This window comes from Pezoporus occidentalis, unplaced genomic scaffold (assembly GCF_034315485.1).
Source record: "Pezoporus occidentalis ecotype Australia unplaced genomic scaffold, CSIRO_AGI_Poc_V1 ctg453, whole genome shotgun sequence".
In the NCBI taxonomy this organism is placed as follows: Eukaryota; Metazoa; Chordata; class Aves; order Psittaciformes; family Psittacidae; genus Pezoporus; species Pezoporus occidentalis.
In genome coordinates, this window is record NW_026915784.1 from 4,051 (window position 1) to 75,067 (window position 71,017).

A 71,017-nucleotide genomic window follows, 5' to 3' on the forward strand; every position below is an offset into this window, starting at 1 on the left:
TAGCTAAACAGAAGTAAAGATCAAAACATCCAGCTTTGGAAGAATGCTACTAAAGGAAGGACTGGGGGCTTTTAAAGCTTAAGGCAGTTGTCATTGACACAGCCTGAAGCATTTGCTGTTATCCACTAGGAGAAGAAGCTAGATCACATTCATCAGTACTCTTGTTTCTCTACGATATGTACACGATGTGTATATCATCAGACAAGGTCCTAAATGAGAGCTTTTACCCATAGTTAAAAACAGCAATTGTGCAAGGTACCATTTCAACTGGTTTGCTTTGAAGTTAGGCATGTACTAATCCACAAGGCTCTGACCTCTTAAACCCTCAGAGGACTTGGGGATCATGGCTCAATATCCAAGTGGAGATAAGTGATGAGTGGTGCTCCTCAGGGACTGGTATTGGGACCGGTGCTGTTCAACACCTTTGAGCAACCTGGTCTACTGGAAGGTGTCCCTGCCTGTGGCAGGAGGGCTGGAACCAGACAATTACTAAGGTCCTTTCCAAGTGAAATCATTCTATGATTCTATGATCAGGTTTGGCTCTGTTCTAGGTGTTAGGCCTTCACACGCTACATCATCTGCCTCTGAAAATGCCTCATTTTCTTTAGCTTTAAGACAAGGTGGAATATTTTCCAAATTGCAAGTAGATTTAAAGATTTATTAGTTGAGATACTTGTGGAAGCTTTATGTAAGTAAACAGCAAACTTCATTATTGCACTCTGGACAGTTTATTCCTTTGGGACAGTTAAACGGTGGCCATCAATAATGCTAGTGATTGCAACGAATTAACAGCTTCTCTTAAAGATAAAAGTCAGGATTAAGCCATACTGAGTTGGGATCAGCTTCACCAACTTTCTGTGTCTCCCAGCTTGTAAAGAACTAGTGAAACATCATGCGCTGAGCTGCACTTCTTGTGATGGTTTAGGACTTTTTACATAAAGTGTCCCAATAGTACTGTCAAAGTTATGTTCACTAGAAAGGAGACAGAGCAATTTGCTCCTTGTATAAATATATTCTGCAGTAGGTCAAATACTGACACTTTTCATTATGGCTAGTGGTTACACACTGCATTAACACTGAAGGATTCAGTGAGACTCTCAAGTAAGAAGCAGCTTATAAACTGTCCTGAAAAAAAAGAAGGTTTGCTTGTCCTTGAGAGCTTGAAGACGCTTTTCCAGCATAATTTCAGCCTTATCTGTCTTAATTTATGGATACATCACTCACACTTACCATACCTGGAGAAAGGTTAAGTTAGATGCAGTGAAAGAAAAATGAAGCTGAGACTTGTGACAAGCCATTGGTATATTCATCTTTCACTGCTTGCTTCACACAGAGGTTTCATAGGAAAAGAAACAGGACTGTGTGGTACCTTACAAGGGACAAGTGAGCAGGGCTTCAGAATGGCTTGCTTTGTCTTCTGGGGGAGAAATTAACACTCATGAAGGATGTCAGTCTTTCCCTTCTGTTCCCACCTATGTCAGCACTTAGCCTTGTCTTTCTCAAAGGTGAATGGCTTTAGAGATTTGATGTCCACTTAAACAACAGAAGTACCTTGTCAAGTTCAGGTGTGTGAAATGACTGCATACAGCCCTCCTTTCAGAGTTCTCTCCCCCTGAAGCACTGAGGTTCAGGAGGTGCATATTCCTTTCACTAGCCTGCCAGATGACACATAGTTTGATTCTTTTGTGCTTTGCTTTGCTCACCTGGGCAGTGCTTACCTCCTTTGCAAATGGTATTGAGCTCCAATGGAAATAAGTCAGTTTGAGAGATGTCACCGTTTTAATTTCTTCTGTAAGATTCCTCCTTAACTATATGTCATGGTTATTATTCCAATACTCAATTTCCTTATCATATCTTCTCTCTCTCCAACATATAATATTTGATCCTTCAACTTTTTTGTCAAGTTTTTCTTCCTTTTCACGCTGTCTTGATGCTAACATGGAAGGCACTGAAAATACAGAAGTCTCTCCATCTTCTCAGTTCTGGTGCCCATTGCACAGAAGGGGGTCACTTCACTGCAAGTCCAGCTCAGCCCCTGGAACCTGGGACTGATGCTGTCAGTCATGAGAGGGTCTGAAACAAGCATGCTGACAAATTCTTACATGTGCTCTTGCATTAAAGGCAAAACATTAGAGGCAAATTACAGCAAATGTATTTTTTTTTTGATTTTCAAGTCCCTGTCCAGGGCTTTGTCACAGGATGTTCTCCTTCAATAGTTAATAGTAACAAATAAAAAGCTATAGTCAACACAGGAACACAGGCAGTAAGAGTAGATTTTTGTCCACCACCTTCCCAGCATAACATAAATAACTTTTTCTGAATTTTGCCCTAGCCTAAAGCAGGCACCTGCCATCAACACTTTTAGCTCCAGTTGCCTAACATCTGACAAAGCTGTAAACAGCTAAAATCAAAGTCATGTTATGAAAAATCCGTTACGAGAAATGTCTGCTTAGCAGTCAAGTGCCCTGAGTGATTGTACGTCTCTTAATCTCCACATACAACCATTGCACTGTAACACCTCTCCATCTAAACATTGAAGACAGTGCTTGAATCACCTTGTCAAATCTGAAATATACACTTAATTTCAAACTGGAAGCCAAGACAAAGTTTAAGTGATTGCTGGATTGGTCCCTCTAAATGTTTACAGTGAGAATTGAAAAGTCAAACATGGTCAAGAGTTTTGATACCTGCTCAGCAAATAACTGCACCTGTGCAGGTGTCCTGATTTCAGCAGCAGCTATGTGCACAGGTTTAAGTGTGTGCTAATGTTGTCAGACTAATGCTTACTTCTGAATTTCAAACAACTGACTTTAAATCCTTCCCTTCCATCCATTTGTATCAAGAGTACTCTTTGTGTACCAGATTCTGATGAGTACTTTTTGAAATGCCAGATATGTTGCGCCCTTTTTATGTAATATGACTTCTCTACAGTGAGTTTAATGCCACTTTTCATTAACTTTGACTGTCTTCTTACTTAAAACCACAGGTTAGTTTTGGCAAGCATTAATAGCTCTTAAGTGATTTGTAATCTGTTTTTAATATGCTTCTAGTTCCAGTTCAAAATGAATAAGCATAGGGCGTAAATGAAACCTGATGTCTTTCTGCTTTATGTGAGGAAGTGCTACAAACCACAGGGTAAGAGTCAATGTATTTGCTCAGCAACAGGTACTAAAATGGAAAAAGAATGGGTACTGGCTGTTTTGTCTTAATTATTCTTCTTTGATGAGAATGTTCTCTCTTTATGCTTGAAATTCAGTGTCATGTAACTGTTACACAGACGATGCTTGCAGGATCTAACCAGTCAAAGATTACTGGATAAACTGAGGGAAGTGGTTTCTGGTGTATCACATGGAAATGTTTGGCTGGGACCCATAGCATAAGCAGTACTACATGGGATTAGGAAAAACCCAGAGACAGGGCAGCGACGGGGGGTAACATGTAGGTTGTTTTATCAGTAGACAGATTTTCAGCCACATGATGGAAGTCAGTCCACAACCAAAGCTGCATGTAGCTAACAACTCTATTCTGTGTATTCCCAGGCTTGGTGATTTTTCTGAAGTTTCTTTTCCTCAAGTCATCTGATGCCATTAAATATGCTTTTCCTCTCCATTCATTATATATTCTTATGTCTTGGGGAAACACTGGATTGTATGAATATGTTGGTAGGAAGCTACTAGTCACCAGAAAAGTAAACAGAAATATCTTGAAAAAAAAAAATTTTAATTCTCTATAAAATGAATTGAAATTGAAATTTTTGGAGTTTAACGCATGCTTCTTTAGCAGTCCATAGGGGTATTGCTGTTTCAACCTGCCTTTTCTAGAGTGGGTCTGAAAGCCAAGGAGCCTGGTTACAGCTGGCCAAATCTGCAGCTTGTTTGCATATGTGGGCCCTGAGGTTTTAAATGTCTACTAGATACAAAAATCTCTTTGTCTCCTAACATACAGTTTGTTTTGAAGTAACACATACAGTCCATATTCAGATGAAAAAAAAATGGTTTTATGGTAATAATGGAGATACAATGGGGCTGTGGATGAAATTTTCTACAACATAAATAAACAGGAAAAGCAGAGGTCTTCTTTGCAGTCCAAGTCTGTAGCCTGTATTTCTACCACAGTGGAGAATCACAGGTTAAAGCCCAGGCTAGATGCTGGGTTTAATGCTAGTAGATCTAGCCTTGAGACCCAGGCCTGCATTTTAGGAGAACATTGACTGCACAGAACTTGTTTAGTGAGCACTGGTCTAACTGGTTTATTCAGCACCCATCTAGGGTTTTTTGGTTTAGTTTTCATTTGTGCTTCATTCTCCTAATGTGAGAATTAAGCACAAATTAATTGTGTTGCTGTTGTGAGCACTACCATATAAAAATTGGGAAGAATAAACAAGCCAAGCAAGTGAGCAATGCAGACTGGGCATGTTCGCTCGAAATGTTGACTCATAAATGTACTTCTTACCTCCTTACAATCCTTTATCTCCTCTCAACCCATGCCAAGCTATTCATAACCACTTGCAATATTGTAAATGGGGCCTGAGCAATGCCAAGCACAGAAGACAAATTACCTCACTTGCTTAACATGATACTTGACTACAGCCCACTGAACTGTAGCATTTGCCAGTCTTGCAGGAGCACAGTGCTGCTGATTCATGCACGGTGTTGTACATTGCAACACTCCATGCTCCTCCGGGATAGTTTTCTCTGCCAAGGAGTCCACAGGCTGCTTGCACCAAAACAAACCAGGAGAGATGTGTCTGTACATGCGATTACTTCGGAAACTATTTCTGCTTTAATCAAAGTTCATGTCTGAGAATGCATGAGACAAGGGGAGGGGAAAAACAGATGTTTGTCCTCGGATCTGAGAAGGGCAAAAGGAAAAGGTGAGAACCCTTTCTCTGAAGTCCAAATCTTTTTCTAGGACATTTCTTGCAGGTTTCTTGTAGGTTCCATGTTTCTCTGAAGAGAAACAGGAATCAGGACAAGAAATAGTTTATTGCATTAGGAAACCTGTCACAGAGAGGAAATGAAGGTAGAAATATCACAGAGCAGAGCCTGAGTGTCCTGGTTTCAGCTGGGATAGGGTTAGTTTTCTTCCTAGAGTCCTGGTTTCAGTCTGAGAACAATGCTGATAACACACTGATGCTTTAGTTGTTGCTCAGTAGCACTTACCCGATCAGACTTTTCAGCCTCATGCTCTGCCGTGAGGAGGGGCAGAAGGAGCTGGGAGGAAGCAGAGACAGGACACCTGACCCAAACTAGCCAAAGGGGTGTTCCATATAGCAGCATGTCATGCCCAGTGTATAAACTGGGGGAAGTTGACCATGAGGGGCCAATCACTGCCGTGGTGATCAATCGTATTGTACATCACTGTTGTTTGTAGGGTATTTTACTTTCCCCTTTTTGTTTTCTCTCTCTCTCCTTGTTAATTCCCTTTTTATTGTTAGTATTACGTTGTACTCTATTTTAGTCATTAAATTGTTCTTATCTCGACCCACCAGCTTTCCTTTTTTCCCCATTTCTGTCCCCATCGCACTGGGGCAGAGGGGGGTGGTGAGTGAGCAGCTGCGTGATACTTAGTTGCCAGCTGAGGTTAAACCACGACGCGGAGGAAGACACCTAACACCATCCTCTGATACCCTCACCAAAGTGGGAAAAGGACCAGGATACGTGTGTAAGTGCTGTGACTTCTGACTTGGCATCGTGTCATCTTCCTTCAGAAGTAACACTGCAATATCATTTTAGTATACTTCACATGATACGTGACAGTGTGCAAAGGGACAGAGTAGGCTTTTCTGTGAACCCAGAACTCAGACTTGCAAGTAATTTGTAGAATCCACAGTAAGATCACATGCAGCTGAAAGTCCCAGTTCCAGAATGGGAATTATGTGGGCAAAGGCATTCAACTACTGGGGACAGTTTTTCTTCAATTAGTGAAAGATCTGATGCATGTCACTAGCTTCACATGTGAAGCATGAGCTCTGACCTGGCTGCTGCCTCACAGTCAAAAGGTCTTCACTGGGTGTTCGGGGGGGGCGGCACTGCAGGATGGAAAGTTGGTGTACTGCTGCCTAAATCTCAGGTTCAGCTGCACCTTAAATGTGTGCATGCAGCTCTGTTTCTCTCGTCTCAGAGGGATTAGAAGCACTGCAAAAATCTTGGTGAATGATAACAAGGATCATCAAGAGATTTAGATGTTTATGGAATGACTGGGTAGACCTGGACTTTCCAGTCTGGAAAAGTGGTGACTGAGAACGCTATGCAAGATATGGAGAAAACTCAGTGCTCTTAGAGAGAGTGAGTAGGAGCAAAGTGTTTGTCACTCCATGCAAGAGCAAGGGCATATCAGATGGAAGCTAGTAAGCCGAGTTATACGATTACACATAATCACACAGTGGTTTGTGCTGGAAGGGACCTTAAAGATTATCTATCACCCCGGCCTGCACAAGTCCTTTTTGAAGCCTGTTGTGGATGGGCTGCAGCCGGCGCTGGATGAGCACTGGAAGGACAGATCCCCAGCGCGCCGCGGAACAGACAAACAGCGCTGGGCTCAGGAAATCCCCTGCGCTGAAAATAGAAGCTGAGAGGCCGAGTGGAGGCAGTACCGTCCGCGTATGTGTGCCCGGCGGGGCGGAGCGGGGCGGGACGGGACGGAACGGAGGAGCAGCCCTCCCGTCTCCCGGCGCTCCGCCTTCCGCCCGCGGAGTCCAGGAGAGAAAAGCGGCGGCTAAGGCAGCCGTGGTGAGCTGAGCCAAGCTGAGCCAAGCCCTGCCGTGCCGTGCTGTGCCGTGCCGTGCCCTGCCGACCCGAACCAAGCCAAGCTGTGGACGATGTGCTCCTGCAGGCAGTAGAGCAGCGGCTGGGACTGGGAGATCCTGCGGCCACTTCAGGTACTGTACGGGGTGTCTGCAGCGTTCGAGTGTGCGTCTGTCCATCCATCCATCCATCCATCCATCCATCCATCCATCCATCCATCCATCCATCCATCCATTTCTCCGTCTTCTTGCTAGTCCCAGCAGGATGGTCGTTTTCCTTACCAGCTACCCGGTTCTGTACAGCCAGAGATGCTTGTTTCTGGGAGATCAGGATAGTCGGGAGAGAGACCAACCAGCAGGAAAAAAAAAAAAAAAACCAACAAAACAGCAGAAAAAGCACTTAGCGGTGCAGTGGTTGTGTCCTTCTCCCTGCCCCCTTCCCTGTATTAAGATGGAACGGGGTCCTAAAACTGCACGATGCGATCTTTCTGTGGCTATAGTCCTGGGAGAAGCTTTCCCCGTTTGTTCTTTCTTACACCCATCAGTTCAACTGATGGCTGCTTTTTTGGATGGGAGGGATGAAAATGCAGTAATGTGCCAGATTGTGGTTGTAGGGCTGTGTAAAATGGGTGTGTGGCAGGACAGGTAGGGGGGTGTGTGGTGTCACCCAAGTGTGTTTATGAGCTTCTCTTTTGCTGGGCATCTGCTGTGTGTGAATGTGGTAAAACTTTAAGTCCCCGCCCGTGGTGCATGAGGTGGGAACAGATCAGGGGCAGATGGAGAGTGGCTGTTAAATGACCCAAGGCCAATGTGTTGCTTGTCAGTGACATTTACTGCGCCTAGGCCAGTCTGTAAACTAAGGCAGTCCTAACAACAAGCAGTGCCTCCCTGTCTGCCTGTGTGTAAAGCTAAATATAGCATTGAGGAATAAGGAAAACAGTTTCAGAGGAGCTGAATGCAGCAAAGGAGAGCTGACTTCTCTCAAAGGAAAAGAATGGCCTGAAAAGTCAAAATAACTATGAACAAAGAGGTACTCTGTGCCTCAGGTGGACAGCTCTCTGTCTAAGTGGGAAGTGTGGAGGGGCTGCTTTCAGTGAGACTGCAGGTGCGGTGGACTAACACAACATGCTGTCTGTGAGTAACGGAAACTTGGGCAAGCAGGACCAGGTATCTATTCTGTCTGTTTTGAAAGCTGAGAACAGCATTTGAGGGATGGGTCCTTCAGACTTATCTTACAGCTTCCAAATAAGATGTCTTGGAGAGAAGCTGGTAATCAGCTGAAAATCAATGCTGAGTATACTCTAGACAAGTGTCTAACTGGTGGGCTGTGCTGGAGAGACTTAATAGGTAAAACCCAGCTCTGATTTTGGAGTAGTGATGGAGATATTACTCCCTTAAACATGCAGGACTAAAACAAGCCACTATAGGTTCTCTTAACTCTCTGTAAAAGAGGAAAGAAATTACTGTTTTATTGGGGGTTAAAGCTCATAGCAGTGCCACACACTGGGTAAAATGCTTTTTAGTATGGTACAATGAATCCCCACTGACACATGCTCTTCATGGTTTCTTTCTGTGGAGGTTTCTGGGGGCAGCACAGTGTGGTGTTATGCGTGCTCCGGTTGTATGAGTTATCTAAACAGTCCTTGGGGAATGCAGTGAATCATTGTACCTGTTCATGGTCTGTAGGGTGAGCTGCTGTCACACCCGTGTCAGAAATGACAGGCACAGTTCAACAATACCCCATCAGCAAAGGAATGTGAGCTGACAAAAGAAATGACAACATGGGTAGGATCCTTCTTTAGCTACCTTTGACCACATGGCTACCTGGGCATTGGTGTTACCCTTGGGAAAGTGCTACAGTGCTAAATGGTTAAAACTTGTTAGAACTGGTACTCTCAAGCACCTCTGAAGTGATCATCTATGGAAGAGTTAAGTGATGTGTGGGGTCAAAGATGCTGAACGCTCCTGATAGCAGAGACACATCGTGGCTGTAAGCTTTTCTGAGTATCAAGCTCTAGGCACCTAGTGCAAAGAGAGGAGGTGTAAGAAATATTGGATGGTTCGCACCCTGGAGATTTCCTATGTAAATCAGAGGGTTTAGAAACTTTTTCTGTGCAGGCTGCAGTCAGTCAGCTAGTACGGATTCTAACTGGAATGCCATTAGGCTTTGAAAACGTGGGGGCAGCTGAGTGAAATGACTTGGGTAAGAGCAAGCTTGTGGTGTTCATCTCTCGTGCACACCCCTGATGCGGGTGTGTCCTTCTTTGCAACTGTGTCCCTGCTTAGTTTGTGGGGCTGACAACTTCCATTAACTGTGATCATTCTCACCCATTTGGAGAGATTAGCGTCAAAGCTCCAGCATTGTGCAGAGTAGCTGTCATAAGTGGTTTAATTTGAAGTATGGTCTTCATTTAAAGCATGGTCAGCATGGCAGAAGTCAGCTCTCGTTTTTTTAGATGATCCAAACCATTTATTTCTATCTTTATGCAGTGCTTCTGAATAAAAAGCTAATTTTGCCTTTGTCTCAACACATCTTCCTTTTCTCCAGTCATTTGAGCACTTTCTGCTGTTCAGTAGATAGTTGGGCAGTACAGGAAGAAGCTGTTGGTTTGCATAGGTTGCCTATGTTTCAGTGAAGGAGGCAGAATTTGTCCTTGCTAATACTTAAGCATCTTTTCCCGAATGTTAGTAAATATACAGGTGTACTCTGCAAGCACTGACAAGTGTCCTTTACTTGGCGTGGGTTTGTGGGACTGAGCCACATCATCTAATAAACACTTGGCTAGAAAATGAGCTTGCAAACAAAAGTTCCAGTCATTTAGCAGCCACAGCAAGGACAATGCCTAATATACAAACAGGAGGCAAAGACTACCTCTTGCTGAAAGCTATTGCTAATTTCTCCTCTATTATAGCTGCTGTGAGAAGTAGGATTAAAAAAACCTGAAATCACTACAGTGAGGAACATGAACGGACAATATTCAGAATGGCAATGTTCTTAATTAGAAGATTAACAGGATCATGGAAACAATGCAGCTCACTCTTAACTAAGCAGCTCTAGAATTGCATTCCATGATTCAGATCCACGTGTTTTGACTGTTTTGATTCATTAAAATGCATCTTCTCCCAAGAGTAAAATGTTCCCCAGGTCACCTGCCCCTCCCACAGGGCCAAGTGCTCTGCTTGTGTCTTGTCGCATCTGGAAATAGGGCCAGGAATACCAGGTTACTTGCCAGGTGAGAGGTGAGCCTGGGAAGCTGTGAGTCTGCATCAGCCAGCACAATGAGACACTTAGATTCATAAGTAGTAAGACAGAGGATAAATATGCTTGAGTCAGAGTGGGGAGTGGGATATTTTCTGAGATAATTGGTCTCATTGATACAAGGCCAGGTGCTTTCCTCATGAAAGCAGCACGCTGACCTGACAGAACCTGCCCATCAGGGCTGCAGGTTGGTCCTCCCTCAAACATGCTGCAGGAATTCAGACACCATTAGGCTGCGTTTACAATGATCTCTTCACAACCCGAGCTGCTATATGTTTGTTCAATACCATACCTACTGTGTGTTGACTTAATAGGTGTAATTGTTTCAAGGCAAGGATACTTTGACCCATTAATTGCAAAGCCCAAGGGTCCACCTCCAGTCGAGCATGAGAATTGCTGCTGGGTCTCAAAGGCTGACACAAATCAGCGCTTGCAGTGTGTGAGTGGAGGAGAGTCCTACTATGGCCCTGCCTATACTAGGGAAAAAACCCTCTTCAGTCAGTTTGGCTGGACTTGATTCTTCTTGTTTGGCTGGAGTTCTTGATTTCCCAAGGAGTCAGTCAAGCTGACTGTAGCTAGCTGTTTTACAAGTACCTATACCTCAGACCCAGCTCTGGTCTAGAAACCACTGGCTGACATTCAGCCCAGGTATAAGTGGGTGTGAGGCAAGTGTTGCTGATCTGTATACAAATCTGTATTTGCTTTCTTAGCCACTTTGCCAAGGTGGAACCATCTCTTTTATCTTCAACCTAGGTGTTAGAAGGTGTATTTGTTTTTTTGTTGCTTTGTTTTTTTTAACTGAAGTATTTCTACTACAGAAACTACACAGGTTTCAACCTATGTCTGTGTCAGTAAAAATTCTGTTTATGGAAACATAAGGTCTTAGTAAATGGAAAAACAGAGATTATGTGAACTGTTCACCTTAAACCAGCATTTTTACTGCATCATCTAAATGAAAAAGAGACGTATGGTGATGAGGTTTTAGGTAGAGCCAGTTAAATTACATTAAGTGCTGTTATTTAACACTATTACAGCCTGCTGTTGTAAATTATAACTTGGCTTTCTATTATGATTATAAAAGGGAATGGTGCTTTCTTCTGAAGCATGCTGTAGGTTTCCCAAAAGGTCAAGCATGGATGTCTGCAAAGAGCAACATCTTTTGGATTCAGAAGGTGTCTGTCTTTGATGAGGTTGAAGAAGGAACCGTGTCAAGACAGCTTCATGCTTAAGGCTAGTACTGTGCTTTTGGCATTAATACAGTGTGATACACCTTCAGTACCCCTTTAGAAAAAAGATCTTGGAACATAATGAAAGGAAATAACCCCACACTAATCCCTCTTTGTACTGCCAAGCACAGGAATGCAGTAATGAGAAACTGAGTGACTTGACTCAGGCCACGCGTGGAGCTTGTAGCAGAGTCAGAAGGAGATCCAAGGTCCCAGCTGCCATGTTTATGCACCGAAAAGATTCTTTCTCTATTGAGTGTGCAGGGATCTGTGAAGAGTTCCTGATGAAGCTAGTTATCACCGTGAACTGGTTCAGACCCACGCTTAGCTACTGCCCGTGCAGATAAAGAAGGTAAATCTGTTGCCCTAGGTCATTTGAGATAAGTTAGGATTACAGAGGTTCACATCCTTGTCGCATAAAAGGGAACATGTTCCCCAAGGTTAGTGGGCATGTATTACCATGTTGAAATCAGTGATACTTTTCTAATGACAGCGTAGGGAAATCTGCTTCCGTCTCTATTGACAACATAAATTTTCTATTTTTTCAGCATGAAGTATGCGTGAGGCACAACGTGTGCTACAGAAATTATGAGTGTCAGGGCTCTGATTCACTGGTGGAGATGGCATAGCACGGGTGACATCGCAGATCCCAGCCACCCACCCCACCCCATGCCCCATTCCTGGACAGCTGAGGGACTGTGAATCAGCTGCTGAATCATTCAGTTCACAGCGTGATGTTCTGAAGTAAATTATCACTGCTGTTTGCTTGCCTTAAAACTCCTGACAGCAAACTGCAGCCATTCATCATCTGATTGATGAGCAGCAGTGCGGGAGGCTGGGGAGGTAACCTCCTCCGGTCCATAGAGCTCTGCACCTTGCTGGTGGATGGGAGCCCTGATGGAGCCAGACTGCCGCTGGCTGAATAGACAGGTGGGATTTTAGGCTTTTATGACTGTCATACGTAAGAACAAATAGCAAAACTTTTCTGTACTTCACATGGTGCTATTAGGGGAATGCTGTGTGCTTCTACAAACCCACCTTGCTTCAGCGAGTTAGAAAAGCATAAGGCTTTTGTAGCGTGCATGTGCTTTCTTTGCATTTAATATACTCGTACTCTTATTTCAAAGCTCTCACTTTTGCCCTGCAGCCTATTTTTTGTGCTGCTCAGCCACCAGGCTGGCTGCCTTTCCTGATGGATTTGGAACAAAACGTAACACACAGGACTGCAGAGATCATACTCAACTCGTGCGCTCATTTGGGTTTAGACAAAGTGCTTGGAGGACAGGCCATTTATGAATTTTACTAAAGGAAATAGTTGGCGGGGGAAGCTGTTTTTTAACATAGTCCCAGTATCAGTTGTCTAGCAAAACTTCTTTGCTTTCAGTCCAGCTGTCTGCTCATAAATTTAGGTGTAAAAGAGTAGCTACATGCATTGTCTGTTGTTTAAGATGGGCAGTATTTCATTGCATGCTTTGGCTGGTCAGAGGCCTTTGTGCATCCTTTTCCATTTTATTCACTCTGTAAATCACTTGAACTTCACAGGAGTTGCTATGGAACATGCAATGGACTAAACTTTTCTTGACTCTCTGGTGGCTTGTGACATATAATTACTGCTGTTCTAATCCATCATGTCACTTCTAACAGGTACTTATCCTTTATGGTTCATGTTTTTAAACTTCTCCTCTGAAACCAGTATATAAAAAAATAATTGTAGGATTTTCAGAGATTTACAAGGTTAAACACACCCCTCCCCCACCACCACCACCCCACCCCCCCATTTATAGGAGAACAGCCTTATTTTGTCCTTTTCAACAATTGTGGCCTCCTCAGTTTTAACCTACAGATGGAAATCTCAGCTGTGTTGTGATGATGGCAAGATACGAGTGTTGAGAAAGCTAACACACGTATGTTCTTCTTTTCATGTTCTGTGTTTTAACTCTGCTGCTGTTGTGTGTCCAGCAATACAGGCAAATTGTTTCATATGCTTTAGTTGGGAGGAACATATGTCCTGCCCTCTCCCTTGGCCTGGGTAATTTTCCTGTGATTAGGATTTTTTCCATGGTATAGTTTGCCTGCGTGTGCTTGTCTGGTACTGCAGCAGTGCTGTGGCATGGCCACCCTCAGCATCATTAGACTTGCATCGCTCTTCCTCACCCACAAAAGAAGAATATGGGGAAAGGGTAGAAGGGGTGTTGATTCTTGAGAGGGGGGGAAATGTCCATGTCCCTCAAGCAAGGGACATGGATTTATAGCACATCGGCATTAAAAGGATCTTGTTTTCTTCCCTTTTCCACCCTTTTTCCACAGATTTTGAGAAATTTGGGGCATTCTTAACCCCCCCAGCATTTTTCCTAATGCTCCTAAACATACACACAAAAGCATCCGTATCCATTCATATCCATTTTGCAGTTCATTATCCAAGGACTTCAGTCTTGAGTGATTCAGGATCTGCTTAATTACTGTGCCAAAGTTCTCATACGCAAGTTATCTGTCAGCAGTGCTGCATCTGACCTTGCCACATAATCAGCTGGATCTATTTATAGATCCAAGAAAGAGTTCCTGTTCACATTCAGGAGGAGAATGCCTTTCATTGAAATTCAGTTCCTGGTCTGCTCTTTGCTCATTGGGGTTTTTCTTTTCCTTTCCTTTTCAGGCTATTGCTGCCTGGATAATTTTTTGAGAACTTTACAGAATTGTTCATCCTCTGCTGTTCTAGTGAAAATGAAGAAGTATCTCAGGGCTCAATCAGGTTTGTTATGCCTGCCTCAGGTCTTTGTTTGCCCTGCAATTCACTGGTCTCCAGTATGTGCAAGATGTACTTCTACAGTTATGTCACTGTTCAGTAGTTGTCACCTATGAATAGTTTTAGTCCTTTTGGTCCTCTCTGGTGGATTCCTTTTGAGTCGCTCTTGATCTTGCTCTCCGTTTTAGGAAAAAAGCCCATGTCACTCCTCTTTCCATCTCCTACATTATTATGAAGTACCATTCTATACTCTGAGCCTTAAAAGGTAATAGGAAGTATTTCGAGGAAGGACAACATATAGGGGGGAGCTGTAAGTCAAAGTTGGTGCTGAATTCACACTACCTGATTTGTATGGCAAATTCTTCATGGAAGAATGGAAGCAAGAAGGCTTGAGCTGGGATAGTTCTGTGAATTTAGTTTCTGCAAGTAAGGCATATGGAATACCGATAGGGGAGGTTTTCAGTTTTCTTCTCAATAGCTTCAGCTGTAGAATTTCACTTTATGTTTCAGTGCAAAACAAAAACACCCAACAATGCATTGTAAGCAAATCAAACACACCCAGCTGTATGAAATGCAGCCAATGCTCTCTGTGTCTGGTATGCTTTTGCTTTGTGTAGCCTGTGTTACCGTCTGAAGTACTCCACTCTTTTCAGAAACACTTAAGAGAAAGCTGGATGTTGCTGGCAAGCACCTAGTCTTTGCTTCCTTTCTGTATTTTAAAGCTGAGGTTCATTATGACTTCTCAGACTTTCCCAGGTTGGTGCAAGCTGTTAAGATTCATAGTCCTTTCTCCAGCAGTCTTTTTGTTTTGCCATACCTCAATATTGTAATAGCATCCTTAAGAATAATGTGAGATGGTAATCACCTGCTAAATGTGGTTTGGGGTTTCTGACTGTATGGTAAAGCAGCTCTGAGGGGTTGTAATAGCGCACCTGAGGTTTGCATCTTCTATGAGGAAGGAGACATGTCTTGGGACTCTCATCAAATTCACTCACCATTCCTCTGGTTGAGGGTTGTAGTATGGGAAATACCTGTATATAACAGAGGAGCTGAAAATGGCACCTTTTGTGGGTGTTACTGAACCCTCCAGTGGGTGCTTCAATAAAGGACGCAAGCTCTCCATATTGTTGGTTTTGTTTTGTACACCTGGCATACGGATTGAGCTCTTTAATGTAAATGAAAACAAACTAATGTAACCTTCCACTGTTGCTGGTAGAAATCAGATTTTTTTTATGTTGCTGAACATAGAGGTTTGGACAAGCACTTGGCAGCCTGGAGGCTATGTCTCTAATTCCCTTAGTATTGCCAAACTGCAACTCGGCTCCTGCAGGAAATGGTGGGGGTTTGAGCACATTATCTTGGGCTCTGGCTTTCTATCTACATTACTGTTACTGGAAAGGTTGAGACCTCTTTCTTGTCAGAAGCTACTCAGAGTCAGAATTTGGACCTTAATGCCCAAGATCTCATGTTCTCCATAATGATACTAAATGCAGAAAAAGTTTTATTCCTCTTTCCACAATGCAGAGTTATCAATGTCTCTCTGTCACAGGAGAACATCACTGGTAGAGCCAGGAAATTATTTCATTGCTCTTTCCTTCAAGTCAGATCTTTAATAAAAAAACAACAACCCACCACTCTTTTACTTCTTAAAAACACAGCCAAGAAAAGAAAAGAGAGGAGCAATAAATGTTTTCCATATTAGTGATAGACAAATATTTCCAAAGCCCAGTTAAAAAGTTCCAGTTTTAACTCTCAGGATATTTTCATGAGAATCATATTTCCAATACTTTTTTTTTTTTCTCATTCCTGCTTGTCAGACGTTGCTGTGGTTTATCAATATTTTTAGGTGCCTAGATCACTCTAATCTATATGCCAAGGCTTTGTGGACCAGATTCTGCTCTGTGACTAAATTTCAATTCCACTCGAGGCATTCTGAAGGCAGGGTTTGGTGTTTTTAGCTCCTGAGCTAATTAGAACTAAGCATGCTGCTTTGTGTCTCCACCTCCATATAAAATGCAGCACAAGAGTCAAGGTCATGGAATAAAGGAGTCCTGCTGGAAAAGTGCATGTGCTGTATGAATCATCCTGTTGGCTATGCTATGTTTATCTCTGTCACACTTTGATATCAGCCCTTTTCATCACATGGAGAACATGTCCTGAGTCTTGTTCACTTACAAGTGAAATCCTCTTGTGTCTGAATGCAGACCATACAGAATGTCTCTTAGGTAGTACAGTTTGATATGTCCCTGAAGTAGAACTAAGCTATCTCTATAAAGCAGCTTCCTTGTGGCAGGTACACCCGCCCCAACAAAAGCCCTGGCAAGGACTTGACCAAAGCCCATGGAAGTTTCCCTGCATAGACAAGATCCTGGGATTGCTCGCTGCGTGCGCAGCTCTTGTCCCACCCATATGGTGTTGGTCAGTGGGTACAGGGGCAGGAAGCTGGACCCTGAACCCGTGGGGCTACATGCCCATATCTGACCACAGCTCAGACTCGACCAGGTTATAAAAGGAGCCCCACTGGAGAGACATTTGGAATGACATTCCTGAAATAGATAGCAAGCAAATGAGCCAATATGTACCTTTTGGGGCCAGATTTGAGCATTTTATTGTTATGAATCAGTATTTTTATTAATGACCTCATGACTTCTGTCTTTTGATGAGGCACTAGGAGGTTCTGTGGGTCTCAAATCAGGTTTTGTCTAAAGAAAGATCCACGGGGTCTTGGGAGTAATTGTTGTGTTGAGAGCTAGGGGACTGCAAGCTGCAAAAAAGTCTCAGTCCCTTTGGGACTTGCTAGAATTGGAGCACTGCCTGCTGACCTTTTAAAAAGCCTTGTATTTTAGTGGGTAGTAATATATAGTGTGCATGTGTAAGATGAGGTGAAATGATGAGGTGGCTGATCTCTTCTCCCCAGTAACAAGTGATAGGACAAGAGGAAAAGGCCTCAAGCTGCACCAGGGGAAGTTTAGATTGGATGTTAGGAAAAACTGCTTCACCAAAAGGGTGGTCAGGCAATGGAATAGGCTGCCCAGGGAAGTGGTGGAATCACTGTCCCTGGAAGTGTTCACAAACTGGGGAGATGGAGCACTTAGTGACAGAACATTCTGGATTTGTCCAAGTCTGTGGTTTGCACTTTGCAGTCACACCCATGGTGAGCTTTACACAGCATGAAAACCTAGGAAATGCTGCAGAAGGGAATGCTGTCAGCTCCCTAGTAATATTTTGATTCTTAAACTTTGCTAGCCTTGCAAAGAGCCTGAAAGACCAAGAGTCTTTATGCGTCAGAATCATAGAATAGTTAGGGTTGGAAAGGACCTTAAGATCATCAAGTTCCACCCCCCTGCCATGGGAAGGGACACCTGACACTAAACCATGTCACCCAAGGCTCTGTCCAACCTGGCCTTGAGCACTGCCAGGGATGGAGCATGTTCTATCATTACAGAGCGTGGCTGTGGCAGGTGGGTTGCACTTCACCTGCCCAGTGATTTGAACTCTCTTGTATGAGAACCTTGTTTTGTTCAATCATGCACCTCGTTCCCTTGTGCTGTGGTACATGTATTTACTTTATTCTTCTCCCAATTCTTTGGGCTGGATGGCACTGATCGGTGGTTGAGCAGCTGCGCAGAGTGACTAATGTCACTTTTCAGTCATGGATACTCCTCACTCTTTGTCATTTTAATGCAGATATCTTTTGACATCTCACAAGGTGTGTTTAGCACAGGTCATGTAGGCCAGAAGGCTCTTTTCACCATCCACCTCTGTCTTTGCAACCGTTCTTGGCTTTCTCTTACAGTTTACTTAGTGAATCCCTCAGTCCTGTGCTGGTTTGAATGCCTGCATTGTCTGGACGTGCTGCCAGCAGCAAGTCTGTGGCTCTCTGTGTGGTGCTTCAGGTCCCCAGGAATCTAGCTAATAACTTAATAGCTTCTCATCTCCACTGAAAAGTGCTTTGTTCGGAGTTGTGGAGCACGCAGATGGCAGTATGCTATTTATCTCCAGGCTGTCACATCACTAGTTGTTCTCAAAATGGGGTGCCTTTGCAGACTTGTGTTTGCTGAGGTCTGTGGCTCTAAAGAGCCTTTTCCCAAATAGGATTTGATACAATGGAGAGAAAAGCAACAGCATCTGCACTTACAATGGTGGCTCAGAGGCATTAATGCTTTTCTCAGGCACATGCACATGCTTGGTCAACACATGAGCACAACGGCCTGTGGATATTATCTTCTCTCAGTTTGGTTTCCCTTGCCTCACAGTTGTGGGGAGGATGGGAAGCAGTGTGCAATACCTTTATGCATTTGATCTGTCCTCCCTGTGAATGCAGATAGGCTAGGAGCACTCGTAAGCCAGTAACTGCTCTAGTGGAGTTAAAACCAAAACTTATTTGTGGTTAGAATTAGGCACAAGCATAGCTTGCAGTCAAGGTTATAAACCCCAGGTTCCCTAAACTGGCAAGCACTGCTACTCCCAGAAGGCAGAGGAGGGTGGAGGAGAGGGAAGTAAAGTATAACTCAACTTTTAAGTAAGCAGGGAGATTTATCTTTTGGCTTTGCACATCCTCACCAGAAGAGCTCTTGGGTGGTCATAGTCCCCTTGCCATCCACCCACTACTCTGGATGACTCAACAGCCTGCAGCACAGGGTTATCTTTTCCTTGGTAAGACATTTTTATTCCACAGGCACAGAGATGCAAACTGATGAGTAACTGCTTTATTTTTCCTCAAGTATTAAGAAAATCTGAAGCTGGAAAACACAGGGCTGTATTTTTCGTATTGATGCAGAATTTGAAGAAAGGATTTAACAGATCTGTGACTCTGCTCGCATCTGTGGTATCATTGGTGAACTCGGACAGCCTTGGTAAACAACTCGGCAAGTAGGTGGAGACAGATGCACTGAAGCATCAGGCTTTAGCCTGGGTCACAACCTGCCACAGTGTAATTGGAAAAGCCCAGCACTGATTTACCAGGGTGGAGTTAGGAACTTGGAGCCTTTGACTGCAGTTACATGGCTGTCATGTCACATAAGGAGACAATCCTCGCACATAACCTCTCGGGACTTCAGTCTCTCTCCTCTCCCTCTGCACTGGCTGGGCCTGTGTCAACCCCTGAGAGCCTGAGCATGCTTCCTCATCAGAGTGCTGCTCTTAGGTAGCTACTGTCAGGATTTGTCCAAAGTTACCAATGAACACTATGCCACAACCTCAAAAGCTTTACAAAAATTTTGAGTTCCCAAAACGTGTCAGGATTCTTGTATGCTCTTTCTGACTCTTAACCTTGACCTCTTATCTGGGATTTACTGAAGAAACAGCAAGATATAAAATTGCCTGGCAATTGCAATAGACAGGCAGTGATGAGAGCCTGCATTGGTCCTTTCCTGAGAAATGTACAGGGGCTGAAGACAGTACAATCTTTACTGCTGTGTGCAAGCAACCCACGGTGTGATGCTGGGTTTTGTTCTTAGTGTAGTATTATCTCTGGAGTTTAGAAAGCCTCTTAAGTTTCACCTTCTGATAATTATCCCATATCTCTTTTGTGTGTCTCCTCAGGAAAGGATGCCGCAAACACCTCCATTTGCAGCTATGTTTGACAGCAGCGGCTACAACAGGAACCTGTATCAGTCAAAAGAGGGCAACTGTGGCGGCCTCTATTACCATGACAACAACCTCCTGTCAGGGTCTCTGGAAGCTCTGATCCAGCACTTGGTACCTAATGTAGATTACTATCCTGACGTAAGTCTATACACCCATATGGCTAAGGCCTGATGCATGTTGTAAAGGCGAACTTTCATGTGTGCAGCAAAAGCAGAATGCGCCACATCAAATTGCTAAGGAGGGGGATCAAATGACTGATCAACAATGATAAAATAAACATGTGTTTCATGTGAGTGCAGCAAGCAGTACCTCACCTAACCTAGGAAGTCTAATTCTTTATTACCCTTTTTTGGGGTGCACAACCCTGGTGACTCACTTATAAAGTATCTAGTGTGGCTTACTGTTTGATGGGTTGGATGTATCATTGACCCTTAAAAATCTGACAACAAGCTGAAGAGAAAGGCATAGCCACCAGCATGACAGGATGAATGTATTTAATTTTCAAACAAGCGTTATTTCCCACTGCTCCTGTATGGTCCATGTGTATCTTGCAATTAGCAACACAAGTGTTGAACTAGTACCACACTTCAGAATCAGCAGAGGCTGAACATGAGAACATGATGTTTTTTGTCTGAGAATTTTTGGCCTGTCTAGATGCATGTATGCACTGAAGCATTTCATATAATTCTTGGAAAAGGAGGATGGTATCAAAAGGTCAGCAGGAAGTTAGGGATGACTGAGGGGTTATGAAACTGCATCTCTGCTTGTTGTAAGGAGACATAACTGCTGGAGACAAAATTCTGCTTGTGTTCAGCTTCTGTTATCATCATAGAACTATCCATGTTTATCAAGACAGGATCTTTTTTAACTTGGGTCAGAGTTAACAGCAGCACAGAGCTGCTTAAGCTAGTGCTTATCCATTAATGCTTAATGTAAAATTTATATAGAAATTTAGACAGCAGGTGGTCAAATATGATGATTTATTTCAAATCCCTAGAACCGGGACATTGTAGATTTTTTCTTGCGGATGCCATAGGTACTTAACTACTGGCAATGTGGGGAGCAGAGTGGATATTTTGAGTAGCCATCTCACAATAAGTCCAAATCATGATACATGGAAAACTAAAACAAAATAAGCCTCTTCTTGTAACCTCAGAATGAGTTACTATTTTTTATTCTGTAAGATTAAGCTATATAGTTCCTTCTGCTTTCCCCCAGGGGACAATACTATGAGAAATGAATAGTATTTGGTGATTCTTAAAGGAAGTACTAGGTCTTAGTGTGCAGTTCACTGAGGTAAGGCAGACAAGCACAGCATAGTAAAGATGGTATATGTGGTAAAATTGAGTCAGCTCAACAATCTGGTCAAGTGGCATCTTTTTTTGTTCTTTTTCTGAAGACCGTTTACTTTCACTAGTAATATGGAAGCAGAGAAGATTTCTCTGTTGGTATTCTAAGTAGACTTGCAGCATGAATTTTAGTCCACTGTCAGGCTAGAAAGAGTTATGTAATTTGGCAATGGCTCTTGCAAAGCTTTACTGTAGAGCAAGAGAAGATGAGTTGAAATTTTATTCTGAGTAATTGCAGGTACTAAGCTTGTAATAAGGCTGTATACAATAGAGAGCTGAACCAGCCCTGCCCTGCCTTCTTTTGGTAAAATCTTGCATAACTTTGCTTAAGCATGAATTTATAATGCAGATGCTGGAGGAGTGACAAGTGTTAAATTAGATGCTTGGTGCTATACTAATAGTTCTTGGCACAGTCACATGCAGAATTTTCTTCTGCAGATAGTAAAGTATTAAGTACCAGTTTGTCAGGAACACGTTTTGAGAAAGCGTAAAACTGGTGGTAATTTATCCCTTTCTCTTGCTTCCTCTTCTTTTCAGAGGACATACATCTTCACCTTCCTTCTTAGTTCACGCCTGTTCATGCATCCGTATGAACTCATGGACAAAGTCTGCCATCTGTGCATTGAGCAGCAGAGACTAAGTGAGCCTGGGCTGGACAAGGTAAGAACCCCCGCTCTCAGGGACTCCTATTAGTTCCAGTCAAATGTCTCTACTCTACCTACAGCAAAATGTTCCTACTCAAGAGAGTCCTCAGTAGGGTTAAACATGATAGAGCAACTAGAATTTGACCTTTTATTCACTGATGCTACACTCTTACCGCGGTCTTTTGTAGAGTGGCTTAGATTGATGGCCCCTTTGCTAGGGAATGCATGGGGGTTTTTGTGTGTCGTGTCTAGAACTGATAGGGGACAGGATGTGGATGTTTGCATAGAACCTCCCCCCCCAGTAGAAAATATCATGAATTAAAAAAAGATACTTGAATAATTCCCCTGCTTTCTCACTATAAGGTGTAGTGTGTGCACAGTCTTGGAACTGGAGCTTATCACTCTCATTGTTGATGGTTAGCCGTAAGTTATGGAAACACTAATAAACATCTTGTACTGAGACATTCCTGATAATGAGGGGAATCCTTCTAAAAATTCCACCTACCTGGGGCCTGATTTCCTGGTCAGTTAAGCCAATGAGTATCTCTTCACTGGCTTCAATAGATAATTTGCTCTGGCCTGTAATACAGTGCTGAATTAAACTTAAAAATTTAACTGACCTTCATACCTATATGCTCCACATTATCCTACATAAGGGAATTTTATTTCTTTTGGGTTAGATACATGCTGTATTTTATTGCTATTACATGTAACATTTCTCCTTACTCTTTCCAAATAGAACCAGATACAAAAAATTGCACCCAAAATCCTACAGTTGTTGACTGAATGGACAGAGACGTTTCCTTATGATTTCCGAGATGAAAGAATGATGAGGAACTTAAGAGAGTTGGCACAAAGAATAGCCAGTGGTGATGAGGTAAGTTGTCTGTGCACAAAGCTATTGTATAAAAAGACATTCCTTTAATGCTTTAATATTGCAGGTTTGTTGTTAATAACATGATATGGACCTGGGTGGTTAAGCTAACTTATTATGAAGGTGCTGGTAGGCAAAAGTTCTGTCCAGTACCTAAGCCTAGGAAGAAACTGCATAGAATCGGCAGAGCCTTTTCAAAGCACAGGCAAGGTTTGCTCCATCCCTAAACCCATATTATAATTGCATATTGTTCAGACAGTTGCAAATTGGTGGGCATTTGTATTTTTCATTTTAGTGATTCTGCTTGGAAGAAGCTAGGTAAAACACTGGGAAGCCTTGCATATCTGAGAAGCCCCTACCCGTGTTGATAGTTTCTTCAGTTTGTGTGAGTAAGGTGTGTTGGAATAAGGCCTTTGACATGTAGGTCAGTGGAAGAGTTATTGCAGGTTTGGCAAAAAAGTTTCTGTAAGAAAACTTTACCAGGAAGAATTGTCTTGAGCTTAAAGCGTCAGATATGGTCTCACAGGAGCCTGTCATATTTCTTCCTCTGGACAGAGCACACGAGGAAATTGCTTGACCTTTTTCTAGGTCCCAGTTCTCAGATGGAAGTAAAGTTTCACAGAGGTATTACGAAATATTTTGATGCTTAACTGATGCTTGTCTTCTAAGTACTGAAACAGACAGTCCAAAGTCAAGGCTTACATTCACTTAGTGGAAAGGCAATTAACAGGGTTTCAATAAACAGATCATGTGTAGCTGGCATAATACTAAGATTACAAAAGACACTGGAATGGTATTTGGAAGAACTATAAGTACAAAGAGCAATTACTAGATGGCATCGTGTTTCTAGGGTTCCTTGGAGGCTGGTGTGCCTTGTGTAAGCTTTTGAGTAACTGTATGGCTGAGGCAGCAAACGTCATCTTAGCAAGCATGTAGGTAAGCTTTACTGTGAGGAGCTGTAAGTGCTGCCAAAGGCCTGGAACGATCTTGAGAGACTGTAAACAAGGATTGAAGAGAACCAACCTAAACTGAATTTGGAAGCTGAAATATATTTTGATGTTGTGAAAGTGGGGAGGGACAAGAGAAGGTGGGATAAGACAGTGAGATGCAGTATGAAATACAAATTAAGAAAACAGATACCAAATTTGATTGGCAAGCTTAGAGTTGCTGCAAGATAGCCACAGGGGGCTTTGGACTGTAGAGAAGCAATAGGTTTGCCTTCACTGGGGAGGTGACAGGAGGCATCTTTCCCTCTGCGGTGCTCCTGCACTGTTGCTTTATTTCTGTGTACTCTTAATAGGAAGGTAAGAAACTGAAGTTCTGTTCAAGGAAAAGTAGTAAGATGGAGGACTTGCACCCACTTGAAAAATACCCACTAGCACAAAAAGAGAGCGGGCTGTACAGCCTGGGGCAAGTTGAGCTGATGAATGCAAGACTGAAATAGCAACAGGAAAGGGTTTTCTACAGTGAAGCTTCTGGCAATACAGACAGTTTAAAACCGTGAAATCATCTATTAAGGGCAGATGTACAAACTGCTAAAAAATGAGTGCTAGGGAGCAATCTTACTCTGTCAGTGAGCTAAAGATCTTTTCTAGCTCTAGCTTTGAGGGTTTTCTAACTTTGAGATTTCCTTCAGAAAGACAAAGGGAAAGCAAGCACAGCAGTAAATTGACTTGCGTTATTGTCAAGTGCTTGGAACAGTAAATGGCAACTTCCTTGACCTTACATTTCTACAGATTGCTTGAATTTGTGTGAGTCATTACCTTGAAGGATATGAAAGAAGCAGTGTTTCCTGTTCACTACAGCTTTTCTACTTGTAGCGTCTTATTCTCCTTCCTGAACTATTGTGCTCCAACACTGTTAAGAGCTATTAGTAAGAGTCAGACTAAAACCATTCACCATGCTAACATATTGCCCCATCAAAAAAAAAAAAAAAAAAAGGCTTGGAAAAACCTTGGTGGGTTTATTTCCCCCCCCTCTTCTTCCTCAATTTAATTCCATTCCTCCAACATTTTCCCTCTCTGTGTCCTGAGAGGTCATCATGCTCATAGGATATCTCTAGATTGTTCTGGTCCTTTTTACCACTTACCTGACCTTTGTTTCAAGGTATATCTTTTGAAGCCTTTCCCATCAGCCATTGCCTCCCATTAAACATTTAGCAGTGGCTTTTTCAGTGAAACACTTGATGAGTGTATACAATCAGACCAAATCCATGTCCTGTATCTGATGGTTTTTTTATATGCAGCCCAACAATACACTGAACCCCCTTGGTTTTGTTTTTTTTTTTGATCCCACCGTATCATATAGTGAGATTGACTGTGGAAAATCATTTAACATATGATATTCCCTTATCTAGCAGGTAGCAGTGGTACTTGCAGTCACTATCACAGGCCAGAAACAAAGCGTCCCATCACTTTGTCCTGTGTTGTCCACTCTTTAGTGGTTTTTAAATTTAAATAAATATCAGCATTGCCAGTGTGAATGTAGAATCAAAAATGAGACTGTGGCACAGTAAATGGAAATGGTAAATCTAATTTAGAGGAAGACCATATACTTAGGCTGACTGGTAGCCATACTACAATCAAATTAATATCTAATTGATAAAAGACATGTTCTGTAACTATGTATTGTTACATATATATATATATATATATGATACTAAAAAAATGCATGAGATTAATGGTCCATCAGCAAATACCTGTTATGGGTGCAAAGTATTGTACATACTCATTCTCTCAGAGAATGCCTCGAGGTCACTGCCTCTTTGCTCTGGAGGAGACTGATCCTCAAAAGAGAAGAGGTATATTGGTTTTGTGGGCTCAGTTACATCTAGAGGTGTGAGAGGGAAGTGGCATTTCCTTCTGCCTTTGTGCCAAGAGGGTTTTACTTCATCACTGGACAGAGGAATGTTTGTTACGTTCAACTGCTGTTAGATCAGATGCAGGCTAATTACCTTGATTTCTTGCTCTGGGCTGGAGGGTATCTGTGCCAGTTTGCCTGTTATCTGGGGTTTTCCAGCTAGAGAAGCAGATTGACCAGAATTAGGTGGTTCAGCTTTATATCTTCACCCTTTTTCTCCCTGATTTTGTTGTCAGTTCTAGATTTGCATGAACCACAAATTTAGGAAAGGTTTATTTTTTTGTGTTGATCACAGATTAAGTTGATAAATACAGGTATCAGCATCAGTCTGTTGTGTTGATTAATAATGTGATAATTTAATACTGCCTTCTCACATTTTGAAAATGTATCCCAATTTTTTCACGTCGTGGCAGATGTATCGGAAGAACGTACAGCAGCTCCTCCAGAACCTGATTCGGAAGCTTGCCACTGTTAGCCAGTATGAGGAAGTACTTGCAAAAATTAATTCTGCATCCACAGATCGTCTCATGGTTATAAAGACCAAGCCCCAGTCCATTGAGAGGGACATAATCACAGTCTGCAATGATCCCTATGTGTTAGCTCAGCAGCTGACACACATAGAGCTTGTGAGTTGTTATACTTCAAGTATGATTTCATCCTTCCCCTCTTTTTGAAATGCACCTTCACATAGGATATGACTCGGCTGCTCGTGTGCTTTATTTAGGAGAGACTCAATTATATTGGGCCAGAAGAATTTGTCCAGGCGTTTGTGCAAAAGGATCCTTTGGATAATGACAAGGTAAGTGAAGCATGTCTGAAGCAGCTCTGAAATGTGGCATTTAACATCCTTGAGCTCAGGTGTCTCATGAGCTGGAAGTAAGGTCTAGCAATAAAGAAGGACCAGCGGAAACAAGCTTTATAGTGAAAATGCTTTAGTATTCCTCTTAAAAATTTTGAGCTTCAGAACTCAGCCAAAAATTTGATTTAAATTAACATATTTTCTGGTTTGTTTCCAATTTAAGCTAAGGGAGAGCTTAATCCTGTGAAGGCATAGGTCACCTATGTGGCCTACAGCTGGAAAAAGCTGACTTTAGCTTTGGCTTTTGCATTATGCATTTTCAACAAGCGTTTTTCCTTTTACTAAATTGAACTCTTTGCAGCAAGCTGGCAAGTGGGGCAATTTGCAGGTGGAGCACACATTACAAAAAGGGAGCAGTGAGCCAGTCAAAATGGTAGAGCTAGTCTCTCGAAGTTAGGATGCACTAAATTAATTTAGTATCAACAACTGAACATTAATGGGCCAGTGGAGTGGGCTGGCCTGTTTTCCTTCTGCACTTGCAGAGGGTATAATGTTATCTCTATAACAGACTGAGGATTGAAACAGTGCTCATAATCAAGGAAGCTTTGTGCAGATACTTAGCGTTGTTTGCATAAGTCTATCCTAAATCCTTAAAGCATCCTAGTAGGTGATGGAGTCGCATGTCTGATAATGCCTTAATGAGCCGACAGCTCAGGAAGAAGTTCTGCTGTCACTGCTAATTTCTCTTATAAGCTTTTTTGTTACTTTGGGTAATTGAGTTATTCCTGGTTACTTGACAGTGTTTGGGGATGGCATGGCAGAAAGCCGAAAGGTCTCTCTCAGGGAAAAGATAAAGATTACATTAAAAGTTGCTATTTTTCTTCTGTCTGCAGAGCTGCTATGGAGATCAAAAGAAGACCCGGAATCTGGAAGCCTATGTGGAATGGTTTAACAGGCTCAGTTACTTGGTTGCAACAGAAATCTGTATGGTGAGCAAAGACTTTTTTCTGCTAAAAGGTTTTGTTTAGTCTACTTGTCTAAAACAGTGAAGCCTTTTCCGATTTAGGGTCCCTTCAGTGTGCCTTTGACTTCATTCTCTCAGCTCTGTACTTTTCCATGTGTAGATGGAAGTAAATTCCATGTTTTCAACATCATGCTAGTGCCTCAGCCTTGTTCAGCTGACAGTTATGCTGGATTAGCCCTTCTTAGCACAGGAATCCATCTGGCCTGCCCCTCTCTCCTATGAATGCCTCGTGTGAATAGAAGCATCTTTTCTCTCCATCTTTTCTCTCCTCTGTGCTGACCCCCTTCTCTGCTCTAGTGTTTTTCCTATCCTTCTTGGCAGAACCTCTTTACCTCTTGTCCTTGCTCTCTACCCGCCCAGCGTCTGGGTTGTCCTTGCTGTCCTGAGGGCTTTTGAACACAATAGCGTGGCTTCCTCTACATGTAAAGCATAGTATGAAGTTGTGGTACATGTGGAAAAGACTTCTACACAGGGTTGTTTTTCTTTTGGGGAACACTTGTAACACTTCAATGGCATGTCTTGCAGCCTGTGAAGAAGAAGCACAGAGCAAGAGTGATAGAATATTTCATTGATGTGGCACGGGAATGCTTTAACATTGGCAACTTTAACTCCTTAATGGCTATTATTTGTAAGTATGTGTTCTGAGACATTCTGTCCCTGTTTGAATCCAGATAAAGGAAGTGCAGTGCTTCATACAAGTCTGCAGCGTAGCACACTCAACAGCGTGAAGTTAAGAGGGGAAGTGGTGAGGAGCTGCTCAATGTTACTGTAGTGTTACATGCTTAAGAAATAATTTACTGCTGTAGTGTAAATTACAGAAAAGCAAAGTTTTCATTGCAGTTGTTTTAGAGATCTAAATCCCCACTTTTTGAAACTAACTTTAGTGCTTAATTGAAATAGAAATTCTTCCTTTAATATGAAGGCTTGATGTCTCCTATTGTTTCTGTTACACCATAAATTTCCTAGTGGTTTAAAGATTTCACACCTTTTCTATATCTGATAGAAAATATTTGGAATATTTTTTAATTAGAAATGTGAAAACTTCATAGATATGTGTAGTTTTCCATTAAATATGTAAGAGACAATGTTGAGAGAACTCACGTGCACTGTTCTACCGTATATTCATGTTTTAGGAAAACCACATTAAATAATGCCATAGCAGTTTTTTTAGAGCTTTCATTCTGTAAAAGATGTTGAATTTGCTTCCTCAGTTGCTTTTAACATTGGAATTTCGTGAAAACAATAAGTGTGATTTTTGGGTATATTTTCTTTTGAAAATATTTGTTATTGTTAACAGATCCTTTACTTTAGAAATACTTACTAGCATTACCTACTGAAAGATTTCTTTTTCTAAGTACTCCAACAAGTTCTCTTTCTTGTATCAAGCTGGCATGAACATGAGTCCTGTGTCTCGGTTAAAGAAAACTTGGGCAAAAGTGAAGACAGCTAAATTTGATATTCTTGAGGTATGTTTGGCCACTATTTGGACACGAGGCTATTAATAGCATTTCACTTCTAACTGCTCTAAAATGCAAGTTTAGCTTCATTATAACATGCTTAACTTAGTATATTTGTGCTTTTAATGGAAATTCTAGAAGATAAGAAATGTTCAGTTGACTTAATTGGGAAGAAGGAAATTGAAGCAATTTGTTTTTAACTCCCAAACTCGCCTCATAAGAGTTATTTAGGGAAAAAAAAAAAACAACAAAGGTAGGTAACTTCCTGAAAAGGAGAGGGATGGTGTAGATTGACCTAATGCAGTCCTACCTCTGGAAATCAAGTTGAGCTGTAAGGTGGCTGCCTTGCTCTTTCAGAGAAATTTGCCTTGAAGTAATTGATTGCGGATTACCTTCACGTATCAGAGACCTTTGTCAAAGATCATGTAGGTGCAGCAATGTATGAGTTTGTGAGTTGCCCAACAGATTATTTGCCTATTAGTTAATTATCCTGCTGTAAATGGCAATCAGTTAATTCAGGTTATTTATTAGGAAGTTAAAGAAAATGTAGCATTTTGTACTTGAAATGTTTATTAATATCATCAGAAGATTTGACTTGTGTTGTGAGAAGAGATTAAAATAGGATGGCCATAGCCACCTCATGCTTCCTTCCTCCACCCCTGGGTGGGAAATAGCCTTCCTTGTATCAAGGGTGTCTGCACAGCTCAGGAAGTTGCTCTTAAGATTACAGCCCTATTTCGTTTGACCTTATTATGCAGGCTGGTTTTTGCTGGTTAAGGACATGCTTTGTGAGCCATGCAATCATCCTAGTCATTGAGGTACAGCAGTCAGTCTTGGAAAAATGAAGTGGGGGCACTGACATCTTCGTGTGTCTGATCTTATTTTGCCGTTGCAACTGAATCAGCTCTGAGAACCCTGCATCGTAGGAAGAGCTGAATATTAGTGCCAAGACCCATTGTTGTCTTAGTTTAATGATTCTGACTTTTGAATTAAAGCTCCGTTACCTCCTTCATGGGGAGAGAAAGAAGGTCCATGAAGCCTGCCTTTGCTTTCCTGCCCCTGACTTCTATTGTCTCCCTCACTGTGCTGAGTGAACATTTTTGAAAGCAATGTTTTCTTCTGATTGAGTGAACAGTTAAAATGATGCTGCAGCCCTCTAGAAAGCTGTATTAGTGCTGCTGTTCACCAGACTTCTTGCTTTTTTAAAACAGTTGCTCAAGTGAAAAAGAACTGTGTGTGGTGATGACACTGGCTCATTATTTACATTTTTTCATGGCTTGTAGCATCAGATGGACCCTTCTAGCAATTTTTACAATTACCGAACCGCTCTGCGTGGAGCCACTCAAAGGTCCTTGACAGCTCACAGCAGCAGAGAGAAGGTATGCTTGCAAATGGCTTGGCAATGGGTGAAGATGAAATGTGCTTGTTAAGTTTCATGGTAAGCTTTTGTCTTGGAATTCTGGTTCTCAGTAACTCTACCCCTGGTAGGCTTTTAAAAAGAATAAAAAGCCTAAAAACTACCCCTTTATGGGGAGTGTCTAAATATTACCTCTAAGCTACCAAGAAAGTAAATGGAATATTTGAGGAAACTGGTGGCTCAATGAAAATGACCATCTTAGGGCTGCCAGTTTGATTTGGTGCTGACTGAAAGCAGCAAACATTAAGTGATCATTTTGATTATTTAAATATAACAAGTACATTGCCTCAGGTTGTCTTTTTTGACAGAGAACTCTATCTCACAAACCTGTAATAGAGATGGAAAGGCCAAGGATTGAAATGAGGTTCCTAGTAATTTGTTCTTATTGCTGTTACTTGTGCTCAGTCTATGGTTTTGGGTGGGAAAGCTTTAAAATTTACTCAGAGAAGGTATTCTAAAATTCAAATCTAGTCTGAGTTTCTGTCTAGATTCTGTGGAGTCCCCTTCCTGTGTACAGATTTTAGATGCGTGGAGACCTCCTAGCAGCCTTCCAGTATCTGAAGAGGGCCTATAGGGATGCTGGAGAGGGACTCTTCATTAGAGACTGTAGCAATAGGACAAGGGGTAACAGGTTAAAACTTAAACAGGGGAAGTTTAGATTGGATATAAGAAGGAAATTCTTTCCTGTTAGGGTGGTGAGGCACTGGAATGGGTTGCCCAGGGAGGTTGTGAATGCTCCATCCCTGGCAGTGTTCAAGACCAGGTTGGACGAGGCCTTGGGTGATATGATTCAGTGTAAGGTGTCCCTGCCCACGGCAGGAGGGTTGGAACTAGATGATCTTGAGTTCCTTTCCAACCCTAACTATTCTATGATTCTATGAGCTTTAAATATACTCTGGAGTTTTTTAGTGGAAATAGATTAATCAGGTGTTTGGAATACAGTGTGTTGAATTCCACCTTCCAGACTCAAGAGTGGCAGTGAATTATGCATTAATAGAGGTTGCATCTTTCTTTACTCTTTAAAATAAATTAGCTTTTGAGAAATAAACTGGATTTGGTCACACATTAATGCAGAATCTCAGTTATAGTTCTTGTTATCTTGAAAAAGGAGCCAAATAGCTTCCTAGATGCTCCCCACTTATAAGCAGTTGCTCATCAATTGCTTATAATATTAGAACTTCATTCTGTGTTTAATAAACCTGATCTTGATGCTCATAAAATAAACTACCAGGCAGGATGAAGCAAATCCATGTGTAGTCTGATGGTCTATATTGTTGTTATACTTGTGTATATCAATACACATAAATAGATAAATTTATGTATATATAAATACACATAAATAAAAACAGGGTGGGCTTTTTTCTGATTCCCAGGGATCTGTTCATATATCATTCAAACTACCAGAAGTTTAAATGTAAGGTGTTTACTTCTATTCAGATAAAAGTGAGTTTTATACTTCAAAGAAAGAACTTACAGATACTGAAATGGTGCAGGAAAGTCTCTCATGGAAACAGTGATATTTGTTTTATCCCCAGTTGCAACAAGAACACGTGGCTGTGAAAATTCTTGGAGGATGCAAATGGAAATACAGTCATTTTAAAAATGTAAGAATGTTCCAGCATTCTCCAAAGAAAAATACTTCTGATTTGTTCAGCTGGCAGGAAATGTTGCTTTGTTTTAAGCCAGTCACTGCCAAGGTTCAATCTCTTGCATGAGCTCAGGGAACTGAAGCTCTAAAGCCATTTGTGCTTCTAGCCCCAAATTTTCCATGCTGTGCTTTAATGTGCAACTCCCCTCATTTACCAAGCAAGTTCCTGTCAAGAAGGAGAACTTCATTAAGATACACCGTGCAGGAATTACATGCAAGAAGTGTGCACATCTGAGCTATTATATTTTGGAATCTGCAAGGAGAATGAGAAAGTGAAAACAAGAGGGACACAACATAGAAATGAAATGTTAAGCATATAGTTGTTCTGAACAAGCCTCATAGCTACATTTGACAAGCAGTGGACTGCCAACAGGTACTTTAATTGTGACCCTGAGAGATCTACATGCCAGGAAGACTTCAAGGAAGCAGTTTGGCACAAAGCTGATAATAAAACTATAGGGATTAGCTTGCCATCCAAGGGAGGACTTCCTTTCTAGAGAAATATCACGTATTTTAAACTGTGTTGAATGCAAAATTTCCCTGTAGTGAAAGAGAGAGATATCACGGAGATCTTAGTCCTCTGTTATTTTGCTTACCTTTTGTACCACCTGTCTTCCTTTTATTTTATTCTGTAGAGCATTATGTTTGGTTCAAGACTGAGAATAATATTGTTCTTTCCTTAGATTGTAATACCTTTCTTCAGCCTCTTGATCAAAGATATTTACTTCCTCAATGAGGGCTGTGCCAATCGTCTTCCAAATGGTCATATCAATTTTGAAGTAAGTAGAGCACTAAGTGGGGTATTGATACAGGGTTATCCCCTTTAACAGAAAACTGAAGCAGATCATGATTTAGCTTCCTCTGGATTCTGGGAAAGCAAAGTTAGACTGGAATTTGAGTATATCTGTTACTTCACACAGGAGCTGGGAAGCAGTCAGGAAAAAACAGTCTTACTGAGGATGGAATGTTTATAGAAACCCTTTCGATATTCACATTTTTTAGTGTGGAAATAGGTCAGTGTTTTCCCAGTGCTCAAATTCATCTAAACATTTAAACCCACGAGTGTATTATACTTAATGACAAAGTCATTCAAATCAGTGTTTTAGAACTTCTTTTTTAATTCCAAGTATAAAAGGTGGGTTCATTGTTTGTTGAGATACATATTGTAGTATTTTTACATGTGAGTCACAGATTGTCTCTGAAGAAACATGATTAGAGCAGTAGTGAAGAAGTTTTGAGTCCCTTGTATTGCAGCAATTCTTCTGCCTCTGGTTTCATGCTTGTTATTTGACTCTGTGCATTACCCAGTGATTTATTTTCTGATGCTTTCAGATTTCAAGAAGCCTGGGCCACTCGAACAAAATTACAGTACATTTCACTTGTAGTCATTGACCGAATTAGCCTGGTTCTAAAGTTAGACTATGTGATGATCTGGAATGTCCTTTTATTCAAGGAATCCGTGTGCGCTTGAGGCATGTTAAGCTTTAATTGAAAGAGTTTATCAATCAGTGACATCAACACCCTACATGGGGTATGTTTATTTTTGGCATAAATTTCCAGCAAGAAAATCAAGCATTTCAGATTAACTAATGAAAATGGAACATCTGCATTTCAAAATATCAGTATTAAACATCTCAAAAATTACTAGAAATTTCACTGCGAAACAGACAAGCATGACCATAGTCAAAGTGAAAAGTTAGGCATAAGGAGCATTAGCAGCTCCTTGAAAACAAAATGAATGCAGCTCATGGTCTACTGTTTACATTCACAAATAACAACAGTTTTACTGGGGTGGAGGAGTGGGAAGTCATCTCAATTCGAAACAGAAATGCAGAAGATAGATAGACACTGAGTTGTCAAGAAAGATCACGTTCAAAAGCTGGGCAGAATCCAAGCCTTGGACTTGAAAGCAGGATCTGTCTGTCTTTCAAAAAAAAAAAATGTTCAGGGTGAACAGTACTGTTCAGTATATAGCACCTCTTCTGTTTTCTATTCTGATAGAAATTTTGGGAACTGGCAAAACAAGTCAGTGAATTCATGACGTGGAAGCAAGTGGAGTGTCCCTTTGAGAGGGATCGGAAGATTCTGCAGTACTTGCTCACTGTCCCAGTCTTCAGTGATGATGGTAAGTAGCTCCAGGCTTCCTGCATGTCTGGTGTCACTGGCTACTGCTTAGTTTCTCTTCATGTTAAGTTGTTGCTTCCTCACAGTAAAGAAAGACGCTGTCCTGAGACATCTCTGGTAAGCAAAAAATGCTCCTTGCAAATGAGAGAGAAAACAAGAATTTTCTTTCTACGTGCATGTTGTCTGTGAGAATTTACATTATCCTTTTCCCTGAAATGGAATGAAAAAAAAGCATTTGTGATCCCTCTAAACATCATCTGAAATGTATTTATATGGACTTTCAGGATTCTTTACTAAAACGTGCTGCTTGAGAAAGAAAATGGGACTTCACTGGTTGCTTACAAAAAAGCACCATGTCCCTAGGCTCAGTTTTTTTCTTTTGACTGTTTTCTTCCACTCCTGTGCTTTTGAGTTTTTGATAGTTGGTTTTTACCCCTCAGGGTAGTCTTTGTTCTCATGCACTGTTTGGTAGTATTGTCTGGATGTAATTATAAGCAATGCTATACTTCCTAATGGATTCTGGAACCCTAATCTGAGGGATGGATAATATAAGCCTGCTTCATTTAATTTCAGCCACTTTCCACGGAAAGCATATTTTAAAATGTTAGTAGGCCTAACATACTGTATTTGCTTCCGATTGCAGCACTTTACTTGGCTTCCTATGAGAGCGAAAGTCCTGAGAATCACATTGAGAAGGACAGATGGAAGACACTAAGGTTTGTGTCAGAGGTTACCCACATAAATAAATAAAGAGAATGGGATACAGAGCAAGCATCAAACAGTTAAAATCAAATGCCATGCGACATGTTTCAACAGATGGGACACAGCATTGGTGTAAATCCCCCCTCCACTGTGGGACTTCTGGAAAAAAGAGAACAATCAGTCTTTATTTTAAACCCTCTCAAGCGTTCTCTCCCTTAGGGGATGGGAATGAGAATAAGTAATTATCTTAATTTCTTATATTATTCAGTGCAGGAGAAAATACTTTCTAAACTTCAAAGAAATGTCTGTTTCCTCACAAGAGCACTTTGGTTTCCAAGCAGACATTTCTGCACCTATTGCATCCCTTTGTGAACCCAGCCTTTCAGACAGGGATGAAATTTATGTAAAGATTATTCTGGGGAAAATTCATTCATAAAACCAGGTAACAGTTTGAAGTCCAGGCTGGGAAAAACAAATTTAAGCAAAATCCTGTTCTTGGTTTCTCTTCTACTGCTGATTGAACATAGACTCATCAACTCTTTCATTTTACTACCTGTAGAAAAATGCATGAACCATTAGGGCAATATTTTAGCTCATTGCTTCAATCAAGTTTTTTTTCACGCCAGCAGCGAACACTTACCAGATGCATAGACTGAGGCACAGAATTAAGCACATGTACAAACAGTCTGTGTTTTCACCCTTAAGCCATACCTCCACTGTAGTCTTAAAACTACCAATATCCCAAGGAACTGACCATTGGTCAGGTGTTCTTGTCACTGTTACAGGCAGCTGGAACTTTAACACTTAGAGGTACCCATGGACGTAACATCCAAACTTTTCTGATCCACTGTGCAGCACTGTAGAGACACAGCTGTACACCACAACCCTGAGGATTCTCCTCAGGCTGTGTTGTTTTTTCCTGGGATATCACAGGGGGATGTAACATCTGATTAATCTCAGTTACTCTGTGGAGAGGACAGAAAGGGAGAGTTACTTGCATCAGTGCACAGACTTTCCATGTTACACATAGTAGCAAGATGGACAAAGACTCTGAGCTTGAAAATCTGTGATAACTCTTATTCAAGGCACTCTGAAGCTGTCTTGAGAAGATTTACATCATTCTAATGATTGTCTTACTTGTATTTCCCTTTTCCTTTCAGGTCATCACTTCTGGGCAGAGTCTAGCACACAAGATGGCCTGTTGCTTCCGCTGTTGCTGTATTATGTGGATTACCAATGGGCATGGCTTGGTTTATTTTTCTGTACACCGGAGCAGGGTTCAAAGTGATAAAAAATGTGCAGTCAGTTGCGATATTGTGTCAGCAAAGATGAAACAAGTTAACTCAAGAACAAACAGGCAGCTTCTCACATCTGACAGAGGAGATAAAATCGCAGCCCGCTTGGCTGTGATTCAGGCTTAAGTATTGATTGAGGACAGGGCTGACGGAATCCTTTGAATAGCTCAGATGCCGCCTATGAATCATTTCACACCTGGATGGAGTATTTTCCCCCTTCCTTTCCTTTCAGCTTGCTGCTACAAGGACTTTGAAGAGTTGATGGTAGATTATGGAGGAGGAAAATATCACCCCTTTCAGTGAAACCCAAGTCTGCACTGAAGAACTTCAACTCCCAATAAGCTGAATATAGCCACGAACTTTGCCGGATCAGGACTGCTAAAAAGGGGAAGGATTGGACCCAACAAATTGGCTGCTGGGAAGAGTTTCTTCCTACCACTGTAATGGTGGCTGTTTTTTTTCTCTTTTTCTGTTGTTTTGAGTTGGCTGCTGGTAGGCAAACTCATTATTATTATAAGTTATTTTTAAAATATAAATAATAAAAATCAAGACTGGTAGAAAACATACCTGCTACAAAATATAGTAGCTATGTAGCTTGGACTACTTTACAACTTCTAGTGAGGGGTTTTCTTTCTTTCAGTTGGTTACAACAAACTACTACATGCTACAGACATTCTTATTTTTATTAGGTGGTTTTGTTACTCTAATTTTCTGTACTTTACCTTCTTCTTGTCTTAGGTTGAACAAGCTGACTTTTCTAGAATAGTTTTTGAGAAACTGGTGTACAAACTGTGTTGAAATATGAAAGTATGTTTCTATTAAGTAATTTTTATAACGGCTTTTTTCGAAAGGGTAACAATGGAGAACACAATCCACTTTGACTGAAATAGCAAGATGCCAAAAAGATGAGGCTTCTCAGCTACAGCTGTGAACAAAACAGTCTCCCTGTGTGTTTGCTTTATGGATTATGTTTATGACTGTGAAGTAGTTCACTGTGTTACACACCTAATGAGTTTGTGGTAGCTCCAAATACTTAGTCACTCTATTTATCTTAGGAAGAACCCAATAGGAAAAAAAGAAACTGTAGCTATAAATCACTGTGGACACAAAATCGCTAAGCAAAAGCACATACTTGGCAACAAAGGTATTTGCAATTATCCTGGCACTGTTATTTAAAAAAAAAAATAAAATAAAAATAAATATATCTATTTGTCACACTGCATCTCTTGAGTTTTCAGGTAAACTGTTATTTATGTTCTGTCCATGCCTTTTCAGGTGAATATTTATTTTTGAATTTTGTAACAACATGCTCTAGTAAGCCTTCATCAACAGGGATACTGTCCTTAACTACAGCCTGTTTGCTGGTACAAGGTGCTGGAAGTCACTGAGTTACATACATACTCCTTGAGCACCAGGGCCTCAAGTCCTGACAGTGGAGAGGATTTCTCTCCTCCTATTCACTGAGTTAGGGTGAAGGAGAAAGAAGAGGCTAACTCTTTGAAAGGAAACTACTTCTGCGGTTCACAGACTTGCCTCCCAGCTTCCATAAGGTGAGGTCTTTTCCATCTTCCCCTCTACATCCTGCCACCATTGGTGATGCTTATAGGAAGGAATTTGTGTAAAAAGCCGTGGAAAATGTATATTCCTCTTCCACATCTTCCGGAATTAGGATACTATGATAATCAGGTACATAAATGAGCTTCCATGATTTGCTATCCTAATTGTTAACCTAATTTTTACAGTTTTAGTTCTAGGGAAAGCCAGAGGCTTGAACAAAGTTAGCTTACCTGGAAAAATAACTTCTTTCCTACACTCCTCCACTGTAACAGTTTGACTACTAGCCTGATTTAGGGATGGATTTGTTATTTATGCAGTTGGAATGAAGCTTTTGTAAATAAAAGGAGAAATTGCAGCCTCTGTCCACAGTGTGGGCTCTGTGTGTTGTCTTGTGAGCCAGCTTCTTGCTGAGAAAAGGCAGCGTGTACCAGAGTAATTGGTATGGAGGAGGCGGCTACTTGCCTGGCACAGAAGCTGGACACAGGTGCAGAGCCTGCAACTGGTGCTTGCCCTAGCTAGCCCCAGGCAAGCCAGAGGCTGCTTCTGTGAGCATTAATGAACTTGATGTTTGATGTTGGAGCGATATGAGCCTCATTGTGCACTGTACCCTCTGTTCCATCATTTGGTGTAGCCACTGTACAGAGCTTTAATTTTGAGCATCCTGAGCTACTGTCAGACTGTTGAACCACTGGCTTGGAAACAACCATTCAAACCTGTCTGTAGCAAATGGGAGAGAAAATGACTGAACTCTTCTATGAGCTCCTTTAGGAGCTCTATGTTTCCTTTAGAAAACATCACAAACTCTGAAATGAGAAGTTACAAGAACTCATTAATTCCACAAGCTCAGTGTTCACCCATGACTGGAAATTCCAGCTCAGGGCTAACAGATGTTCAGTGCTTAATGGGGACAGAAGTGACATTGAAGTCTCCTGTATAAATGGCTTTAACATTACTTACTTTATGGAACATTACTTTCTTCCTGTGGTGCAGAGACAAAACCTGTGGGTCTTACGGACCCATATACAGATGCCACTGCTCAAAATATGCTCAAAAGAGTCTAGATGTCCTTATCCTGTCCTTATCCATTTACCTTTTCTCCTACTTGGATACAGCTTCACGGCATCACCATGAAAAGATTAGACAGTTGCATGCAATTAAAAGCAAGCCTATTTACAACTGTCATCTCTAAAAGAGCAACCAAATCCCCACCTCCATGTGGGGATTTGGGGGGTTGAGGCTTCCCAGACAGCCTGTTCTTGACCGAGCTGAAACTGGTACTTGATCTAGCACTAAAGAGAACTTTTTTTTTTTTTTTTTTTTTCCCCTGCCGCTTTGGGCGGCTTTCCTTGTGCTAGTTGTGTGCAGCAGGACCCCTTGTGGCCTTTTTGCAGTATTTCTGCTTGACAAGAAGTGCTTTGGTAGCGTCTGCTTTTTTCACTCAGTTCCTCTCTATCTCCCGTTGGTCATGCTGAGCAGATTTTTCGCACATAAAAGAAGAGGCTAATCCCTAGAGATGCATTCCATCACAGCTGCATCTGTTCTGCTGCTGTCAGGTGGATCCACATAGCCTGCTTCTGCCAAGCAACTGTATCCTAACCTGTGCTTTATAGTCATGGGCTCCTGTGTTATCGCTGTTTTTTAGCTTGAGAACAGGGCTGATAAGTATTTTCAAAGGAACTAGTCTATTTACAATATTACTGGGTTTAGGTGTCTGTTAAACTGACACTTCACACTCAATATTGATGAAGCTCAGTGAGTTTAGAAGCAAGAATTTAGTGCCAGAAAGCGTATCATTTGATACAAACAGACACTTTGCCATTATTCCACTGTGCTGCATTAAGCTGTTCTGGAGTATGTTTTTTCTGTCTACTTTATTAGAAAATTTTAGCTGCTGTTTAAGTACTGGAAGACTGCTATAAGTTCTCCCCAGAGCCTTCTCTTCTCTGATCTGAATAAGCCCAGTTTCTCAGCCTGTGTTTATATGAGAGGTGCTCCAGTCCCCTGATTATCTTCATGGCCCCCAGAGCTGGACACAGTACTGAAGGTTGGGGTCTCACAAGAACGAAGTACAGGGGCAGGATCACCTCCCTTGACCTGCTGGTCACGCTCCTTTTGATGCAGCCCAGGATACGGTTGGTTTCTGGGCTGCGAGCGCACACTGATGGGTCATGTGCATGGGTCACGGCTTCTCATCAACCAACACCCCAAGTCTTTCTCCTCAGGGCTGCTCTTAATCCAGTCTCTGCTCAGCCTGCATTTTTGTTTGGGATTTCCCCAACCCAGGTGCAGGACTTTGCACTTGGCCCTGTTGAACTACAAGAGGTTGGCATTGGCCCATCTTGTGAGCCTGTCAAAGTCCCTCTGGATGGCATTCCTTCCCTCCAGCATGTTGACCACGCCACAGAGCTTGATGTCATTGGCAAACTTGCTGAGGGTGCACTCAATCCCACTGTCCATGCCACCAACAAAGATGTTAACAGCTCTGGTCCCAAGACTGATTCATGAGGAACACCACTTGTCACTAATCTCCACTGTCTTGACTTGGACACCAAGCTGTTGACCACAGCTCTTTGAGTTCAACCATTTAGCCAGCTCCTTATCAACTGAGTAGTCCATCAGTAAAATCCATGCCTCTCCAGTTTAGATAAAAGGATAACATGCAGGACAGTGCCACATACCTTGCACAAGTCCAGGTAGATGACATCAGTCACTCTTCCTTTATCTGCTGATGCTATCACCACATCACAGCAGGCCAGCAAATTTGTCAGGCATGACTTGCCCTTAGTGAAACCATGTTGGCGGTCACCAATCACCTTCTTGTTCATGCACCTTAGCATATTTCCAGGAGGATCTGCACTATGGTCTTACTGGGCACTGAGGTGAGAATGACCAACCTGTAGTTCCCTGGGCCCAATTTTTTTTTTTCTCACGTTTTTAAAAAAGGGGGTTATAGTTCCCCCTTTCCAGTCAGTGGGAACTTCACCAGACAGCCATGACTTCTCAAATATGATGCATAATGGCTTGGCTGCTTCATCTGCCAGCTCCCTGATGACCCACAGATTCATATCATTCAGGTCCGATAGATTTGTGCACCTTCAGGTTCCGTAGATGATCCCCAACCTCATCTTCTCCTACAGTGGGTGGTTCCTCATTCTCCCAGTCTCTGCTTTGCCTTCTGTCACTTGGGCAGGTGGCTGGAGCTCTTGCCAAGTGAAGACCAAGGACAAAAGCCACTGAGTACCTCAGCCTTCTCTATGCCCTAGGTAACTTGGTCTCCCATTTCCTTCGGGGGGGGGGGGGGAAGGGGGACACTCTTCCTTGTCCTCTTTTTATCATTGACATACCTATAGGAGTTTTTCTTGTTGCCTTTAATGTCCTTGGTCAGATTAAGTTCTGTCAGGGCTTTAGCTTTCCTAACCCGATCCCTGGCTGCTCTGACTATTTCTCTGTATTTTTCCCAACCTATCCATCCTTGCTTCCACCCTCTGCAGGTCTCCTTTTTATGCTAGAGTTTGCTAAGTAGCTCCTTGTTCATCCTTGTTTAACCTTGTTCAAACACAAAATGTATCCAAGAAGAGGAGGTAGGAGACTGCATGCAGATGGAGGTGACCCAAGAGGGTCACACACACTATCTGGAAATGCTGCCAGCTGCCAACTGCTCCTGGCTCTCATAAAGAGAATTAAAATGCAGTTATGTGCATCAGGCAGGACAGACTAAAGCCATTCTTTGCAAGATGGAACATCTATGTAGCTGAAGCTGCTTGCTCTGCAGATCAAGTCCCAAGCTGAAACAGCCTCCTCTGGCTCTAAACACACCTGCATTTGCAGATGCAACCTGCAGTCTGTTTGGTGAGCAGCCCACTCCTTAAACACCGAGCAGCTGCAGGTCCCTGAGGCTGGGAGTGGGGAGCAGGTGAGCGACAAGTTGGAGGGGGAGCAACAGCGAAAATAGATCCCTGCTGCATAGCAGAGTTCGGTTTTCCTACTGCTAGGGCAGGGCGTAAGGAAAAAGCCCTTGCAGCCCCTGTTGAGCTTCCCTTGTTTATCTGCCATCACGGGCTCGACCACCAGATGTCGACACAGAACAGAACACAGGAGTGTATCCCGAAGAAAAGCGGCTGGGGAAAGTAACTGAGACCAAAGCGGCAGGGAGGGGAAGTGCAAACGGAGCTTGCACTTGAGCACCAGACTTGAACACCCTTGAGACAGGGATGATACTCAGGCCTCTTTTGTCGAGCTTTCATTTCATACTGCAGGACTACATTCCCACTACCGGGAATGCTGAACTAGGACTGATCTCTCTGAAGAGTGAGAGGAAAAAAGGGAGATTCCTCCAGTTCCAGTTGGTGTAGTATCATAGAATCACAGAATGGTTTGGACTGGGAGGAATCTTCAAAGCTCATCTAGTCCAGCCCCCCTGCAATGAGCAGGGACATCTTCAACTAGATCAGGTTGCCTAGAACCACATCAAGCCTGGCCTTGAATGCCTACAGGAATGGCATATCCACCATCTACCTATCTGGGCAACCTGTGCCAGTGTTGTATCACCTTCATTGTAAAACATTTCTTCCTCACGTCCAGCCCGAAGCTCCCCTCTTTTATTTTACCACCACTGCCCCTTCTATTGCAACAGGCCCTGCTAAAAAGTCTCTCTCCAGCTTTCCACTGCTGAAGATTGCAGGGTCACTGTCCTAGAAGCTACAGGTTGGGTTTAGACCAAAGTGTGCTTGACAGCAGAGTTGTACATGCAGCTTTTCAGCTGTTGTACAGCCCCTTTCTCATGGTTTCACAGGGTGTTTGAAAACTTGATTTGAACGCAGCTGTTTTGAATCACTGGAATCATGCCAGGAAAGAACAGCCCTCGTGAAACCTGTACTCTACCAAGAACCAGTGTTGCCCACAGAGGCCATGCTCCATTCTGGAGAGAGCTGTGGTGCTCCAGCCTGGGTGAGGACAGACCCTGGTGCATGAGAAGGTGCCTTGCAGGAGGCCTGTGCAGTGAGGCTTGGGGGCCAGTTCCAGAGAATAAGGGCTGCGGTTCCACTGCTGTAGCTCAGCCAACAGTCACGCTAGGACCCCAGCAAAGGGCAGTGGAAATCAAGCAAACACTTCCCAACATGGCCCGAGCTGGGCCCTGCGTTTACCCCTCTGCGAAGCAGAATGGGCTGAGGAGTCTGGTCCGTCCCCGCAGCTCCTGACCCTGCCGGCCTCCCACAGGCACCCGCCTCCCTCACGATGCTGGACGCAGCGCCGGCGGCTCCCCGCGCCCTGCGAGCCCCTGCCTGCCCCTGTGGGCGGACAGCACAGCACCGCCGCAGCGCCGCGGGAGGCACGGGCGGACACGGGCACTGCCGCGCCTGCTCCCCCCCGGCCCCGCCGCACCTCCCGGCCGCCCGTGACAGGCAGCGGCGTCCCCGCCCAGCCCGGCTCCGCAGCGAGCGCGGGAGCATCAACCTCTGCGCCTGCCGCCGCTCGGCCCCGGCCCCGGTCCCGGTCCCGGTCCAGCCGAGCGCGCAGGTGAGGGACGGGACCGGCGGGTGCGTGTGGGGACATGGGGAGGCCGGGACCGCAGCCTGGAGGAGCTGCGGCCTCCCCGGGGTGCCGCCGCGGTCCGGCGGCGGGGCGGGGGTCTCGGCTGGCCGGACAGCAGCGGCACCTCGCTGGCCTGAGGTGGACCGGTTTGTGAGGAGGGCAGCCGGCTTGCACTGAACCGCTTGAGCAGCCCTGCGGCATCCTCTAGTGGGTGGGTTTTGGGTCTGTCCTTTGCTGGCCGCGTCTCTGCCGGTGGCAGAGCCCTCAGAGAGCGTGTGAGGTGCCCAGGCTAAACACAGAGCATGTTCTGCTCTTGCTTCTTGTTTTACTCCTTATGGGTAAGGTTGGTCAAACCTCGGACGCATTAAAGGTTTTTCTGTTAGAATTAGGTAATGTAATGCTGAATTACCTGTCAGTCTTTTCTTGATTCCTGCTATACATTTGGACATGAGTTTCCTTTACTAATATCCAATAACTGGCACCAGGTGGAAACAGGGATCTTTCAGATCCAGCTAGCTTGTCCCATTGTACCGTGATGATTAACTGTGCATATGGGAAGACAGAAGTTCCTGATGTTTTCATTCTGGTGCAGTTATATTATGAACTTTAATCATCATCTCTGTACAGTGGACTTGCTCTGTTTCTGGGTACAGTATAAATAGCAGGGTTTCCTGTGCCCTGCGGCAGGCACGCTATCCATTTGTAAAGGTAACTTTAAAATGTCTGTGATACCCTTTTTGTGAAATGTGGTGACTGCCACTGCATTTGGTAGCAGATGTTGCTACCCTGTTGTGTGTGATGACATGCTTCCTGTAATCTCCATTTTTACTCTGTTTTATAGAGTAAAAATGAGTATATTTTATATTTTACTCTATAAATATTGCAACATTTAGTTTAGCTTGGTAGTTGTTTTGTTGTTGTGTTTGGTTAGTTTGTTTGGTATGTTTGGTTTGTTGTTGTGTTTGGTTTGTTTGTGTTTGGTTGCATACTGAGGCAAGATCTTTGGTTAAGCCATGCAGTGACACATAGGTCCCTCTTGAGAGTTATTTGATTTGGTACCTTGATGTGCCATTTTTTTAAGTCCCCCTCTGCAGTCAGATTTACCTTTATTTCTGACATACTGCCCTGTTTCTGAGCTGAAGCACCAGCTGTCAAAATGCATACAGCAATTGGGGTAAAACAAAAACGTTATGTAGAGTCACAATAAGAAAAGCAGAGTTGAGCAGCAAGACTGTTTTAAGGAAAACTAGATCTGCAGTGTGAGCTGCCTTGTCAGGTATTTCAGTTCTAACCCACTGAAGGCTGCAAACCAGAACAGGATTGTGGCTGTAATAGCTAGCAAAGGCAAATTGCTGTGGCCTCCCAGTTTATTTCTTGCTGTCTGATCAGTGTACCTTTTCAGGGACATGTCCTCACCCAATGAAATGTTAAAAGAGGTTAAAACTTAAGCCATATCACTTGTGGTTCAACCTGAAAATGTTGTACTTTATTCATGAGGCAGAACAACAGCTACTTTTGGCTGTACGGGTGACTGATCACTATAGCAGTATGGTTAGTGCCTGGTTAGTACACCAGTACTTTTATAAAACTTATTAAAATAGCTTATTGATGAGGCAAAAATCAGAGTCCGAGGAAGAAAACTCTGTTTAGTCTAAGGCAGGTATTTTCTGTGTTGTGGTCTTTTGCAGTAGCAGGATACAGTTGAGCAGGATTCAAGAGCCTGAGCAGGTGTTTTGGGAAAAGCTCTGAGTGTGGTACTAAGGCGTGGAAATGCAGCCTTGTGCTCATTCCTTCTCTCCTGGTGAAGGTCTCCTTAGGCTTCAACTAAACCAAACTGTAACCTGGCACTGTTGGCTCACAGATGGGATTTATAGGCAGGCATTGCTTCCCAAGACTAAAAAGAAGGAATGTGTTAATTTTGCTCTTCCCCTCAACTTGTGCATTTAATATAGCTTGACCTAAGCAGCGGGCACTTCTTGCTTGGTCCTCTTGAAATTATACAATAAAATATACCAAAGATAGTGTCCAGGGAAGAAGGTGAGTGTCCTGGTTTCATCTGGGGTAATTTTCTTCCTAGTAGCTGGTGCAGTGCTGGGTTTTGGCTTTAGTATAAGTAATGCTGATAACATACAGATGTTTTAGTTGTTCCTCAGAGCACTTACCCTGACCAAGGACTTTTCAAGTCTCTCATGCTCTGCCATTGAGGAGGGGCACAAGAAGCTGGGAGGGAGCAGAGACCCAGACTAGCCAAAGGGTAATTCCCCATACCTCTCAAAAGGTAATTGTTCCTTGAAGGCAGTAGCTGCTGTTACACTAACAAATGTGAGGCAGTTTAAAATCACAGAGCTATAGAAACAGTGCCACCTGACTGCTCTTGATAGGATTAAATTAGGTGTAACTGTGATGCTCTGAATTTGGCATCAGCAAAAGACAGCAAGGTCGGTCAAACTTTTGGAGTGATGCTTATATGAGAATGGACTGAGTAAGCTAGGACTTGTCATTCTGGGAAAGAATTCAGAAATATGTGCAGGCAGAGAGGTAGGACAGAAATATACAAAATAGTAGAGAAAAGGTTAATAGAGATAAATCTTCGTGAAACTGAATTTTCCTACTTTTTATATCTCTGGTTTTGTACTGGAAGAAACAAATTAAAGGAGGTAGTTCCTCATGCAAAAAGTAGACCTGTGCAAATCCTCACTAGGGTCCTGCCAGGGTTTGCAGATATGAAGTTTACAGGGGTTAGATGGGAAATGGGACAAGTACTAGTATTACAGATCCATTGAGGATTAAATAAAGCATATCAGGCTCAGGAAATCTGAAATCTCAGACAGTATTTCAGTCAAGCAGCCTATGTGCTTGTCCTTTGCTGGGCATCTTAAGGCCATAGTTGAGATAGTTTACAAGCCAGCAAGACCCCTGTTCTGATCAGTATGACTGTTCTTTTATGGTCATAACCCTTAAATTTTTTTGTTTGTTTGTTTTAGTATTATTAACATGTGCTTAATAATCACATATCCTTTGTGCCAGGCAGTTGTGCACCCACAGATTAAACAAGTCTGTGTAATCAGTAATTATTCCTCAATTGGAAAGTGATCCAACTCTTTTTTTTTTTTTTTAATCACAGAATTCATAGACTGTCTCAAGGTAAAAAGGACCCATAAGGATCATCAAGTCCAACTCTCTGCTCCTCACACAAATACCTAAATCACACAACTAAGAGCATCATCGAGATGCTGACAGGCTTGGTGCTCTGACTGCTTCCCTGGGGATCCTGTGTAACAGGCTCCTCCTTCTAACAGTTTTCTTGCTTCTGCAGTACAGTGCAAGCTTTCCTCCTTCCTGATGGTTTTTGAGGTTTTCTTTGTTACACGTCTCTTCTTCAACTCACAAACAAGAAGTGGTAACCATCAGATCCTTTGCTTTGTATCTGCCATCTACCTACTTCTTTTCTTTGCCATGCTCCAATTTTCAGGGCTGTAAAGGATGACAGTAATCAGCTATGTTTACTATAGTTGTATGTATGTCTCAAATTCAGCTGCCAGTTAAAGACTAAATTCATTACTTACCATTCTATGATTATTTTTTTTTTTCTTGTTGGTGAATGAAGTAAACCTGCAAATTTATTTTCTCACCCAGGTCTCTGGACAAAATGGGGAATGGATTAGTGAAACCCAAGCATCTGAGAAGAACAGACAGACATGTGGCAAACCTCTCTATTGGCTGTGGTGGCAACCGTAAGTTTTTGAAGGACCCAGGGCTAGGCATCAATGTGACTAGCGAGCAAGCTGATATTCTTTGCAGCAGGGTGCTTGAACTGGAAAAGGAACTGAAGAGAAAAGATCTAGAGTTGCAAGAGGGTCAAAGTCGTGTTGCTGAGCTTCAGGAACAGCTGGCTATGCAGGCTAAGGTCATAGCAGAACTCACCAAGGAGCTTCACAACAAGTGTATACAGTTGAACAAGCTGCAGGATGTTGTTAGCACTCAAGGAGAGCATTCTCTTCAGCCTTCTCCTTTTAAAGCAGCTTCAAGGATTCAGATATCTGCTGACAGGAGAAGAGGAGCCAAGGAAGGTGTATCTGCAGAGCCAACGACACGGCTGTATGATTTGAACAAGCAAACTACGTTCTCCTTGGAAAAAGCAACAGTCCGAAAGGATTCCAGGTGAGCTCATTTCAGGGAGATTACATGCTTGAGTTACAGAGATATAAATGTTATCACAATGATATCCTCTCCTTATGACAAATCAAGATTAAAGTATCCATCTTGTTTATATAGGCTTTGTCACTGTGGTAGTTTGGTGCTGGCTGAGTTTGTGTGCAACTTTAAACAAGAATCATCTGTGTCCCACAGACTGCAGATGAAGAGTGGTGGGTAGCCTTTGTGTTTTAGAGGAGGAGAGACTCTTACAATAAGTCTCTTTGGGATTTATCTTTACTGCTAGTGAAGCAGAACCTAAACCTCTTCTCAGGTCTGGATTCACCTAGTGCTTGCAGCTAAAGATGTACTCTGGAACACTGATGAGCAGAAGGCTGGAGGCCTTCACATGGTTTCAGATTCTTATTCCCATTGCATGGACAACTTTAGAAAGGAGGAGGTAGCCCCAGCTCAGCTCTTTCAGGTGCGGTATGGACACAGATTCTGAGCTGTGTACAAAGTTTGTCAGCCTAGTTTCAGCTCAGTCTGGTGTGAAATATGAAATCTGTTGTGTAGTGTGATTATCCTCTTAGCAGCTTCCTCTTACCCTCCTGCCCAGCTTCTGACAGTCATGGTGTAGGAACCTGGTTTTACTTGTTCCTCTGTGAATACACTTCTAGCCTCTGCAAAAGAAAAAATACCTCTTCTTCAACTCACATACAAGAAGTGGTAACCTCCTTGTGGAGCTCTGTGGTCACAGCTGACTTTGTGGACAGAGGTACCAGATTGGTAACTTTCAGCATACCTTAGGCCCTCTTTTGCTTTGCAGTGTGTAGACGTAACCTGACTATCTGTTTTAGCATGCTGGTAGCCAGAATCTATCTGGATGTCAGCCAGCATCTTAAGTGCCTCAGATTTGTGGGGATCTTTATCATTCTGTTAAGAATTCATGGCACAATCTGAGTCTGTACTGTAATAGACCTGAGAGTTATTAGATTCCCCCTCCATTATATACATCACTGCACATTAGAGGCTGTCTTGTGAAACAGAAAAGCTACCTGAGTCACCAGTGTGCTGTAGCATCACCATAAGGAGCTGAAATCGTCAACTAGCAATGTTTTTCCAGAATACAGGGATTGTATTAACATTTTATCACAGGTACTTGGGCAGTTTAAGTAATCATTTGCTTTAGGAGTGTTCTATTCGTAATTACCTGTCTTAAAATTTTCCTTCTTCATTCAGCACTTCTAAAAACATTTTATTTTTTTCTTGTTGCGTGCCATCTCTGTTGTTTTTCTAGAAGATTTGGTGTAACATAACAGGATAAAGGAGCAGTTCTCTTCCTTTTCCCTCCTTTCATCTCTTACAGTCTGGTTCAGAGATTGTCATTGTTACTGCTGAGTCTCCCATAGATTCATAACAATTCAGAACACACCACTCCTAAATTTATTCAGGTATTTACTGCCCTGAAGTAACTGACTGCTTAAGCATGCACTGCATTGGCAGTAAGAGCACGCCATCCTCCCCTTTCTTTCCCACCATTTCCAGCTTTTCTGTGATTCTGTTTGTAAACTAACATACATTATAGTCACAGGGGGAAGAATTTATGCTTTCTCTAACAGGTCAAGTAATAGTGAAAGAATTTGCTCACTTCTCAAGGGCAGATACATCTTTTGACGTGATAGTGGAAGATCATTTGATCTTCCAAATACTTTGGAAGCAAACAGATGCAAAGAAAATACCACAAAACTGTTTTTACACATAGCGCTACTGTGCTGCTCAGGAAAGCCTGTGCTACACTTGCACTTGTTTAAGCCACCATCACCTGTTATGGAGACAACCAAATGCTGGAAGGTTTCCTTGCCTGTGTTATTCCACAGTTGTGAAAGGAGCTATTTCAGAAGGAAGGGAAGCTCCATGCTTTATTCTTGAATTTGCTTTGAGTCTAGAGGTTTACCAATCCCTTTTAGAAGCATTTTTAAAACAGCACAATTTTATGCTATTCATTTACTAGGGGTTTAAGTGGCACACTTTTGAGTATCTCAGCATGAATTATTTTAATGACAGTTTTAGAAGCCTTCAGTAATTCTTGATCTGTCTGTATTACTGAATGTTTGCTTATGTATATATTTCATCTCTTGAGCTAGCTGGATGAATCCATCTCAGTTTCCAAAACTGAGTGTTTAAGATTTTTCTTAATGGAAGTTTGAGCATTAAAATTTAACTAAAGCCTCAAGATTCTGGAGTTTGAACAAGGTATATGAAAGCAGGTCTCTAAGGTCTTTCAAATGAAAATTTTTTGTCTGTTACCCTTTGCAGTGTTCAGAATCTATGTGTTTCAGTATCTCTAGGACCTGGTTCTCTATTTTTGTGTCCTTCCAGAGCATGCTATCACCATCCTCAGAATTTAAGCTGCCTACATCAAGTCAGGATCGTGACTCAGTTCTGTTATCAACAGTTATTTGTTGGGGAAGAACTATCTTGAGACTTGACACTGATGTCTTTTACCAGTCAAAGACAGCAGATAACCAAAAATCTCCCATTAGTAGCAGAAACATATATTAAGAGGCAGCATTGCTCTGTAAAGTATATGTTGTACACTTGTACCTATGAAATGACTGTCTCGTGATGGGACTAAATTCCCGATTCTGTTAAGAAGAAGCCCTTCATAGAATGTCAAGTGCTATTCCTAGGGGTTTACTGGGAATGTATTGAAAGGCGAAGGGGTAACATTTCCATGAGAGCTAACAGCAGTGAGGGGAGAAAAGCCTGGAGAAGGATGCTAATGGCTTAGCTAGCCCCAGGCGATGAAGTCCTACTAGTGGTGGGTCCAATAAGTACTTCAACACCAGACCAGTTGTGTGGAGTTGTGCAACCACTTTTTGGCCTTTTAGTAGTATTCATCAGGACAGTGACTGGCTCGAGTACAGGATTAAACATCTTTTGTCCTTTCAGGACATCTAGTTATGCCCAGCAGCAGTTTGCAGAAGTAGGGCAGGTATATGAGAAAGTGAGGAAACAGCAAAGACAGTTTTATTTTTTTTTATTTATTTTTTTTTTATCTTACAGTTTTATGAAACTGTAAGACAAATACTATGCTGTTTGCCCATGAAATGAGCAAGAAACTCATTCAAGAGCCTGAGCCATGGTTATGATATTCATGTGTCCTTTGGTCTGTGGCCAACTGCATTTTTTGAAAACAGCATAGTCTCCTGTAGTTCTGGAAGCGTTACTGCTCATTTTAAGTAACAGTTTATGAGCCATTACTGTATTTTACTGCAGTATTGTATGCATGATGAGGGTAGGGTGAATTAAATAAGCAAGCAGAAAACAAAGTTAGAGCTTATGTTCTAATAACCCTGTTGTTTTCAGCAGAAGCTGAGTTATTATATCTATGTCTAAACCCACGCCTCACCATAGCTACTTGACTTTATTTTTCTTGTCTCATTTCATCACCTTTTATTTATTTTCAGTCATTATATGGCTAGTAAGATTGTAAGTCTACTTAAATTGCCTTAACGGATTGTTCATTCATAGAATCATAGAATAGTTAGGGTTGGAAAGGGCCTTAAGATCATCAAGTTTCACCCCCCCTGCCATGGGCAGGGACACCTCACACTAAAACATGTCACCCAAGGCTCTGTCCAGCCTGGCCTTGAACACCACCAGGGGTGGAGCATTCACAACTTCCCTGGGCAACCCATTCCAGTGCCTCACCACCCTTACAGTGAAGAACTTCCTGCTTATATCCAATCTAAACTTCTCCTGCTTAAGTTTTAACCCATTACCCCTTGTCCTACCACTACAGTCCCTAATGAAGAGTCCCTCCCCAGCATCCCTATAGGCCCCCTTCAGATACTGGAAGGCTGCTATGAGGTCTCCACGCAGCCTTCTCTTCTCCAGGCTGAACAGCCCCAACTTTCTCAGCCTATCTTCAAACGGGAGGTGCTCCAGTCCCCTGATCATCCTCTTGGCCCTACTCTGGACTTGTTCCAACAGCTCCATGTCCTTTTTATGTTGAGGACCCCAGAACTGCACACAATACTCCAGGTGAGGTCTCACAAGAGCAGAGCAAAGGGGCAGGATCACCTCCTTCGACCTGCTGGTCACACCCCTTCTGATGCAGCCCCGGATACTGTTGGCTTTCTGGGCTGCGAGCGCACACTGAAGCCAGCTCATGTTCATTTTCTCATCAACCAACACCCCCAAGTCCTTCTCCGCAGGGCTGCTCTGAATCTCTTCTTTGCCCAACCTGTAGCTGTGCCTGGGATTGCTCCAACCCAGGTGTAGGACCTTGCACTTGGCATGGTTAAACTTCATGAGGTTGGCATCGGTCCACCTCACAAGCTTGTCAGGGTCCCTCTGGGTGGGATATTCCTGGATATTCTTCAGGAGGTTTTCTCGTACAACCTATTTTTGATTATAACTGTGCTGTGTTTTTATGAATACAAGCAAAAGTGAACTTTAAATGCCTCAGAAAGTTGTTAGGGTGTTTATTTTGTTATACAGCTTCCTTACACATGCACATTAAGGAAAGGACTTGAAGGCAGAATTTATCTTTCACTTCAGCAGTAAGGTCAAAGTAATCAGTAGGTCCATAAGAACTCCATCAGTGCAGCAGTTGTTTAACTGCATTCACTCTGGCATGGATTCAAGGCACTGCTTTGTAGGAAGCCCTTGACCTAGAACGTATGCAAGTCAGCCAGAACTCATAGATTGCCCAGTATGTATGTATGTATGTATGTATAGCCAGGTTTGTATTGATTGGTTAGTGGATTTGACCACTGTTGCATTTTCCACATTTTCTTCTTAAAAATCCATCCACTGTCTTTTATGGATTGAAGCTTTTCTAAAGACTTTTTAACAAAATAACTCAGGATGGCTGTAGTTTGCTATAGCATCACCAAAGTGTGCTATAAACACTGAATTTCAGAAAGCAAAGAGGTCAACGTTAATGGCTGCATACCTATATCCACAAGCCCTTGTATTACATTTTTACTTCCGATTATACTCTAAACATTCCTAAAAGCAGTACAACTTGCTTTGGTTTTCCCACCAACGGTGCCTTCTAATATTCCCCTAAGCAACAACAGCAGCTGTTAAATCATTTTTTGTGTACTTTTCTTTACTTGCATCTTTCCTCACCACATAGGAGAAACTCTTGATGAGGTCTTAGTATCATCAGTGTTGATTTTAACCTTATTACTGTCATCAGTGTTACATTTTTGCTGGGCATTAGGAAAAACGTGATAGAATTTTAGAGAAGTTGGTCTGATTTTTACCAAGTTGCCATTCCTGTAGAGGCAGGGGTATAGAAAGGCATACCTTTCACATTTCTTTCCTTCAGGTAAGCAAGTGCATTTATCTTAGTTGTGCAATGGGGAAAGAATATGGTGAGAAACAGTGCAAAACTTTCTGGGGAGCATGTCTTCTACTGGGAGCTTTTTTACATCTAAAATAATGCTTTCTGCAGGCAGGGTCACGTAGGAGAAAGGCCGTAGCATGGTACTGCTAATGGGTATGCATATTGATTGCAGGTGTTGTAACATTTGTCAGTGGTACTGGTCATATGACTGTCAGAAATGTGAGAAAACATCTTGAGAGGAATGAATGCCAAGTGAATAATATACCTCAACCATGCTAGATCTTTAAACTTTGTTTGTTTGTTTGTTTAAAACCAGTGAGAAGAAACTTATCACAGATGCCCTGAATAAAAATCAGTTCTTGAAGAGACTGGAGCCTCACCAGATTCGAGATATGGTGGAATGTATGTATGAAAGGACTTTCCAGCAAGGCAGCTATGTCATCAGACAGGGAGAGCCAGGCAATCACATTTTTGTGCTCAAAGGTGAATACTGCTTACTCATAACCCACAAGTGCAAGAAAGTGGAATGCAATTTAGAAGTCTTTGCAGGAAACCACAATGATGATGTTTGTGCTCTTATATCATTTTTGCCGGCCCTACTGAGGGCAATGCAAGTTTTACCTGTGAGTTTTATGAAACAGAGTAAGAGCAATAAAAAAACCCTTAGAAACTTAAACCTTGATTTAATGTTATTTCATGGCCTCTTTCATTTCTGAAAGCCTAGAGGTTAGCAAATCCTTTCTGTTGTAGCTATAGCCCAAGGAAGAGCAAGTATACTCCAAAATACAGAAAACTGGTCAATAATGAAGCCACTTCTGAAACAGATTTCCTTTTCAACATTCATGGAAGCTTATACCAGTTTTCAGTGTATAGGGAAATTGCAAGATGAGGTCTGAGTTTATTGTTCTCAAAGATTAGAGGTCTGTTTTGTTTCCAAAAGAGCTGCAACAACAACAAAAAAGCCTTTGGATAGGAAAACTTTCCTAAAGTATTGACAGCAGGTCTGAAGTAATCTCACTGCAGTAGTCATCTGTGCTGACTGCCACTGTGCTTACACTCAAATCTTAAATCACAGATTTTTGGAAAGCACATCTTCTGGCTTCTTGCTTCATATGATTGATGGTCATTATGTTAGGATAACATCGATGGTGCAGGGAGAGAGAGGAGGCAGGATTTGTAATGTGTTAGTCATATTCTTGCTAGATAAAATTATAACGTTTTGGAAAACAGATAAAATATGAGGAAGTTGTGCACATGGAAATTTTTCTGGCACATGAGATTTTTTGAGGAGTCAGTGGGTCTCTTGGAGAGAAGAGGGCTAAGCTTTCAGAGCATATTTAGGAGAAGGTTTTTTTGGACCATAACCTATGAAGAAATTCAGATTTTCTTTGACTTTTCCTAGGTTTGTAGTAAGGCTCAAAGACAATTTATTGAAGATTTAATGTGCTTTTTTGTTTTTCTGTCCTTTCCTTTGCATTCTGCACATATATACATAAACATGTATAAACAGGCAAACCTCAGGAGCTCACTGTGTTAAGACTGGTCTGTCTACGCTACAGTAGGCTATCTGAACCGGTACTGACTGTTTTGTTGTAGCAAAGGTTTATCCCATCAGGATTTAGAAGGGCTGTTTTCTATGGCCTTTTAGTGTTGAAAGGTTTCTCTCTGCTTTCCCTCCCTTCCAGAGCAGATTTTTAGATTAGCAATACATTAAGAAAAAAAACAAACAAAACAAAACAAACCAAAAAACAAGCATCCCTCCCACCCAAAATCGCAACAAAGTAAACACCAAAAAGCCCCACAAACCTCTACTGTTTTTCAGTTGTTGCTCCTATTTCTTTGTTCCAGGGAGTGGCAAAGGCAGAATATTGTTTTGTTTTCTCTTCACTCTCTGCAGTTGAGCTCAGTTTTAACACCTATTATCCTGATGATTTTTGACAGAGGGGAGCCTGGAGGTCTTTCAGCAGGATAAACTACTCTCCTCAATACCTGTGTGGACGGCATTTGGTGAACTAGCCATTTTATACAACTGCACAAGGACAGCCTCTGTGAAAGGTACCTAAGGTTTACTATGACAACATTGGTCAAAAAGAAAACTGAATTTTTGTGAGGTCCTTGTTATAGCCAGGTTATCTTTGAAGTTTTCATTGAATACTTTTCTGCATGTCCTGATTATGTTTCCGTTCTTCAGTTCTTCAGCTCATGTTTCCTTTCTTCAGTTCTTTCTGCTTGGGAACTCTAACACTATGCCATGAATATAATTCCATCTCTATCATGACCTTTGATAAACAATTAGGCATCTATAGATCTGCTGTTTAGCCAGATCTGTACCAAACTATCTGCTATGGAAGGACTATGTTTTAGTGTTGAATGATTCAGTAGCAGTGGCGGTCTTTGACTCTTATGTTCTTTCTTGTACCAAATGCAACTCTGAGGCTGAAATTACAGTTAGTTTGAAACCGTGGTGTTTTTAATAGGGCAGATAAAGTGTAATTCAAGAGGAAATAAAATATATAGGAGTTAGTTGCTGTTTTACTTCTTTTAGTTCTGTATTGTTAAGTTACTGAGTCTTGCCAATATTCACTTGCACCTGGTATTTGCAACTGGCACTCAGGAGATTTCAGTTTGATCTCAAATGTGGTAGTGGAAAAGGTGAAACTTCCAGGTGAGATGTGGTGCTTCTCTGACACAAATAGTGGCTTTTGCTTTGTGTTTACCAGCAGACCAGGATGGAGTTGTTAAGTGTTGCTCTGACACATATACGCCTCTTCCTGCATAAAACTGGGTATTCATCCACTAAGTACCCTTTAATTCATTTTCTAACCTACCATAATTATTCTGTGACACACCAGGAAGTGACCAAATATGATAAAAATCTTAATTTTCCCACTTTCTACCATTCCATAAAGATTGCGCTTAAAGGCTAATTTCTTTTGCTGTCTAAATGTGCAGGAACTTTGAACCACCAGTAAGAATGAAGAGTTCATGTTGACTTAAAAATGAGCAAATTGAATAAAACAAGAAGTTGTTTGCTTTAAAAGCTCCTGGTCTTTCTTCCTGCTCCCAGTTTAAGCACTTAATCTTTGATGGCTGTGCAGATGGAAATTACTACATCTAATCTGCTTTTGTTGTTGCTGATAAAGACAGCAGCATCAATAATGTGATTATTTTTCTTACTAGCACACTGATCTACTTGAATGTGTTCCCTATTTTCCTGTTTTTGCTTGCTGTATAGTATTATCATTATAAAGTAGTGTTTCTGCATAGTAAGATGTCGTGCTGCTTTAGACCTTTAACATTAATTGGTTTTGAGGTAGGATAAGAGTTGTCCAATTATGGACAACTGTGTTTGATTACTTAAAATCCCTGCAGAAACCTGCCCCTCCCCAATAGCTTTCCTGTATTTCTTGTTGTGAAGGAAGAGCAGTGCAATGCCATAAATGACTAGTAAATACATACGTGAAAACTCTTTCTTGATACTGGATTAAGAGATGCCCTTTGCCTGCAGTCTTTGAAAACTGACAAGTGAAGGACTTCAGACAGACAGCACTTCAATGGCTGCTGCTATACAGCAGCATGTTTACATTCAGTAGCTGTATTTGACACTGAGAATGTGATTTACTCCTATGTTTATAAATTTCTCTGTCTCATTTTTGAAATTACATGCGCTTTTCTAGCTATATAATTGTTTTCTTTAGTTAAGGTGCAAGATACAGGAAAAGCATCCACGATAGCTTGGATACTTGCCATATTTTCTTCATGCAAAGTAACCTGAAAGATGTTATTTAGGAGAAAAGCAAAACCAAAGCAATACCTTTGTTCTCCCTTCCAACATCCAAAACTATTTTTGAGTTATTTTGATAAATGGCTGTTGAGAGGATATGTGTATATCAGGGTTAAGTATAAAGAACAATGACTGTGCATCATTTTAAACCTGGCATTTTTCTTTCCTGTATTCTGTGTGCATGATAAATTGAGATCAATTGCTTTATTTTTTTTTTTGCAGCTTTCCTTTATCCCAGAGAAAACAGCTTTGTTCCTTCTTATGACAGAAGGAAAATTGTCGAATATGGCGTAGCATCTTTTAAAATAAGATATTAAGTTGAAAAGAATCACCTTATTTTGCTTAAATTAAAAAGGGCAATGTATTGTTATGCCAGTGATTGCACATAGAGGCCGCTTAGTGGTTTGCACCTTTGATGCTGGATCTTATGCGTGTTTACTGTATTAATATTTTGATTACCCCTCGAAAGATAATGATTAATGTTTTGATTACTCTTTATTCCCTTACAAAATGGCTACATTGGAGGAAAACTGTGTGAGGATCACAGGATTAAAAAAAATGTATTTCTTGACCTTTGTTATTTCTATGTTACTATCTCACAAACTTTGCATGTAATGTGAGTTAGAAATGGGTCCAAGACACATTATTCAACATTTATCTCATAAATGATAAAAAATTCAGCCAAGTTTTTCTTTCAAGTAAGCTTCTTTGCAGATTACATTGCAGCTTTTGAATGCAATGATTGTCCATGATTACAAATAGATCTTTAGAAGTACTCAGCCCTGTTTGTGCTCATAGTAAATGGCTAGGTTTTCAAGGTTACCCAGCCTGTGGAGTTGCATGGAAAGTGCTGTGTGGAGGAGCCATTTGGAAACCTATGCCTTACTTCAGGGGGCATTGTTTAAGTGGAAGCTGAATTCTTTTACAAGTACGATTGCAGTAGGTGCTATATACTCTAAAATTTGGCAGTGGGCATTTTGGAAGAGCTAGTCTGCCTAGTACTGTGACCTGATACTGTAATATCTTCCATCACATTATTGGGAAGCATTGTTGATTTTGTTGTTGGTTTTTGTTTTCTTAAGCAATCACTGGTGTTAAAACATGGGCATTGGACAGAGAAGTGTTTCAAAATATCATGAGAGTGACAGCACAAACAAGACAAGAGCAATACAGAAACTTCCTTAGAAGGTAAGTATAATGCATTTATATTTCTAATACTGGTTTCAGCTTCTTCGTAAGGTGCACAATATGGAGTCTGCCTTACAAAGAGAAAGAAGTGCTCATAATGCAAAGGGCCTCAAAAGCCTCAATACTTACCTCTCTTGATTTTTCTTTTGAAGAGTCATAAAATCTTTCTTCTCATTTTGAATGTTCTTATCCTGTATTACATTAGGAAACAGCAATAGGTTCTCGAATGCTTTTAAGTAATGGAAGAAGTGTATGGGAAGGTTACATGGCTAGAAGTTAAAACAATATATTAAATAAATAGAATTAAATAAATCCTCCAGGTAGAAGTTAATTTGCTGCTGGAGTAGGTTAAGCAATATTCATCCCTTGGAGACTTGAATATGAGAACTGAATGTCTCTCAATTTATGAACCAATATAAATTACTAGCAAATCTGCAGAGTAGAATAATTCTTACTCCTGCATGGAACACAGAATAGTACAGTGCTTTTCCTAAAAAATAAAGTCAAATTAGAGGTTCCAAACCATAATCAGCTGATTTCATATTTTCTTTCTTTAACAAAGAATTACCATTCTGTTTTGGCTTCAAATCAAGACCTCAGGCCTGGCCATGCAGAGAATGTCGTGTGTATTTTTGCATCCATCTCCACCTTTGATTTCTATAAATACTCCTTAGCTGAGCCTGGGTGGCCGGAGAGCTCTATGATTTCCTAACTTTTACAAGTCTGAGTTCTTAGGATGGGAAGTTTCTTCTTTCTCACCAGCAAGTTCACTAAATCATCACCGTGGTTGGATTCTCTTTTAGTACTTGTCCAAGTAGTACTGAAGTTGTATAGATGAGATCATTAAAACAGTGTTAATGACAACTACTTTTGTTATTTGGTTTTGTTTTGCATTTCTGTTTTCTGGAAGCGTGTCCTTGCTGAAAAACTTACCTGAGGATAAGTTGACCAAGATCATAGACTGCCTGGAGGTGGTAAGAGACTGTTAAGTTTTTCTAAATAGTATTCAGTAAGCTTTCAAAATAACAAAGAAGAATAAATAAGTTTAAAAAAAAATAATGAAAAAACAGCCAAGCTTTTTTTAACATGACAGTGGTTTTGGAGTGGTTGGAGTGGAATTCCAGGTTGGCAGCGAATAATAACATTTAGTGGCATAAAAGCTAGTTATATCTTTGACATGGAAGGAGCCAAGCAAGTAGATAAGAGGATTTATAATCCAGCCTTTATTAAAATGAAACACTTAGAAGAGAAAAAAATGAGGAATATTTATGAGAAACAGGTTACAAAGCTGAAAGTTAACATGGAAAAATGCTTGATTGAAAGTTTAACAATGAAGGCAGGGTTCCTTGGCAGACACAGTAAAGTTGATGCTTTCATAGCTTGCAATAAATGACTTAGGCATTCCCACTGAGGTGTCAATCCCAGAATTACTTTTGGAAATGGGATTTTGATCTAGAACTCTTTTAAGAGCTTTTTATTTTGGTTTTTTTTCCCCTCATTTTCCCCTGCTTCATAAGGATGATACCAGTGTTAGTATGTTTTTTAACAAGCAACATGCTGCTGCATGAAGGTATGTTACAGATTGGATGCTGTGCTTTATTTAGGGGAACGATTGCATATTATGGAATGCAACATACGCAGGAGATAGGAAGTTAAACATCACTGGAACATCCAGATGTAGTAAGAACTCTGCATAGTAATCAGAATTTTCAAAGAAGCTAATCATGTACTGAACAATATTGTCTCTCTTCGCCTCCTTCCACAACAGGAGTACTATGACAAGGGAGATTATGTTATTCGGGAAGGAGAAGAAGGCAATACCTTCTTCATAATAGCAAAAGGAAAGGTAAGATGTAATAAACCTAACTTACAAAGTAACAGATACATCTGTATTTCAAAAGCTACTTTGAAGGATGTGGTCTTTGGTCTATAGTAAAATCTGTGCAGAGAGTTTTTGAGGATGCTGTTAAAGTTCACAGCACTATGATAAAAGCCTGGAGCAGCGTTTCAGGGATTCAGGGAGCCTAATTTTCACAATGAACCCATGTTACACTGTTCTAATTATAATGTAATTGAAGTATGTCCTGAAGCATCATGACACTGACACAGAGATGTAAAGTATTATAAAGTATTTTTTGTAAATGAGATTTGGTCCTATGTCTTCTCCTGAATGTTTCAGTATCTGATGGGCAAGCTATAGACTTGTGAAATGTCTAAGAAATAACGGAGTCTTAGGTTAAATGGAGAATGGCCTTCTAGGTGACTCAAGGTCTATTCCTTCTCCCAGAAGAGTAAGGCAGCAGCCTTTATCCATCAGCTGTTATATTAGAGGCAGACACAGGACTCTGAAGAATCAAATCAGAATTTTCATCAATAAACTTCTAGTTGGGTTTTTGAGTTTCCAAAACATGTCTGTGTCTGGAGATATTCTGATTTGGTTTGTGGCATCAGCAGAATGTGTGCTACTGTGGAAGTGGAATTTAATGGCAGGAAATGTGAGTTAATGTTTGTGGAGGCTGTATGTTTAGCTGAGAAGACAAAAAGCTCATATGATGCTTGCCCACTGTGGGAACTGAAGCACTTTTCAGTTTTTCATTAAAATGCAATCTATTTTGCTGTTTTAAAAGATAAGAGGAGAAAATGTGGGGATTGGGCAGTAATGAATATATTAATTTTTCCATCTCAGCAAAACTCAGAGATCACAGAATCATAGAATGTTTGAAGGTTTTAATTTTTGTGAGGGGGGAGTAATTATATAAATTTGTAACTCTTTCTGTATCATTACTGAGTTTAAGACATTTATGAAATACTCAGAAGGGAAGGGGAAACCATGCAATACTTGGAAACTTTCCTTACTGATTTTTTGTTCCTGTACTTTCCAGGTAATAGTTACCCAGAGTACTGCAGATCACTCGCAGCCTCAGCTGATTAAAAATCTATATAAAGGAGATTACTTTGGAGAAAAGGCTCTGATCAGGTTAGTTCACATTGTCTGATTCATGATGTATGGTATTTCAAATGATCTATCACTATGTGTCAGATTATACAGCTCATGGCTATTTTTAATATAATCTTTGCTTTGATTGTGATGTCAGCAGATGAAGGCAATGACTGGATTTGTCTTAATGTTTTGGTTTTTGTAGAGAGAACTTGAACGTACACACTGTCATCTACCTTTGGTTTTCCCTGCAAAAGTCATATGCCAGCCTTCTCTGCGTTGTTGCTTGTACTTTATAATTCAGTAAAAGCTGTGACGAAACCTTATGCCAGGCTCTATATGACTCCTAGTATGGATAGGTACCATAATTACCAGATTAAGGTGTTGTTTCCATGATGGTGCTAATGATGGTAAGAAATAGAGGTAAAAGGAGAAGAGAGAGGATATGTTCAAATATATAGCACATGTTTATGTGGGTAATGGAGTAGGCATTGTTAGGTCTTTAAGATGTTTTATATCTGAGAATTATTTCAGAAGTGAGTAGTAAATCCTGATATACTACTAGATGTAATGCTAATTACATCTCAGGAAAGGTAAGCTGTAATGCTAATTACATCTCATGTAATTGAGATCATCATAAATGTAATGCCAATTACAGCTCATCCTAAATACTTGGAAAGTTGCTAAAGGAAGTCATGATCCAAACTCTATTGAAACTGGAAAACAAATACTGTGCTAGACAGTAAGAATGGCTAGTAAAATGTTGTAATTATGTACTTGGTTCAGTAATACTAATCTGAATACAGGCTGCAGAGGCCTTTGAGGAGTGTCACCTATAGCAGCTGTGACCCTCTGTGAGTACAGTGTGTGGTGCTTTGAGGATTTTTGCATGCTTCTGAATTCTTCTGTTTCAATTTTTAGTGATGATGTCAGATCAGCAAATGTTATTGCAGATGAATACAATGTGGAGTGCCTCGTTATAGATAGAGAGTAAGTACTGTGATACTGTTTAATGAAAGATTTGCATTCTCTTTCAGTAAGTTAACAGTAAGATGTGACTTCGCTGTAGGCGTAATCACAGTTTTCTTAAATGAATAGTGAATGAGTGGTTATGCTTTTGGGATACTGAGCTGTGGCTATGCTTTAGACAAAGACTTTGTGAAGAGAAGCTGACAGAGGATGCAGGAGCAAGGAAGCTCAGAGTAGTTCAGAGTTACTTTTTTCTTTCTCTCCTTGCGGTGCTGAGGTTTCACATTTGTTAAGTACTATTCACTGGCTCAGGGAACATCAAAATCCCCTGCTGTCCCTGGTTCTGGGATGTCCTTTTGCTGAGCAGGACATGCAGATAAATGCCTGGTTTTATTAGGAATTTTACACTTCCTAAAGTGGAAAAGAATGGAGCAGACAGAAGATAAAAGAAAAGAAGCTCCCTGTGGAAAGTGAGACGAAAACCTGTATTTCTCAAAGCTAGCTGTATGATTACCTGAAGTGCAGACAGCCACCATGCTTTTCCTTGCTGAATCCCAGACGGGCTCCTGCTGAGGGCCAAGATTCTATTCCTACTTAGGAAATGGCATCTTGATCTGTGAATGCATTGTCGTCTTTTATTTAGCCTGTTTAAATAGGTTGCAGAGAAGCATACCAAAGCTGGTACATTCTAGGGGAAGGGGATACCAACAGGATTGCAGTAGATAAATCAAGGGCTGACATGGCATTGACAGAGGGTGGCACACAGTATGAGAAACAAAACAGCATGACCTGGAAGAAATGGTCAGTTGCCAGAGCTACAATATCATTGGTATTAGTGAGACTTAGAGAAATGAAGCCCACAGTTGGAGTGCTGTCATGGAGGGCTACAGCCTGTTCAGGGGAGATAGCCAGGGCCGGCAAAGTGGAGGTGTCGCACTGCACTAAAGGGAGAGGTTTGATTGTACAACCCTTACAGTTAGTGATGATGTGTTTGTGAGCCTCTGGGTGAGGATTAAGGGGATGGAAAACAAAGGAAATATTGTAGTGGGTGTCTACTAACAATTGCTCAGCCAGGATGTAAGCACTGATGAGTTATTCAGTAGACAATTATGAAAAAGTTCTGGATGGGTAGCCTTTGTCCTTGTAGGAGATTTCAGCGTCCCAGACATGAACTAGGAATATCATACTGCTGTGACAAGCAGGTCTTGGAAATTCTTGTTACAGTAAGGAAGACCCAAGCAACTACAGACCTGTTAGTCTAACTGCTGCTCTTGGAAATATTGTAGAGAGCATTATACTGGGTGCTACTGAAAGGCATTTAAAGAACAATGCAGTCATCAGGCACAGTCAACCTGGGTTACCTCTCCTCAAGGAAGAGTTCAGTTTAACTAATTTGGTATCGTTCAATACAAGGTCGCCTGCCTGGTGGATGAAGGGAAGGCCGTGGATACAATTTTTCTGGATTTTAGTGAGGCTTTTGATACTGTCCCTCTCAGCATCCTTTTGGACAAGTTGTCCAACTGTGTGATGAGCAGGTTCACAGTGCACTGGGTGAAGAACTGGCTAATTGACAGGGCTCAAAGGGTTATAGTGAGTGGGGTTACATCTGGCTGGTCACCAGCAGTTTTCCTCAGGGGTCAATCTAGGGCCAGTTCTGTTTGGCATCTTTATCAATGATCTGGATGCAGGAGATGAATGCACCATTAGCAAGTTTGCTGATGGTACCAAACTGGGAGGTGCTTTTGACTTTCTTGAGGGACAAAATGCCTTGCAGGGGGATCTACATAGACTGGAGCATTGGACAGTCCTTAATGACATGAAATTTTACAAGTCCAAGTGCCAGATTCTGCACCTGGGGTGGAGTAATTCCAGGCACAAGTATAGACTGGGAGAGGAGTGGCTGGAGAACAGCCCTGCAGAACCACGTCTGTGGGTGCTGGCTGACAGCAGGCTCAAGGTGAGTCAACAATGTGTCCTGACAGCCAAGAGGGCAAACCACATCCTGGGGTGTGTCAAACACAGCATACCAGCCAGTAAGGCAGTTGGACTAGATGATTGTTTTACTAGATGATTGTTGTTAGTACTGTTCTAAGCCTCTTCTGCCTACAGTATTGTTACTTATCTATGAAGAGGCAGAGATGTTTTCAGTCACTTGAGCCCTAGGTACACAGTGCCATAGTGTGGACTTATGCCAACCTGGTTCCTGTGGTAGGGATGGTGAAACCACATTTAATAAGCATGTGGAAGTCAAAGGACGCCCAGCCTGCTCCGAATTATTTAAACATAACATGAAATGACCCAAGGAAATCAGGTACTTTGTCCCCCTACACTTCAGTAAACCAGGCTTGGTACTTCAGCTGGTTACTGCCTCTTCAAAGCTCTTAGAATTTGTGTTGTCAGAGTGATAGTGTAAAACTCAGTCTGGGTCATGACTTACAAGCAATGTAAAGCCTTGGTGCAGCAGCACAGATACTGGGTTTTTTGTCTTTCCACTGTGTGTTCAGTGGTTTATACTGTTTCGTTTGGGGTTTTAGGACATTTAATCAAACTGTTGGAACTTACGAGGAGCTTCAAACTTACCTGGAAGGTTATGTGGCTAATCTGACCCGTGCTGATGAAAAGCGACATGCAAAGTAAGTCAGATCATTTGTTAGGCACATCTTCAGTAGGTAATCATAAAAAAGAGTGATAGATATGTAGGTAAAATCATGGATGGTAGTTGATAGAGATGGGGCCCTAGGAATGAAAGTAATCAATATAATAATAACTGGATATGCTTATGGAGTCCAATAATTTATTTCTTTTCCAAAACAAAAATTGCGTACAATCTCAGTCTATTGACTGTAAACCAAGAATTCACTCTATCCCATGAAAACTGAGCACAGAAAAGAAGTGAAAACGTGCTCAAATAATTTCTTGCATTTTGATTGTAAATTCTTTGGCTGGCAAAACCCCTAAAGGCCAACTCCCAATGAAGTTAAAGAAACTGTGTTACTGTACAAAAGACTAATTGCCATTTCAAATAGAAATAAGCAGACATAAAAGAAGCCATTTATTTTTAATGTTTCAGTGTAGCACCGGTGCTTTTAAAGAGTTCCCTTTTGTAGCTCTGGACTGCATTTGCAGTTTTATCTGCCTCTGAGTTCAACCTGAGCACTACTGGGATATTAGCAGAGTATGATTTTCTTCTACTTACAGATGTAGCTGCACTTTTATTTCTGATCATTCTACTGGAACTGGTACACACTCCTTCAGAAATTGGTTCTCCAACTTGGAGTGCCTCAAGTTTTGTAGCTGACTGTAATTAGGAACCTAATCAGCCTAATCAACCTAATCTTGATAAAAATACCATTGATTGTACTCAGTGAACTTCAGTAGCATTTTGTTTCTAATTTACTTCAATAGAATGTCCAGAGAGAAAGTGCTTCTGCATAAAACAAAATTAAGTTCTGTGAAGAATTAAGAAGGTTTTTCTTTTATTTTTTATAGGAGTATTAGAGTACTGTGATACAGGTTGCTGGCGAGGAAAGCACTAACCTATGTTATTTCTCTTAATGCAGAGGAAGATCCTTCTGCGGACAGTTGGCCAAAGACGTGTCTTTGGAGATGATAGAGCTGAAGGAAAAAGTAGCCCAGTTCCCTCCTTCCCCGTTCCAGAATTTAGAAGTTATCACAACTCTGGGTGTTGGTGGGTTCGGAAGGGTTGAGCTTGTAAGGGTTTGTTTTAAACATATTCAAGTAGTTCTCTGTCTTAATGATTAACTGCTGAAAAATATGAAAGATTTTAATATTCTGAATACTTGGGCCTCTCAGACAGAGGTAATTCTGTATAAAGCAATTCATAGTTTAGAAACACTTTGTGGACTTCGGTGTTCAAAGGAAAAAAAAATCCATTCTTGCATGCCTTCATCTCGTGCTCTTAGAAGTATCTTCCTGGTCATTAGACATATATTCATCAGGTTTTGTGTGTGGAGTTTTCAGATGTGCCTACCTGCATTGTGTTCCCTGAATTGCAAGTCTTTTCCCAAGATGCTGTCTGGACCTGAAATAATCTCCAGCATGACATAGTCTGTGCTGTTAGGATTACTTTGGTATGCCCCACAGCAACTATAACCAGTGTAATCTAGCTTCTGAGGTGCATTGACTTTGAAATTTCCAACAATTTGTACTGGCCCTTTTGAGTGGTATTCAACAGCATGAACAACTGTGTTTCTAGGATGTAAAGAGCCTAATTACACTAAATTCGTAGATTCAACTCTCTTCTGGCTGAGTAGCAAACTCAGGGGAGAGCATGAAGAAAAACTCTTCTTCTGCAGGCTGCTGAAAGTAACAGTAAATTAAAGGAGACTGTGATTTTAGTGAAGTCAATAATCCTTTACAGTAGTTAGACCATCAATCATTTTATTGTGATTCATGCTTCACAAAACAAATTTCCACATTGATTGACTGCCAGCTTGGAAATTCTACAGCATCACCTGAATGGGAAGCTAAGACTTGAATTCTCACCCAGTTGAAGAACATTGATAGCTGTTTCTTTGGATTTCTGGAAGCCCCGTTTTAACTTCCGTCTTTTTATTGCATACTGGATAATATTTCAGTATAACACAAAATTATTTGTAAATGTTCTCCATAAACTGCCTCTACTTTTTGTTCTTTTGTATTATGCTACTGTTTAGAAATCTTAAATTGAAATTAGGAGCTTTAAAATGTAGCACCTATCCAAACTGCTGCTATTTTGTATACATAAAATGACCGCAGAGATTATTTCAGTTTACAAGTGGCCACTGGGACACTAAAAAGATTTGATGCTTGACTTGACTTAAAATCATACAGAACAGTTTTGTAGAAAATCTGGCATTTGTCCCTCATTACAGTCATCAATTCCAGTCCTATGCTGTGGTGAAAAAGATGGATATCACTGTATCTATTGAGAACAGATCGGTAAAACATCCTTTCTTTGTCTCAATGTACTCATCATTTTTATTCACAGGTTAAAGTGAAAAATGAGAGCATGGCTTTTGCTATGAAGCGTATAAAGAAGAAACACGTAGTGGACACCAAACAACAAGAACATATCTATTCTGAGAAGAAAATCCTCGAGCAGATATGTTCTCCATTCATTGTCAAGTAAGTTGAACATAAGATTCCCGTGAAAGCTGACCCCCAGTTGACCCATGGGGCAGCGTTATTAAGAATGAGGGTTGGCATATCTGAGTTCTGGAGAAGAGACATTGAAGCCTTGTGTTTTATTTTGCTTTTCCTAAATTGCTGCTATTTGTCTTTACAGACTATATCGCACATTCAAAGATAGTAAGTATGTGTACATGCTACTGGAGGCTTGTCTTGGAGGGGAATTGTGGAGCTTGCTGAGAGACAGGTAATGGCAAATGAAGTGGAATTTTGTCCTTTAAAATCACCAGTCAGCTCCATATGTGTACTGTATTCAAGGGCTGATAAAAAGACATTTAGTTCAGCTTTCAACTATATGAATGACGTACTGAATGTCAGTGCAAAAAAAAGCTGTTAATGTTCTGGGTGTATGTATGTTATCTCGTTAATGAGCGGGGCCTTTTTAGAAGTTACTGGTCTGCAAGGATAGTGATTATTTCTGTTCCAGAGGCAGCTTTGATGAAGCCACTACGAAGTTCTGTGTTGGGTGTGTGACAGAGGCTTTTGACTATCTTCATCACATAGGGATTATCTACAGAGACCTGAAGCCAGAAAATTTAATTTTGGATGCTGAAGGATATATAAAACTGGTAAGATGTAATCCTTTTGTAATGTTATCCTTTTGTGCCTGTAACCTGTTCCCTTGCAGAGGGATATAAATAGGTACCATGTAATTACAGTATGAGGATCCCGGAGTTTAATAACCCTTATACTTCATTGGAAAAGAGGGCAGGCTACTCATTGCACGGTAAGAAACAAAGGCATTGCAAGCCATAGACAAATGGGATTTGCAGCCTCCGAGGGCTCTTGCCACAGCATAAACAGCAAAAGTAATTTCTCCGAGCAGCCAATCTTACCGTAAAGGCAGGAACCACATTTCCCAGGTGCAGAATCACCTTCCTGTCCAGCCTTAAGTAATCACAGGTTCCACCATGGAAAGTGCAAAGAGAATACTCTTCAAAGAGCTTGAAATATCCACTCTGAGGATAATGAACCATTTTCCATGGGCTGTAAATCATGAGTCCTCAAGGAAAGCATAGATTGTTCTATCCAAAAGAAAAACAATTCAGGAAATTACCCATGAGAATAAATGAATCTGTTCTATAACATTCAGTAAACCAGTGGAATTACTTCTTTCTCCTTCACAACACTGTGTAATTGCTTTAGCTGTACACTGGCAATTCTTGAGATCTTTTCAGGAGGTGAGGAAGCAATTAAGACCTAAGGTTTCCCAGTGCAAAACACCTCTGCATTATGCAGCATATGTTGATTTTGATCAGGTTGATTTTGGATTTGCAAAGAAGATTGGATCAGGGCAGAAAACCTGGACGTTTTGTGGAACCCCTGAGTATGTTGCCCCTGAAGTCATTCTGAGTAAGGGCCATGACTTCAGTGTGGATTTTTGGTCCCTTGGGATTCTTGTGTATGAACTTCTTACTGGCAGGTAAGTGCCTCCTATTCCAAGTTTTTACCTCACTTGCTTGTTTTTAGAATTTTTTTCTAATTTATTTATTTTAAAAATAAACAGTTTAGGGTTTTTCCCATCAGCAAACAGAAATGACTTGCAAAATACTTCTTATTGCCTCTTATGCATGTTTTCCATCGTTTCAGAAACACCACAAAGCGTAGGACATATTCTCAATTCTGGTTTACCCATCCAAGGAAGGAGGCAGACAATGGCTATAAGTGGCTGGTGTATAGTTCCTTTACCTGATGATGCTTCCTGTGAGGAACAGCTGACAGCAGGCTGTTCTTTTCCCTGTTAGTGGATGATGGGATACAGTGGGGTTGATGAACTATAAGCAGGGCTCATTCTTTGCCTCCATACAACTTCCATGTCAACTCCTTATGAACGTTCAGCAGTAGTACAACATGAAGCTTCTCTGAGTTAGGCTGGCAGTCTGTCTCAGAGGGACACATATAATCATGCATTTTCCCTGGTACCTACAGGCAGCTTTTCAGCTTCAAACCTTTCTAATATCTTAAACAGACTGAAAGGCTGTAGGCTGTAAAACTAGGGAGGTGGGGGTTTTCCATGTTCTCAAACATATGCTTTGATGAGAAATGGCCACATCTGCTCTTGCCAGCCATCCCGTTTATCAGTGTTGCTTTCTTTTTCTAGCCCACCATTCTCTGGGGCAGATCAAATGATGACATATAATTTGATTCTCAAAGGCATTGAAAAGCTGGATTTTCCTAAGGTAATAACAAGGCGGCCTGAGGATTTGATCCGCAGACTCTGCAGGTAGGAGGTGCACTTTGTGGCAGAGCCTGAGTATAGATAGATGGAATGATTTAAGATCCAGTCTAGACTGTTGAATTCCTGACAATTTCATTTACAATTGTTCTGGTGCCTAGCATAGGCTGTTCTGATTATATTCAGTGCACTTGCACGTCTCTGACTGTGTGTCACACCTCATAGTCTGCAGACGTAGGCTCTGGGCTTTCTCTGTACCTGTGAATTATTTTTGAAACATATCTTAGGGGAAAGTTGTTAAGTCTGGGCTGAGGAAAGAGATAAAGAATTTAACTTTATTATCAAACACTGTGTTTTGAAAATTGCTCCCAAAATGACTTAGGCATGTAACTGCTTCAGAAAGGGTAGGATGCTTAAAAGACTGACTTAAGCCTGCTTGAAAATGTGCAAAAAGGTGGTATTTCAAAAGAGACAGCATAAAGCAGAAGCATTAGTGTATAGCAGCATGCATAACCTGTGGCTGGCAGTACCACTGACTTTGAACCCCCAGCTTCAGTGGAATTTCATCCATGGCACAAGAAACAGTATACACCATGGTTATGCAGTGGGATTGAAAGGATCTTTGTAACTGCCAATTTTGGTCTGCATCCTTTGTAACTGATGACCAGACCTACTGGCCAAGAAAAAGGAGTTGAGCAACTAAAATTCAACCAGTTGATTACTCACTGTGCTGCTCACAGTGTAGTGACACCACTGTGGCTTCCTGGAAGGTTTCTCCATCCTCAAAAGAAAGGAGTGCTGAGCAACACCTCATTAAGTTTCCTCATAAGACCACATGTTGTGTGCAAGCTTCGTCCCTGTGTAACTTAAATGCAAGCAGTTAGGACCTATAAATGCTCTTAAAAAAAAAAAAAATAAAAGAGAATACTTTAAAAAATAATCCTTATTCTTTTTTAAGGCAAAACCCTACAGAAAGATTAGGCAACCTGAGGAATGGAATTAATGACATTAAGAAGCATAGGTAAGTGAAAGAGGCTGCCAAGAAAATTTGGGGTTTAATTTGTCCAGTGAACCCATAAAGCTCCAGGCAGATTGCATCAGAGCGATCTCTGTTGCTATTGAGTGTATCTGTGACTAGGGCAGGCAACAATATAAATCCTCAGCATGATTATCTGAAACATCTTGTTATTTACTGGCTTTGTTGTGGGCTGTCCATGTAGGAGTTTAACTCAGTTCTCAGAGAAATTGATGCCAGTTCAGCATCTTTCAGACCTCCTAATAGTTGCTTTTGAAGAATGGCAGTTAAGAGTTCTGGAGTAATATTAGGGTTTCGTCTTCTTTCTTCTAATGAGGAAACCCCTCTTTGGATTAAACATTTCCTGCTTTTTCTTTTTATATGAGTTGTTTCTAAGCCCTGCCATTTGTGCTTGGTAAAAGAAGTGCTTTGTCTTTTCTACTTGTCTCCTCTCATACTGTTAAAAGAGGGTGGTAATCCAAAGGGGTGCATATCTTTGCATGGCTGTGCTTACGCGTATATTAACCTGCCTGTCATTTTGGCACCTCTATGCAGAGGAGATGCAATGCACCTAGTGGTCCTGAAGCTCCCCCTGCTACCACTCCCTTGTATGACAATGACAGTGCTCAAGTTTCCTCTTTTCAACAACTGTGTTATCACATGGGCAGAAGTTGTAATGAAAAAAAAGTCTTATAGCCCTTGTTCACATGTTTTTCAGCTGTTAACAGTATAGTGACAGAAAACAATCTTTCTCTTGGTCTCTCCCTGTCTCTCATTTCTTTTTAATCAGGTGGTTGAGTGGTTTTAACTGGGATGGTCTGAAAGTGAGGAAATTAATATCACCTTTAAAAAGAGAGGTATTGGCTTTGACTTTCAATATCATAATGTTTTAACTAACATAAAGGTGCTTCTCTACAAAGAAACAACTGATGGTGACAGCGAAATTTCCCAGAGGTGCATTTGAATTATTATAGCTCAACATTTTTAGTGGAATGAAAGAGAGACAGCAAGTGATACATCAATTAAATAATGGAAATATTATTCTGCCTGTGTACTTTGCATTAGATTTTCACCATTACTAGAATAAATAGTGTCTGGTCAGAAACAAATACTGAAAAGAGCTGTTTTCCTCAGTAGTGGACACATTATTAAAATGCACTGTTCACATTACTGTGCAGAGTGAAAATTCCTGTATTCTCTTATTATCAAGTTACAGCACATCATTGAATAAGCTTCCTATTTTAAACAGCCAGTTTCTCTGTGCCCTAAAATGAAAAAAAGATTGAGGGTGAAGAATTCAAAACTCACTTTGAATACAATTTGAAACAAAAAATAATTCCGAAGTCTGCTTTCAGCAGCTACCCCATGGGTGTTGATTTGGTCTTAAAACAAATCTGAATCAAAATTGTATGCAG

At 41.4% G+C, this 71,017-nt stretch overlaps 2 protein-coding genes across 13 annotated transcripts in view; both read left to right on the top strand.

Moving 5' to 3' along the window:
- The first annotated feature begins 6,776 nt into the window (after positions 1-6,776).
- RASGEF1B (RasGEF domain family member 1B) lies at positions 6,777-37,675 on the top strand. 4 transcript variants are annotated; one of them, XM_062635444.1, is made up of 14 exons: positions 6,777-6,880; positions 19,518-19,700; positions 21,449-21,571; positions 22,295-22,432; positions 25,702-25,914; positions 26,013-26,087; positions 26,981-27,076; positions 27,637-27,739; positions 28,498-28,577; positions 29,852-29,947; positions 32,317-32,412; positions 33,635-33,758; positions 34,401-34,473; positions 35,620-37,675. In XM_062635444.1, exons 2-14 carry the CDS (start codon positions 19,524-19,526, stop codon positions 35,642-35,644), a joined length of 1,419 nt encoding a protein of 472 aa, XP_062491428.1. In that variant the 5' UTR covers positions 6,777-6,880; positions 19,518-19,523; the 3' UTR covers positions 35,645-37,675. The 4 variants fall into 4 exon arrangements, with proteins under 4 accessions (XP_062491428.1, XP_062491427.1, XP_062491430.1 ...); XM_062635443.1 differs by lacking the exon at positions 6,777-6,880 and adding an exon at positions 12,001-12,160; XM_062635446.1 differs by lacking the exon at positions 6,777-6,880 and adding an exon at positions 12,782-12,874.
- Positions 37,676-42,486: 4,811 nt separating this feature from the next.
- Positions 42,487-71,017, top strand: part of PRKG2 (protein kinase cGMP-dependent 2) — a 30,549-nt gene continuing 2,018 nt past the window's right edge. The window contains exons 1-19 of one of the 9 annotated variants that reach the window (XR_009967907.1): positions 42,487-42,828; positions 46,480-47,004; positions 52,659-52,825; positions 54,284-54,397; positions 57,209-57,314; positions 58,225-58,288; positions 59,083-59,160; positions 60,197-60,291; positions 61,174-61,242; positions 63,756-63,854; positions 64,782-64,932; positions 66,212-66,348; positions 66,509-66,598; positions 66,839-66,980; positions 67,671-67,834; positions 68,513-68,635; positions 69,546-69,608; positions 69,989-70,088; positions 70,393-70,459. Coding sequence is in view for 8 of the 9 variants with exons in the window: in XM_062635449.1 (XP_062491433.1) it covers positions 46,493-47,004; positions 52,659-52,825; positions 54,284-54,397; positions 57,209-57,314; positions 58,225-58,288; positions 59,083-59,160; positions 60,197-60,291; positions 61,174-61,242; positions 63,756-63,854; positions 64,782-64,932; positions 66,212-66,348; positions 66,509-66,598; positions 66,839-66,980; positions 67,671-67,834; positions 68,513-68,635; positions 69,546-69,608; positions 70,393-70,459 (2,241 nt within the window). In the remaining variant the exon portion in view is untranslated. Of the gene's footprint in view, positions 42,829-44,245; positions 44,395-46,479; positions 47,005-52,658; positions 52,826-54,283; positions 54,398-57,208; positions 57,315-58,224; positions 58,289-59,082; positions 59,161-60,196; positions 60,292-61,169; positions 61,243-63,755; positions 63,855-64,781; positions 64,933-64,960; positions 65,340-66,211; positions 66,349-66,508; positions 66,599-66,838; positions 66,981-67,670; positions 67,835-68,512; positions 68,636-69,545; positions 69,609-69,988; positions 70,363-70,392; positions 70,460-71,017 lie in introns of those variants that run through there. The other 8 variants (XM_062635449.1, XM_062635451.1, XM_062635447.1 and 5 more) reach the window with 8 other exon arrangements.

Coding starts and splice junctions, on each gene's coding strand:
- RASGEF1B (XM_062635443.1), top strand. CDS start 12,116: ATGGGAGCCCTGATGGAGCCAGACTGCCGCTGGCTGAATAGACAG. Junction 28,578..29,851: donor CTAAATTTGATATTCTTGAG/GTATGTTTGGCC, acceptor CATGGCTTGTAG/CATCAGATGGACCCTTCTAG. Junction 32,413..33,634: donor ATGGTCATATCAATTTTGAA/GTAAGTAGAGCA, acceptor CTATTCTGATAG/AAATTTTGGGAACTGGCAAA.